The following is a 69,558-nucleotide window of genomic DNA, read 5'->3' as shown; positions in this document are numbered from 1 at the left end:
GAACCACTTAAACGTAATGGAAACCGTTTTTATTTATGTCGACGCTTTTGAAAATCGATGTATAACTAATTACCATATGTGATACATTACAACATAATTTACAAAATTTGTCTTATTCATTAGTTGTTTTTCTTGAGACAGGATAATTATTTTTGGTGAGACCTGAGCAAAAAGATAGACGGGGGAACAATGTTAAGGCGAACTTTTTAACCCTTGAGCATATAAGACCTTAAATTTGGTGTAAATATGTATTTATATTTCTAATTTTATCTTTTTTAAAACTTTCCTGGTTTGACATATTTTACCAAAAACCCGTTTTTTTCACCCAAAAATTATAAAAATCACTAATTTGTATATTTTGCCTTTACTAAAATATTTTTTTTCTCAGAATAAAAACGTATTACTTAAATCCTTGGCTATAAAATAAAATTTACCTGAAGTTTATAGCCCAAACACGCAATAACGATTTGTTCAATATATATCATCTTGGCTTAAGGTTGTGGGCAAAGCGGTTAAAATTTTTCGTCTAATTTAAGCTGTAAAAAAATATCATTTTCAAGATACTTTTGAGCAAAAAGGAACATTAGTTTGAGGGTTAATTGAAATAAAATTTTATGAATAGATAGAAAGGGAAAGGATAATTAAAATGTACTATGTGCATAAAATGGGCACTCTGAAAATGTGCTATTTTTGAATTTTTATAAACCTTTATTATTGAATAGTTTGTACCGAAAGTGATGACTATATGTTAAAATTGCAATATTTTATTCAATTAAACAATACAGTTAGTTCTATTTTATTTTAACCACTTTACCGTAATGCTTAGTTATTTTACTCTTTATTTGGGGTAAAATCGCGCACACTTCACATTAATCATAGCTCAGAAAATATTATAGGTAGAGAGATACACCTTTTTATATTTTGTCATTGAGGGATTTTACTACGCGTATCTAAATTTGTTCTGTTTTATTAATGTTTCAAAATTTTATGGTAAAAATGCCTTCCAATCTTGTTACACCGGTCTCCCATACATATTATTTTCTATACTATTTAATCAAAGATAAGTTAGTTTTCAATTATGTTATACAAGATTAATTTATGATATATAAAAATATGATTTATATAATCCCAACTGATTAGATGGAACATTTTCCCCTCCAGGTCAGCAAAACATCCTATCCCCTGAACAGCAACAGTTTTTAAACCAACAACAATCACAGGGGGGAAGAATAACTTCTCCGACGGGACAACTAGGCGCTTCGCCATTAGGACGTGATCCCCTTCGAAATTTTATGCAGCCGGGTTTCCTACAGCGTGGTACAACCACTCAAGATGATAAGGATGAGGAAGGCGATAAGGATGATAAAGACGATAAAGAGTTTGACCAAACAACTGGAAGGGGAGATTTGAGATTCCCTGGGGTTGCCGGAACACGTGCCGATGGCAGGGGGATAGATAGTCAGACTCAACCAGGAATAGGCTCTGGAGACATTGCCGATCCAAGATTTGTTGGTCAACGTGATGGAGTAATAGGAAGACAACTACCTGGCATTCAAGGAGTAGGGTCTGGAGCAAATGTTGACCCGAATTTTAATCGTCAACGTGATGGAAGAATAGGCGGTCAACAATCCGGCACCCTACCCGGGTTTCAAGGTGCCGGAGCTCCTGGACAAACTCAGCAAACATTCGGAACCGGAGGAATTGTAGGTAGGCGACCATCTCGAATTGGCGGAGCGATAACTGGTAGAAGATTTGGCGATGAATTAGATTCTTCCGATCCTGCGAATGCACCTATGCTTCAAAGTTTAAATCTTACATATTTTTAATATTTTTTTTTGACGTAATTATAATTTTTAACAGAGCATCAGTAATATATATTAAAAGCAGGATGATTTAAATATTCTCAATATCCTCATACATCATTTTTAGTTAACTTCAATTTATTAAAATAAGGTATTTCTGTATCTTGTGATATGTCCGCAAACACCATGGATGTAGCCATGACATTTGATAGACCCTTTGATGGGTTAGTTTACGCCAAAAATTATTTTAAAGTAGAAATATGTCGACAAGTAGCGAATCGCCAAATTCAGATCGATTTTCGCATTAATCTTGATACATGCGGTATGTTCACATCAACTACAGTAATTATAACAAACTTAATTTTTTATTTTGGTTTTTTCGAAAAAATATTTCGATTTCTTTTATATATATATATATATAGATGATATTGTTAAATCAACTCTTTGCTAAATATAATCTTTAGGGAATAACTCCTCAAGATAGACGCAGATGGTTTGAAAATGTTGTAGTTATCATGAATAACAAAAACGCCGGCATTTTGGAAGCCTGGGATAAGGCCTATAAAGTTAGTTGCGGCGCATCGGATTTCGGTAACCATCAAATGAAACTAGGAATTACTGTACCGTAAGTCGATTAATTTATAAATACTTATTTACAATATATTTAATCACCTTTAATATATCCGGTTGAAATATGGAAGGATGTATTTGTATAAAATGTGTAAAAATAAAATTATAAAAAGGAAAAATAATTAAGACTCGTTTAGAATTTGCTCTGAAAATTTGGGCATTTTTAAAATGAAATACTATCCCGAAAAAATAATTAAATATTTAAAGAGTAACGAGTAATCTTTTTTATATCCTGTTAAAAAAAATGTAACGCCGTTAATTATATTACACGAATAGTCATTAACGAGTATCTTAAAGCAAATTATGAAAATAAATAGAATGCTTCCTACGATAGAAGCTCCAGGATTCGAGGTCAAGTTACCAGATACCTGGATGAAAATTGTAAGAGGAATGGATCCCAATGCAGATCCTGTTACTCAATTAGTTTTGGGGGAGATGGCTTCTTTAATCGTGATCAGGACAGATCCTACCAGTAAGTATTAGATGACACAATTAATTTTCTTTATATAAAAACGATGATGATTTAAAATAATATTTTTTTTAAGCAATGTACGACATACATTTGTATAGTTGCCTAGCTCATGATGGTAGTAACTTGTTAACAGTGGAACTCCTAGATGTCAATGGGTATTTAACAATTTATAAAAATAATGTTTATTTAAAATATCAATCTTCAGGCACTTCCACATTCCCCTAAGTTAATGACAACCCACCCTAACCCCCTCCCACTTCCAGTAACAAAAAAATGAAATTAGTAAATCTCCTACCCCCGCCCGGCAACCACTCCCATAAAAACCTATATAAAATCAAATATTGTTATTAGCTTAGCTTACTCAGGGACAAACTTGCAATCTAAAATTATTGATATAATGGTTAAAGAGAATTACCAATACAGATATTATTAATGCAAATATCTTGTATTAAAGATATATTTCGCGGATATAACGCTCAATATAATTTCTTATATTAAAAAATTTGCCAACTTATACATTTTTTAACGCAATTATGGATGTAATAATTATTACTTTAGAATAAAGAAATATCTCGCTCTCTTCTAAATTACATTTATTATATAAATAGCATCTGTGATAACAATATTTGAGTATCTTAGTAATTAAAATTAACCATAGAATATGGTAATGGAAGTAAAAGATAACAGAGAATCAAAAAAAAATTTAAATAATGCTGATTTTGAAAACGATTCTAATTAACAGGGAAGATCGTCTAACTTACAATCTTTTCTAAAAATGAAGAAGTTTAGTTTTATTTATAACCCATAAAAGTTACGCGAATAACTAACCCTTTCAATATCAATTACCATTTTTCGTAATCCCCCCCTCCCCCACTTCCTCCACTCCTTGCCCTAACCGCCGTAATTCCTGTCACATTTATCAAAAAGATTTTAAAAAAATATATATACATTATTCATGAATTCTCATCTAATACATTTTTTAAGATGCCCGGTTCATACCAAAATTGTCATGCCTCAAAAGAAGTCCTTAATCAGCTCGGGTGAATTAGCCGGTATTTTGCCATTCAATACTTTCAAATTTCCCGACGAACAAAACGTTTTCTTTAAGTGCGAAGTTCAGCTTTGTTTCGACAAATGCGTGGAAGTTTAATATATCCACTTTTATAAATATTAAAAATTTATACATACTTTTTTTCCCCGCCATCTTAGTTTTTTCTCAACTTAATACATCATAATAACTAAACAGTGAACGTCCGAAAACCCACTTGTATCTAAAATTTAATTTTGGCCAAACACTTCTTTTCCTTCCCTAGCATTTCCTAAGGGCCATCAAAAAAATCCTCATATCATGTAGAAACGGAGATCTAGCCTCTTTGTACTTATAGTTAATTGAAGCATACCCAAAGATCATGGCTGGACTTCTTTCTTTGTTCACAGAACATCCCTTATTTTTTTATAAAAAAAAACCTTAATTAGATGAGAATTAGAGAATCAAGCGTAGCTCTTGTGTTTACACAACGCATGAGGCTATCCTACATGATTTAACAGCTGAGAGATTTTAAAATCTTTCAATGAGATCAATATTTCTTTATTAAAATCAATAATTCTTAGAATACTGTAATGAATAGAATTAAAAATAAAATTAATGTTAATAAAGAAAAATTAATCTCATGAACAGATTTTAAAAATCGATCAGCTATTAAATTGTATCAGATCCAACTATGAATCAAGCCTAAATATGTTTACAAACTGGAGAACCATCTATATATTCCTTATTAAATTTTTTTTTAGAGAACTTGTGCTACAAGACCATTTAGAGGTAAGAGAGAGCTTAGAAATTGGGAGAAGGATCTTACATTACTAATCAGAGATGTCAATGATTCTCTAGCGGCCATAAAGCAGAATTCCAAAATAACGAACAGGGTACTAGAAGCAACTACGCTTAACCCCAAAACCCATTGGTCTAAACCTCTGTTTCAATCTGTAGAGGTCATTTTACCTGAACAAATAGATAAATCTGGTTAATTATTTTTTAATATATTGCTAATTTTTATAATCATCGGAGGGCGAGATTAAATATCATTATTTATTTTTGCAAGAAATTCGTCTTAGAGGAATTATTAAGTTACTTATAAGGTGAAAGAGAACCAGATTAATACATTTTTATCAATTTTATTTACCTTAATATTTTTGTTATCATTTTATTTAGATTATATCTTACTACTTTTTGGACATTATATTATAATTCATATTAAACTTTCCTACACAATCTCACTTGGCTATTCTAATCAATAACTTATCCTTTGGATCAAAACTTTATCCTATTATTGTTATCATAATACCCTGATTTTTTATAAGTACATTCTTGCTGTAACCTAAAAAAATTTCTCAAGATCTATCTCCATCTTTTCAATTTATCTTCCCTTCCTTCTACCTAAACATAAAAATATTTGAATCACTTAAATATATGTGTATATTTTTTTAATTAATGTTATACTCTTATCATATTAGCTTTTAATGATTGAGTTTTCCTATTTTCTTATCCATAATTTCTACTGGTATAGATCATACCCTTCTAGATATACCCCTCCCTTCTCCCCAAAATTAAATTATTCCATTATAATTGATCTTAGATGCAATCATTTATACATATTATTTAATCTCGATTCGTCAATTAAATGCGTTAGTGTTTATATCCATATCTTGATGTTAACTTTATCAGACCCAACGTCTATATGAAAGGGGAGGGAGGAGGTACAATTTGCTTCTAATTTTTTAAAGAGGGGTAGGAATTTAAGGGTATATAATAGTTATTGCGGAATTATCTATTAAATTTTTAGATGAATTAATGGAAAAAAATATTAACCCAAAAATTTACTAAATACTTTTATTATAGGCATATTATAATACAATTATATTGTTAAAAATGGACCAACAATTAAAACTTATTTCTGGATAATTTTTTGCTATCTATTTAAATAACTCTTTTATTTTGAATTCACAACTTTTGAATTGGTACTAGAGCAATGAAGGGAGTATTATTATAATTATAAGCCTATGGGAATATCGCAGCCGAAATTTTTTTTTTTGGGGGGGGGGGGGTGGGCGGTGCTTTCAGTAAATATCATCGCATGTAGATGTTGTTAAGACCTATGAACTACTTTTTTAATGTTTTGACACAAGACCTTTATCCCATAAACTTCGATTATAGTAATTTTATCACTTTCCAAACAGTTTACATGCTTGATATACTATTTTATTTTACTAATAAAATGCTATAATTACTATTCCCCTTCTTCTTCATTGTGAGCATTCATTACCGCGAAATTATTTTTTTGAATGGAATTCTTAAGGTAGTATAATATACCATTATGAGGTTCTGAGCCGATCTGCTTTATCATATAAATTTTTAAGGCTTAATATGGAGCTGATTTTGGTAAGTAACGAATAAAGATACAAGGTACCCAAACATTTTGTCTGTTTCAGATACATTATTGCTTATGAAAAATAAATAAAATATTTATTATTATATCCAGACACCAAACGCAAAATTATTAGACAAAACAACGTCGATCATAAAAATATGGAAATGGTTCTAAAAATGCCCCAAAAAGCAGTCTGTGTGTCTCTTCTCATGTTTATAAGCGTATCGGGGCTGCTAGGAATAGCTTTGGTTACCATGCTAGGGGTGTGCATAGTATTGGCGATACAAAGGAAGAAGAAATGTCCAGAGAAGTGCTCATTCCATAAAAGCTTATGTGGAAAAGGGAATGGAGTTATGCCCACCGACTCTTATTATGAAAGCGAGAATAGAAACAAAAATATTTCCGTCGTAATGGTTAGGGATGAAATGTGAAAATAATATAAAACGCAAAATACTAAAGATTTGTTTTAAAAAAATACCGAAAATATTATTTATTTTTTTTCTTTCGAATCTATAGAAGGCCATTAATTGATACTCGGAGAAAATTTGAAAAATGTTTTTTTTACAGAATATAGAAAAATATTTAATTTTTCATTTAAATAATCTCAATTCAATTTTTTTTTATATGAATTTTTTTAAAAAAATATATAATTATTAATAAATTTGCATAATTTATTTTTTATATTGTTTACCCCATTAGAATCTTTTCAAGTATAAAATCAGAGACAATAATTTTTAATTTTAGCCCTAAGGTGCAAATCTCCATTTACTTTTCCAATGCAATAATTTAATAAGATTCTAGTGTTGTAAAATCACCTACTATCCTTAAATCCAAAAAGGCATAAGTCAAATTTTTATTCATATAATATAAATCTTTTAATTGTTATGGCTCAACTGGCCAAGACCAATGACATTATAAGTTACTTAGAAAGATTCTCAGTAAAATGTATTTTGAAGTAACGTTGAATACAAATTAGGTGACACGTCATTTCAATTTCCAGTATAACAAATTAAATATATATATATAGTATATTAAATGAAACTTGAATATTGTTTTATTTCATTTAAATGTAAATTAATTATATAGGCCAAAATGGAGCGCCACTAGCTGATTTGTTATTGGTAAACATTTAAATGAATGAATCATCAGTATAGGTAGGTAGCATTATATATCATTGGGCTAAACCACATGAGTTGCCAAAGGTGGTGATTTAACAAACATTATTCATTAAAATGTATCATATACAGGAATCAGTTAGACGACCTAATGTACATCTTTAATAAATGAATGGTGAACCTAGTTAATTTGGAAAAATCTGAACTGATTGGAAATGTGTTACAATAAAGAGCATCTACACAAATGATCTATACATACTTCTAGATCATTGATTCCTTTATTAAATGAATTAAAAAGTGTACATACATAGGAGTCAGCTCTAGCGTCATTTTGTGATTGGCACGTCGATAATGACAATAAAGTATATTCATATAATGATAAAGACTATTAGTCGAAGTGCAAAACAAAATGGCGCTAGAGATGACACCAATGCATGGACACTTTTAACTGATGAATCTTAAATTTAGTATATATATTTCAGACAAATTTGCCTATAAAATTTGAAGTATTCTTTATTTATATATAGATTTTTATATACTAATTACAAAATGCAGGCGAACATTGTCTGAAATTAACAGGATTGGCCTTCTAACACTTGCGAAATTGCATTTCCTATCAAATGAGATTTTTTTTTCTTCAAATTTAAATTTTTTTTTTATAAAAATGAATTTAAATTTAGAAACTTCTCCCATTATGATATACATAAAAAAAGTAAAATAAAATAAAACTACAATTATATTTTCTTAACAAAATATAAATTATGATACAAATTTTAATCTTTTTTGTTGTTGTCGGAATAATACTATTTGAAAAAAAGGAGCCAATATAATAATCTTTACTTTTGAAAGACGTAATAATTTTTTATATATATATAAAGCATATACACAAAGTAGTAATAAATAAATGAGTATAAATGAATATATTAAACTAAACATCTTTGGTCAGTTAGCAATTCCAAAAAATTTGTATTATCAAAAGAATAAGTGATTAAAAATAAACATTAAAATAATATCGGATTGATTTTAAAGGTTAATTTAAGGGGGAGCGGTGCATGGGAATAAATAATTTATAAATTGTTTGATTGTGGACTGAGTATCTTTATTTATTTTTGTTTGGTGGAATAAGAAAGTTAACTTCAAGAACAAATAGCCGAAAATTTTTATTTTAAAAGCACGCTTTCTTTCCAAGTTCAGGGTACAAAAGGGAATGAGATGATTTTAAACCGGGGAGAGAAATATAAGAGATTTTTTATTGGTGTAAAACGTGGAAAGTTTAGAAAAATCGTTAAACTAAAACTGCAAAACAAGTTTTCAGCATTTCTAATTTGAATAGAAAGAAAAGCTTTAATTTTTTCCCTAATCGATAAAGATCTAAAAAGCTGAAAAAATAAAATTATAATAGGTAATATATGGGATGATATTATATAGACATCAGCCCCAACTTAATAAGATAGAAGTAAAGATCGATGCCAAAAAATATAACCTTTTTAGCAAAAATTTCGGTTTCTTAATATATTATCTTAAAGAGTTTTAATAAATTTCGGGAAAATTTATTTCACGAAATCGCTCATGAACAATAATCCACTCGGGTGGGGGGCGATATTTAAGTAACGTTAAAAGAGAGAAGGGCAAGTAATCATAACATTAGATCGAGGGTTATTCAATCTGTTCGGAGACTAGAAAAGGGTGGATGGATGTAGACAAAGGGTCAATGATTTGATTACCAAACTTTGGTGCAACTTCGCTAAAGTGATTTTCATCATCAACTAGCTTAGGTTTAATTTCTCCTTTTTCTAGAGGAGAGTACTGCTTATCACAGATTATTTCAATATTATCGGGATTATTTATATTTTTATCATCAAAAAATGTCCCATCATTTGTAATATCACAATGGTTGAGTTTAGGGATAGGCTCGAATTTAAGGTCACGAGGGGCTTCATTGAACGATACTACAACGTGTTCATCAATTTTAATTTTCTCCATAATGGCACAATTTTGATCTTCAATGATTTGAATAATTCCGGAAGGACTTGCGGCATCTACGTCACTATTTAATTGGCTAACCGTCTGATAAACAGGGATCTTTCCGAGTTCGGAATTCGTCTCGATCTCTTGGGAACTATGCACTTTTTGGTTACCCTTAAAAAAACCAACTTCGTTATAAATATCGGGAGAAGTCGCAATGTGTACAGCATCTCCGATGATAATCCCATTTTTTTGGCATTTTTTCCCCTTATCACGAATGTCGCCTATAATCTTTTCATAATTTTGCCCCTGCTGACCTTTATCAAAAATTATTTCCTCCATGTCGTCGCCGGACTCCGACTTTTTATCAACTATTACTTTAAATTTATTCTCCCGCTGATCGATGTCAATCATGTCCCTTTCGGCTTTGATTCTTTCGCAACACTCGGCCATGTAAAGACTATATGAGGAAAATATTCGGACAGTTTTGAGACACTTGTGATTGGTCCTGTCCTTTGCCGCGTTAACGTTCGCCTCATCTCGAAGGTACCGAAAAACGAAGATGAGTTCGTTGAAGTCGATGTTAAAGTTTGGATGATCGGGGCCTTTTATTTTTTTAAAAGAAGGATTTGAATTTTTTAAAAAATACAAATATTGGTAGTCTGGAACACTGGACTAGAGTTGTTTTAAACGGGTCGATTTTTAAAAACGGCGAACAAAATTTTTTTTTTCATATATTACCCAAGGGCTCTTGTACATCTATTAGGAAATCTAAATCAGCTAAAATCGAGCCGTTTAATAACAGCTGCTCTGAACATCGCCTATGGCAGTCCTGAAAAAAATTTCTTTTTCATGATTTAAAAAAATTAAGTATAACCCTAATGATTTTTATATACTACCCCACATTATTTACATTTGACCACCATTGATTTTCCATCAAAAATAATTTTAATCTCTTTAAAAAAAATAATAAGGTTTTAATTATATAAAATAACATGTATGAAATGAATTTTTTTTATAAATTATGAGAAAAATAATAGGTGTTTTAAAAAGTTGTAACCTTATGCATATATATATATCCGCCCCTTATGATAAGATGACCAAGGTGTTCGCCCATGTAAATTTTTCTCTCCTATTCTTTAAAATTAATTAACATCTGCCCCTTTTAGGCTGTGTCCTAAACTTGGTTCGAAAACTCGCAGAAATAAAAAAAACTTTCAGAAGTTTTTAAATTTTAATCAAATCATATTAATTAAGACTTCGAGATTTATCCAGAATCATGTTTAAGAACGTGTATTTCATTTTTTTTTTCGTTAAAGTTTCGAATTTAACTATATTTTTGATATAGCATACACAGCCTTAAATAAAAAAATTATATTATAATTTAATCGATAGTTTTTTTTAAAAGTTTTATTTTATTCCAAATGGGTAGATTCTCAAATATCCATAATTCCTGAGGTTATTAATTCATCTGAAATAGAAAATTCCTGCAGAGATGGCAACCCAATTAGCCATAAGTCAGTAGATATATATTAAATAAAAATGAAATGAAATGACCGAAATTTTTGAGCTTACTTAAAATAAATGGACATCTAAAGATAATTAATTAATTCAGAAGAGAAGATTCTAGAAAAATTGTTCTTGGGCATGTCTCTTCAAAAATATAATTTGATAAGATTTCTGCAATTGAGAGAAATTTTTATAACAACCAATCAATGAGGATTAGATTCAATGTTCTTCTATGAGATAAAAAAATAAATAAAAATTTATATTATTTTGTTTACATCATATTATTTCATAAAGCATTAGGAAGGTATATCATTTTTAACAAAATTATAAAAGAAGCAAAACTTAAATTGAGGTCTAAAATAGGTATGGACAAAAGAGCAAGGGAAAACACAATATTCAGCAAGCAACGCAAAATTCGATACAAGTTTTGTGTTTGTAAAAAATAAGGCTAGACTACCTCAAGCAGAAATTTCGTAAGCACTCTCAAGTTGTAATATAGTATAATGGTATTGGGTTATAGGAATGCAAAAGACCTAGACTGTTAAACATCAAGATATCCTCAACCAAGTACTGAACCCATTAATCTAGTTATTAGGATATAAAACGAATAATATCCTCCGCCAAAATGTCCTCGTCATACCTTGAAATCTACAAAAACGTTTCAAAATCATGATATATAATTATATTTGTTACAAGTCTCCAGAATTCAATTCAATCCCATCGAAAACATACGGTGTTTTCTCAAATGAGAGCATAAAAGTAGCGATGTAGAACAAAACAATTGTTTAAAGGATAAATTTAGAGCTTATATAGGAATCGATACCCCAGAATCTTATTAATTCAATGCCAGGAAGAATAGCCGCAGGTAAAATGGTAAAGATGGGTATAACACAAATTAAATATTAAAGTATGCAAAATAATAGCATTTTTAGTATTTAGAGGGCGAAAATTTAGAATAAAGTCATATTTTAATAATAATTTATAAAAAAAAAATCGTTCATTATATATTGATATTAATAATAATAATAATGGTTTAAAAAAAAATTTTCTGAGTGTTTATGATTATTTTTTTGAAATTATAATATTAGAGTGAGTTTAAAAAAATATGAGTAAGTCGCGTATCAATGAAGTGGGGTAGTTTACTACTGGTGTTGTTAAACGGCTCGTTTTGAGTCCATTTTTAAAAAGGGCTAACTCAATATTTCATCCAGAAAAATATTACGCAAGCCTGAAGATTTTGCTCTTAGAAGGAACAAAGGTCTAGTCATCTGTGTTATCGAAATCTCGAGGCTTAGGCAATATTTTTCTGGCTAAAATAGTCGTTGACTAATTTGACTATTCATTCATTAAGGTGCACATACATAGGAGTCATGTGTAGACGCCATTTAATGGCCCGCTTAGCTAAATGAGATGACATATAGTTATTATTCTAATTTTGAGAATCTAAAAAAAATATATATATAAACGATAACTGTCATTTAGTCTACGTGCACACTAACTCCGTCCCGAGACTTTTGGCAGCTCAGGGCAAAAAAATATAATTTGGCGGCCCCTTAAAAAAACACAATTTATTTAAAGCTCATGAATTTTTCCCTGAGAACTTAAAACTTATAAAATATAATTTCATTTATCCACCTCGCTTTAGTATTTGCAAGAGAGGATATTCTGACAGTATAATGTATAATCTAACGATTGAGGCGATATCAGTTTTCTGTTGAAATTAAAGAGAGAATAACTCGGTCCTGCGCCATACAGGATCGTAGGTAAGTCTCAATTAATTTGAGCTTTGATAAGGTGCGGTCTGCGGATGCCACGGTAATTGGAATGGTTAAAATAATCCTTAATACAATCGACATATTTGGCAAGGCTTCATTTAACCTATTAGACTTTAATATAGCGTAAAATTTCCAATGGAGTTTTTATGTGGATCTTGTAGATTAATATTGGTTTCTAACGTATCCTGATCTGTTACTAAAATATTTAATTTACAACAAGTTTCCTTTAGCACACTTTCAGGGAATATTGAATAAGAATCTAATATGATTTTTAAAGAGTTTTAAAATTTCTCGCTAGATCTAGTAATATTTCGGAAAATTTAAATTCATATTTTTTTTTAAGGATCGTGTAATAGGTGAGTCATCTCCTTCGTGAGAAAATTGTTTTTGAATTTTCCGTCGTCGAATTTATGTTACTGAGCTTCTAAACTCATTTTCCAATTCCTGCACAAGAACTTTAGCCGTTTTCCTTTAAAGCGATCTAAAAGATCTTGCCTACTTTCTATAAGTGTAATGGCTCTTTCTAATTCAATATTGTTACTCTGCAGGAGTTCACTTACTAAATTCAACCAGGTTAATATATCAAATTAGATGACAAGAATTACCAAAAAAAAATGGAAATTGTTTATTCTTTGGCGAATGAAATAGCGTCCACCATGCAGCGTTTGGGGTCAAAGGGTCTGAAACTAGCATATTATAAAATATATATCAAATCACAAATTTAATAGTCGAATCTAAATCTTAATTAAAGTAATATAACTCAGTGTACCCAAACTGAAAGGGGATATGTATAAAACGAAGACTATACTGCATATCAGAATATCCAAAAGGTGCCTCATAGCTATTACAGCTACAAAAATAAGAAAACATTTACTCGAAAATAAACCAAATATATATCAAAATAGTCAGTTAATAGAAATCGTTTTTTTTTAAAAAAATTTGTTATATTTTGTTATTTTGCCAATAGATAATTTTATTGAATTGTTTTTAAAAATTATTTATAAATAGACGGAAAAAAAAGAAAATTTCAATAAAGATATCAAATTTTAACTAAAAAATAAATGAAGTTTTTTTTGTTAAAATATAAATCAATCTTTTTTAAATAAATATGCCAAACCTTTTTACGAAATTCATATTTGGATTTTTTTACCAAAAAAAAGAATAATGTCTTGTATGTTGTATATAACAAGAAAAAATATCATTTTTCAAGAGACTAAAAAATAATTGAGTTAAAATTATAAAGTTTGGTGTTCCCCTAAAATTGGCTAATTTCAGAGGCGGATGCCCTGCTCGCCCCCACCCCCAGGTGCAGACCATGTCTATAGTTGACTCTCATGTATGTACACTTTTAATAAATCATTTATCAACTATCATTATCCTTAAAACCAAAGTAGACTATAAATAACCATAGCTTAATAATTATGACCATTATTATTAATAGCATCTCTTTTCCTTATTAATAGATAAGTTTATGAATGAACTATAAAAAATAATAAATTTAATAAAGGTATAAGGTTATTAACAAACTTAAATGAGACGAGTTAGAAGCATAAATATCTTCGACCGAAAAAATTTCGACCCCCAATTTAGCGTCGTCTTCTGATTTAACCTTATAATCGTAGCTTCTGTCTAAATCAATCACAGAATTCTGTTTCGTATTGAATATCAACCCGGTTTTAGTTATCCGATCCCAAGGGAATTCTATAGTTTTACCCTGTATAGTTTTGTAAGTTTTTCAAAAAAAGAGTCATTGTTATTATGTTTCTTGTTTATTGTTAAAAGATAACATTTTTTTAAGTACAACTTAACTGATCCGAAAATTTCCCTACTCACATTCCCCGTGCTATACTGGAACTTTTAGGCCTCATTTATAGTAAACGCGTCATCTTCAAGCGTTGCGTTATTTAACGCAGCATTATGACAGCTGACGCACAACGTATAAGCCATAAGTATTTTTTGATCAGATGGCGGCCATTTTACTGATCGAAAAATATCATCGTATTAAAAATATAAGTCATATATGTAAAAAAACCTGGTAACCACCTTCGGTATCTACAGCTACCAATGAAATCCCACTAGGTCCGGTTATAACGGTTACATGACCACCTTGTTTGCGCCTAGAGTCGCTCGCGCAATGAGGGAATGTTACACAGTTGTAGCAATTGGGTAACGTGGATATCAATTCACGTAGAAAGTTTGCGCGATCATTTCCGTTTTCACCATGGGTGTCGCCATTTTGGACGGTGTTAATCGTGCTATTTAGAAAGGATGGATGGGAAGGAGAGTTTTTGAAGCGGGAGAGTTGATCTAATGCCTTTGTATAAATGAGAAAAAAAAAGGATATTAAGCGCAGTGAAGGTAGGCTGTCATTCCTATCAGTCTTAGCATAAATTAGACTGATTGACAAAATTGTCCAAATAATTCTAGTCCGGTTTTTATATCTCGATTCAAAAAAAAATCGAACTGCGACTTTCGTAAGAAAGTAACGCTAAATTTTCATAGCTTTATTGAAGTTGACCAATAAAAAAAACCACCCCTTTGGTTAAAACCTGCCAATACAAGAAATCGACGGTTTGTTGAGAAGAATTGCTGTTACAGGAATCAAGGATCTGTTTCTCCAATTCGAGATTGAACAACCATTTTTTAAGCAAAATACACGTGGGACTGGATGTCGTATAATTTTGTACATATAACGAATAAGGCATTTCTTCTTGCCTCAATTTGCGTTCTGTTGGTATAAAAAATATATGATTTTTGGTAAAGTTTGTCCCCCTTTTATTTATATTCTTTTCTACTTTCTTTCCTTTTTAACTCTATTATTCTAATTTTACCGAAATCTGGTTCCATGATCTCGAATAAAGCAAAATATTTATGATTTTTGAGGCCAATTTTTTCCGCCAACAATTGATAAACCTCGGGCGTTTTAAAATTTTTGTAAATGGGTAAGCAGACGATACTTTGATCGGGGAGCAAAATTTTTAGATCTATTTTCAATAACGAACTCGGACGGTTAGAATTCTTTTTATATTTTCAAATTTAAAAATGTTAAAGATTAGTTAAATGGTAATTCTTATTTTAGAAAATATCGTGTTAGGGATTCTGGTCATTTTTTATAAATAAAAAAAGAAATATTTCGCCGATATTTAGGAATGAAACAAAATTTGAACAAGATTATTTACCTGATAGGCTAATATCATCATGATTCATATTTTTAGCTAAAAAAAATGGTGATAGCCAAGTAATCGACATCAGATTTTTTAAAAAAAACTCAAATGGTTCCAAGAGGAGTGGCAAATACTTTTCAAATGTTATTCAAAAACCTAAAAAGGTATTTTGCTATATATAAAAACCTGATTTTCTTCGTCAGATAAAAAGTCTTGCATTATAACGCTCTCCGCAATGACCCGTATGGAACAAACTTGATTTTATAATAATAATTAAACATTATTAAATAGTATACGCATCATAAAATTTTTGTACACGTGTTATAAATGCTAATTATTTAGGTAAATGGTAGCCAATGATTATTATTTATATAGTAAGCGTCAATGCGTTTTGTCCCGTAATGTAATTATTTTTTCAACCTTAAATCATTTTTTTGAGCGAGCCTTTTTCTTTTAAGTTTAAAAAATCTGATTTTACCGGAAATATATTCCATCATATTTGGAATGTCTACCCTAAGAATTTCAAGGCAATTATGCTTTCTTTCTTTCTTTCTTTCTCATTTTGGTTTAGGTTTTTACCACAATAAATTTATCCGAAAGAAAGAATGAATGAATGAATGAAAGAAAGAAAGAAAGAAAGAAAGAAAGAAAGAAAGAAAGAAAGAAAGAAAGAAAGAAAGAAAGAAAGAAAGAAAGAAAGAAAGAAAGAAAGAAAGAAAGAAAGAAAGAAAGAAAGAAAGAAAGAAAGAAAGAAAGAAAGAAAGAAAGAAAGAAAGAAAGAAAGAAAGAAAGAAAGAAAGAACTTTCTTTTGAACTTAATATAATTTATATTAGATTTTTTTCCACATATTTTATATATATTATAAATAAGGTTTAATGGTAAAATTGTCTACAATTCATAAGATAGGTTGCTAAAATATATTTCTGGTGAAATCCGTTTAAAAAAAATTCGTGTTTAAAAAATGATTTAAAGTGGACGTGTTATTTTTTAAATCTTTAAAATCATGTATTGAGCGTATTTTTTAAATTAAAAAAAAATATATAATTTCACTAAAAAATATATTCTAACATGTGTAGAAAACCTAATCTGAGGTCTAAAACAAAATTTGATATGAACTTTTAAACGTAATATAATTTGTATTAGTTTTTTTTCGTATATTTTTTTTATACAAATTTTAAAATGGCTAAATAGTTGGCGGCAAAATTGCCTGAAATTCGTAGGTTAGGTATTCTAAACCCGCGTTCAAACTTAGCGCGAATTCGCGCAGGATTTTTTTCGAATTTCGCCGCGAATTCCCGCTAACTGTGAATGCAGGGTAAACATGCTGAAATACATTTCCGGTAAAATAAGATTCAGTTATAAAAAAATAAATAATACATCGACTCGAAAAATCATATTGCTACCATAAATTACTTATTAGCATATAAGAGATTCATGTTTTATATATTTACATTGTTATCTATTTATATACAACTCATTTTCGGATTCAATCACTTCTGTTCGTTTTTATCACTTATTTGATCTCCCCAACCTTCTTACTGTCCCTTAACAATTAGAATCACTTATCTCCTAATTTTTAAGGGGCATAGCAATGAACTACTGTGTACCATGTTCAAATATTTACAATGTTATCTATTTATATATATATGACTCATATTAGGTTCAAAAATCGTGTAAATTTCTCTTTTATTTGTTTACAACTTATTTGATTTTCAATTAGTTACTCATCTTCTCTTTTTTAAGGGGCAGCAATGAACTATTGTTTTGTACCTTGTTCCAAGTAATACTCTAATTGGCGTCTCCGGGAGTCTAATTGGTGATCGCTGAGGGTGAAGGGCCATTTACTAGGAAATTTGGGGAAGCGATAATCGAAAAATTCCCTTTTAAGGGCTGAATGTAGGTTTGAAAATTCGCTATAACGTCTGCTGCAAAGGTGGCGTCTGGCCATATGGATATTGAAAACCTTTTTATTTTTTGTTTTGGTGTTATTTAACTGATTATTATAAATATGTTGTAAAACATAATGCATTTGTTTTAATAAAAAAATTATTCTCACCCAAGGTAAAAAAAAAATTTTTTTTAATTTATTCGCAAATATTCAAACAATAAATTTTTAAAAAAAGAAAGAATAGCAATCAACAAGAAGTCTTAGAAGTGAATGCTCAAAAATTGGGCCATAAATTTCGTGGTTTAAAATAATTATGGGCAAAACGTTTCATCAGGATCATTAGTATCAGATGCAGGGTGAGACTCTCTAACTCCCGCAAATGGAAATCTCACGCAAAGATCTACCGTAATTTTTTAAATTCTCCCGCACAATTTTGTTTTAGCATTTTAACGTTTTAATTTATAAATAATAATTTTGAGAGACAGTAATTGATAATTTTTAAAATAAATTTTAAATATAAATTTGAAAAACATGGCTAGTCTGTAAATTTCTTTCCATTCTGTTTTAATTTTATCCAATAATAAATCATCATCATTCATATTTTATCATTTTCAGTGTGTTTGTGTATAACATTATAGGGCTTGGCGATTAATTATCACGTTCAGGTTAAATATTATACTTATTTCAATGATACTGATAATTATTTTATTTTTTATAGTTCAATCACATTATTAATAATACAGATGCAACTACAGTTGCGGAAATCGTATAAACCTAACATGTAGTTCAACATTCACAGAGTTATCTATCATCACAATATAGGTCTAATTTTTTCCCCATAATATTTAACGACTCCGATATAAGGGCAAACTTTACTTGTGGTAGAACAAAAATGAGCAAGGCTATCACAAATGTTTTAGGACCTAAAACCAAGAGGTCAATTCTGATTTAAAAGGTCGACATCCCTATGCAATTTTAACAGATGCATCTAATAAGGTAAATATTAAAATTTCCCTTGATCCCTAGCTATTCTTATTAGAATAAGGGCATTTCAATAAAACTGTTTAAAAAATTTTCCTCGGATAGTGAAAAATCCAACGATATGGCTAACCACATATTGGTAAATATAGCTGATTCATGGTTATCAACGAGTACTCAATACTAAAACAGTTGGCCGAAAAGTTACCCGGATGACAAGGTGGGGCCCAACCTCCAAAAAACCGCTATAACGCATGAACTACCCAACAAAATCAAAATTAATTTTGCACTTATATGTATATACACTTTACTTAAATATATATTAAAAGGTTCTAACAAAAAATATCGAAAGAATTTTAAATAGTAACGTTATAAATGGCCGAAATCTGCTTAGCCTCATCTGTGCCATGAAGAGTTAATAAACAAGTTATTACCCGGGGAATCGGGACAAGATCATTTTTTCGTTCCGCCCCGGCTCTTTTAAGACAATGATCCCAATTCTCGAAGCGTTACGAGAATCATCGGATAATTTCTTTTAAATAGAAAATCGGACATTTTTCGGGTTCCCTAGTTTTCCAAGGATCCATTTTATCAAACATATGATTTCGACGATTAAATATTTTTCGCTTTTATTATTTTTTTTGTTTTTCTTTTAAAAATTTATATATTCTTCCTTGCATGATGCATCATTTGTTTTACATTAATTTTAAAAAAAATTTAATCTACCGGAAATCGTCATCAAACAAATGTAATAATATTTTTATTATCCACCAAACAAAACAAATTTTTCTTTTTTTTTATATTTCGAGAGAAGATCTTTTAAAATCTATTTTCAAAATTGTTACTCAAATTCAAATTCGATTTTTTTTAATGAGCATTTCATTTTGGCAACAGATGACAAAAAAAGAAGCAAAAGAAAATATTTTTTCTTTTTAAACCTTATATCTTTTTTAAAACGAATACTTAAAAGAGGAAGTAACACCAGACTGATCATACATTAACACTTAGCGCGAATTCGCGGCGATGTATATAAAACGCAAGCGTATTTTGTATACTTCGCCGCGAAATCGCGTCAACTGCGAATGCAGGGTTAAAACGTAGCCTTATTTTGTCCGATTACTTTACAAAAAATTTAATTTTAACAACAAAACAATATTTGCGTCTGTGCATAAATAAAAGATTGGATTAGATTTACCGAGTCTAACCTTCCCCTACAAAATGATGGGGCATTGATTAGGTCAAAATCACGTGATTCTCATTATATCGAAATAGGGTGCAGTGGGGTAAATGATTCTCTCATAAACAACAATCACCCGTACAGGTTGTGTGAGTGTTTATCATTTTACATGAGGGTCGGGCCAAATGGCCCCATTCATTGCAAGCCAAAAATTGAGCGTCGAAAAATTGGTTTCCCAATAATTTGCATATTTAGAAGCGTTTTGAATATTTTAAAAAAAATTCATAGATTAAATTCCGAATAATTACGGGTGTATAATAAAATAATTATTTAAAACTACCCCTGCATCATTTACAATTGCGAGCCTTCAACCCGCCATTTACCTGGTCATCAAAATATTTAGGCAAGTTAGATATATAATGTTTTGCTAATCCATTAATTCGGCCTCCAGTTTTAAGATAAGGTGCTTTTTACGCTGCTTCCGCTGAGCAGTCCTCATTAAGCCAAAAAATTATGCTCATATTAAGCATCATAGCGAAGTAAAGGGAAAAGATTCTCGAGCCCTTTTAATTTCTAAAATCTTCGGAATCGTAAAAATACGTAAATTTAGCGATTTCTTCAAATATATTATCTTGATTAATATTTGGAATATTAAAAGTCCCTAATAAAATAGTGTGGCAATATTCAGTTCATTTCCAAATGGGATCTTTGATATCATGTTTTTATTCAAAAATCCATAATAACATCTATATTACATTAAGATGTCGTTTCTCCCCGATTAAATATTTTTTAATCTTATGATTTTACGATCTTCATATATATCATACGTTCTTTTCTGTTTTTTTTAAATTTATTTAATAGATATAGAAATATAAATAGCTAGAATCTCATTTATATTTTTGAATCGAGTTATATATATATATAATATATATATATTTCAATGATATGATATTAGATCTCATATTAAGACGCAGTCTTAAAGGTGTGAAGTTTGCCAAGCCTTATGAAAGTGCCAATCATAAAGTTTAAGCCAATATGTAATGCTTCAATAATATCAGAGTAAGGAAATCGAACCGAACCCGGGACAAATCTAGGAACAGGGACCGACTTTTAAAAATGTATAGCAACCATGACAGGAATTCCCCTTTTCAATAAAAAAAATATTCCATACCGGAAATCATAAATCTTTTTTAGCGCCGTTTTCGGGAATGCACTTTTAAAAAGAGGTTTCAACCCCAAACTTAGTCTTTTAATGGCAATATCTGTGTCCTCCCTTCCCCCCCCCCTCCCCATTTTTTTTACGTCATTGAATATAACGCTCCAGCGTGGCCTTCGCTTTAGTTGCGAAAAGTGTTTATGTTGTCCTCCCAACCCCCTCCCTTTCTTCATAAAAATAAAATGAAAGTAAGTATAATTTTATTTGGGTGACTCATCAAGATAATGTTAGGTATTTTTTTTATATATAAAACTAAAATATAGTCTCGCCATGGGATTCCCTTTAAAATAAAATAAAAGTAAATTTTATTTTAACCGTGGGTTCAACTCCGTAATATAGTTTAGACGGTAATTTAAATAAAAAAAAATTCGAGTGCGATTTAAACAGCTGATCGAGTAAAGAATTCGACAAAAGAGGGGAAAATAGTGTTTTCATTTATAAAAGATTTATTTATAAATAAAACTCGATCAGATGTTAAATCACGACGTGCTCCTTCCCCTCCCTGAATAGGGCGTTTTATAAACGTTTCTCAAGGACCTAAAAAAAATTTAAAATAGTCGATTAAATAAATAGAAATGTCGGATAATTGTAAAAAAAACATACGATAAATCTTTCGTGTTCTGTATCTATGTAACTGTAATCAGCGATCGAGATAGGCAAAGACCTCTTTTCGGTGTAGTCGTAACACAAGGGCGGTGGGGGAATGGTTAGGGTAGAAGGGTGTTGCCCATTACGAGCATACCTCACGTCCTCAGTGGGGTCTTCATAATTGTAGGCTGAGCGGGAGGGTCTTATGGGGCCTTAAAAATAATTAGTGATAGAAAAATATTTTGTAAATTTAATAAAGAAAGTAAATAATTACCAGTTCCTGATGGATATTGATGATGGTTATAAGGTTCACCCTGTGGGATGGAAGAAGGATAGTCGATGGAAGAAGTATCTGATAATCTTCTTATCCTCCTGGGATCGAGGGATATGACTGTCAAGGTGAGTCTATCACCACAAGCCTTTATTAATTCTACCACTTGTTTATGGGAGGCTCCCTCCACATTTGTCTCATTACTTTTCCCCCATCGATGAGGTTGGTATGATATTTATAAGATTTTTTTAAAAAAAATATTAGAAAAAAATAATTGGGGTGTATAATTTATTTATTTATCTTGTAATTCTTTCTTTTTTTTCTTTTTTTTTCTTTGATATCTTTATACCATAACTACAAGTATAAAGTAAGTTAACATACTTTTCCTATAGGGCTATTCATTCATTTAAACATTTTTGTTATTGGGCTACAAAAATCCTTAAAGAAAGATAGCTATTAGTATATAAAAATGTAATTAAAATGAAATATTTAGTTTTGTTGATTTGATAAAAAATATTTGGGAGCTAAGCTAAAGCTAACCTTACCAAAACCCAGGTGATATTGAATTTATTTTACTTCTTGTCAGTCAATACCAATTCCCGAAAGGACTATTATTAGTCAAATTTGATGTTGGCTATCACTGCTGGGTCTGGTTGGCAAAATCACCTTAGTGGTTTTTGGACTCAATCTCTGAAATAAAATCCTGGGATTATAACTATTTTAAGAAATCTACAATTTAGGAGTGTTTATTAAGGGCAACAGTAATCTAAAAGTGTGGATGCCAAAGGAATGATAATGTTTAGGCAAGAATGAATAACAAAAGAGATATAATTTCAGAATGTTTTAAAATGTTGGAGTATGAAGAAATATGATATAAAGAGATTTGCAAATATACGGAAAGATTAAATTTGTAAAATATAAAAATCAAAATTTGAAAGATATAAAACTGAAATTTTATATTAACCCTTCATTGATATCACAAAATCTGTCCCAAAAAAATAGCTCTCATTGTTTACAAAAACCTATATAATGTTATAATTTAGCCAAATATAAATATTTTGAGCTATAATTTGGTTCATATATTATTAAAATTTATAATTTAAAACTATAGTCACCTTATAGATGAATAAATTTGACTTTATGGCAAATTTTCTCAAAGTACCCAAAAATCCTGAAGAAATTTAGAATTGAACATTAATCATGATTTAAAAAAAAGATTTTGTGTCAAAAAATTTTCCTTTGATAAACTTATGGCACATTTAAACAAATTGTTATAAAAACATCTATAGATCAGAAGCCATTGTAAACATTTAAAAATTAAATATTTTTTTTATAAATTACATCAATGTAATTTTCAAAAAATATGTTATATATAAAATAAATTATTTTTGTTTAGGTAGCTTGGTAACTCAGATATTTCAGTTCTGCAATAGGTAATTTTTTAACTCAGAAGTCCTCCCATTTTTAAATTAATTTTGTAAAGTATGGTTTGTCTTAGTATATAATTTTTTTTAAAAAGAAGTACACATTCATTCATTCCAAGTAAATTACAATTATTGTATTAAAACCAATGACTACATCACACCAAACAGGGTTAGATAAAGCCATAATCATTTTTAAAAAAATATTATTATAAGTTATTTGCTCTATTGATATTTATCCCCCTTTAACTGATTATATTTTGCAGTTATTAATAATAATAAAAAAATGTATAATAATTTTTCTCGAAGAAAAATATAAATTAAAATTTGGCTTTCATATACATTTTTTTAAAGATTATAAACTTACACTTCTAATATTCTGTCTCCAACCAATATTCCTGCTTTTTCAGCTGACCCTCCAGGAAGAATGGCACTGATATGTTGCATTGGTGCATATAACTCACCATTTATACTTTTTAGTTGTCCACCTTCACAAATTTGGCCTCTTACATTGAAGCCATAACCTGTCTCTGATTTGATGATCACAACTTTTCTTGGTTCTAAATTAATAAGATTCCCTTTGGTTTTACTATTCGAATTAGATAATGCCATTAGAAAAAATCATATCGTTTTTAAAACATATGGTCGATAAATTTAATTATGGAATGGATTAATGGGATTTTTTCGAAATTTAAAATATCTACAATTATTCGCATTGAATTTATTAATTGTATTATTTCTTAGGGTTATAATATAATTAAAAGGATCGATGACAAAATAAATTGATTAATTAGAAACCTTTGTAGTTTTAGAATATTTGTAAAATTTTAACATTTTTTTTATTATATTTTGTAATAATTAAATAGTGGAGGACATAACATGCATCCCTGTTTCAGTCCAATTTTTACTGAAATTTTTAGGGATTTTCGACTGGTATAAATTAGCTAAACCAAAGTTATGATAAATACTTTTTTAATTTAGAAAATGGGTAGGTGTAGCTACCTCCTTCAAAGCTCTCTATAAGTATGAATATATGAATCGAAGGCTTTTTTAAAATTCAGTGCGATGATGAGCTTTTTACGTATTCTGGCTCTCTCAATTAGAATTTTTAACGCAATAATGGCTTCGAAAGAGTTTTGCTCCTTTCTAGTCGTACCAGCGAGTCAACAAGATCAGGTCGGTCTATATCCGTTTGAATAATATATATGAATATCTTATAAACTACCAAATATAATGAGATCCCTTCCAGTCTCTAAAATATTTAGGGTTTTTGTTTTAGGGAAGTTAATTAGAATAATCGTGAACCAATCAAATTGACATGTCCCTTCTTGCCAAACTCTGGTAAAAAATGGGAAGAGGATCTTCACACACAACATTGAATTAATCTTCAAGTGCTTACTATGTATATTATGCTTGCTACAATCCTTGTGAATTTTATTATTTACAATCATTTTTCTTTTAATAGGAAGGAGCAGTCTATCTGTATTTATATTTATCGTAGTGGATGATAATTATGAGTGAATGGCGATGGGGCCTCGATACTAGATAAATGTGTTGATTTAAAAGGCCAAAATTTAGAGGTAGAAGGTTGACATAGTTGGGGGGGGTTGTAAGATAGCAGAGTAGGACAATAAGAAGAAGGTGGTAGTGTGAAGTCAGTTGATATGTCATTTGAAATAGGGAAGTTTCTTGTAAAATTTGGTAATATGAGATGTCTAAATTTTTATCTACTTATCCGAATCTCTAATCACTTTGTTATCTTGGATAAGTCTAGAATATTGCTCTTTTTTGAAGAAGGCAGAATATTATTTAAACGCTCTGTAAATGTCATTTACATTGAAGGATTTCCACATTTCCATAACCCGTTTCTCAATATATTTACTATTGTCTCTAAGGAGCTTATGACTAATATCGTCGAGAATATACTTGGCTCTTTCCATCTTATAACACCCCGTCCCATAAGGCTAGCGACAAGATTTCGTGCTTAAGCTGAGATCCAATCGGGTAATCTACCTTAGGCGGGCAAAGAGTTAGTGGCAGATTCAATGAAAACATCACGCGTATTTTCCCAAAGTCTGTTAGAGGTTAAGGTTTCTACTTAATCAATAAAACTTTGGAACTTTTCTCTAATTTGTTTTACTGATTCATCCTTTTTATTTTGATCCCCCGGACCTCAATATCAATCTTAACGCGCTTTTCATTTTTTTCCTTTCTATTTCTTTTCTTTCTCTTATACCAGAATTTTGTATCAATCTTCATACAACAAATACGGAGTTTGTGGTCTGAATTAAACATAACTTGGTGGATTACTTTAATATTGTTTATCCAACCAATTGTCGTTCTAAAACAAAAGAAATAGTCAGTTTGAGGCCATGTATTATAAAATTGGCTATCAAGTAAATATTTCTCTTGGATCGGCGTGTTCGAAGAAAGTATTTGCGTATTTCGACATATTTCTAAATGTTGTTTACCCCCTGCATCGAAGATAGTTTGCTGGCATATATACATTTACAATATTTTACACCTTGCTAGTTTAATGCTAAATAACCTGTTATTTAGAGCCTCGAACTTTGAAATATAACCTGCTAGATTATTCATAACAAATATACATTTTTCTATCTCTCCCGAATTAAATAAATGGTAACCCTTACAGTATAGTTTATTAGAATCGGTCCAATGAGTTTCTTGAACACAAGGTAATCCACCTCAAGGATGTCTAAAAAAATTCTTAGTTGCGCGAATTTGTTATCTCAAGGATCTACCAGTAAAGTCAGTGGCCCCTACCCTTTCTGAGCGAATGAAGCAGAATACCCCCATGAAGAGTACCCCCTTGAAAAGAGTAATAATTACATGCCCCATTTTGGCCATCTTATAAATATTTACAAACTTCAACATTTCTTCGAAAAATTGACTTGAATTTAAATTGTAAAATTCACAGATATCCTCGATATCTTTTTAATAATTGATTTTTCTGCCATTCCCTTTGGCGTTAAAAATGATGTTTGATGCAAAAATTTCATCGAATCATCCTTAAATCTTTCGTTAATCTGCAAACACACCTATTTTAAAGCTAAAAAAATATCTATATTTAATGATGAAAGTATATATACCTCTCCTTTTTGGAATATAATGTTTGAAGTCTAGAACTTTCAAAATCAGAAGGTAGATTTCTCTCATTCATAAAATCTTGTGCCTTTGAAAAAACATCCAAAAATTCGGTGTTAATATCTATTAGATTAAAAATAATAAAGACAATAATTTATATTATACTTCTCAAATTAATCAAGCAATCTTTTGCCAATTGAATTTGATTTATTGCAAACCCTATATCCTTCAAAATGGTTATCAATTTTGTACAAGCCAAACTTGTTATCAACAATATTTTATCCAAAACACAAAGTGATAAGATAAAATCAAATTTTTCTACTAAATAGCACTAGCCATAGTGGAAGTGGCAGGATCTTCAGAATCCTTTAAATTTGTTAAAGTTGCCCTCAAGGCATCATAAAGTAATAAAATATTTACAATAGCTTTATATGACGATAGCCAGCTTCTAAATAAAAAACATTTATAATCTAAATAAATAAGGTACTCTTACAGTACCGAGTGGTATTCTTGATGCGTAGAAATCGTTGCAATTTTTTCAGATCATTACACTGACATTTTTGTACCTCATATCTTTTTACACCATTAAAATAGATATAAATCTCATCTAGTATTCCTAGAACCTTTCGAAGTTCTTTAATTGATTGGCATAATTGAACAATGATTAAATTTAATCGATGAAAATAACACCAAATAAAAGCTGCCTTTGGCGCCTCTGCTCTAATCAAGGCCTGCACACGATTAATTCTTCCACTCATGTTTGAGACGCCATCATAACTTTGCCCAACTAGAAATTCAAGGGGTAAATTTATCGAGACACCCGTACAAAATATGTCAATCTCTTTCAACAGGCTTCGGCGTCTCACTATTTTCAACATAATTTACTATCAAAGCTATTAAAGCACCTGTTAAATGTAATCTCATCTTGAATTTTTTTTTAATAACCATATTTTTCATGGTTTCAATGAGAATATTTATGTTATTATATGATAATAGATTTGAATATAATTTCGTTTTTAATCCCTTTTTCTTTCTTCATTTTGTTGTATATACATTTTTAGTACAGGTTCAGAATCTGCAATAAGCTTAATAAGGGCCATCATATTGACTTCTTGTTGCCTGTTTCCCCAAAAGGCTTGGTTACGAGATATTAAATAATCTAAGCATCTAAATATAATTCTTATGATAGAACGGTTATTATCTACACATTCTTTCTGGGGTGTTATAAATTTTAATATCGAATTTTTATTGTGAAAAAGTCTTCCATAATGCCATCATATGTGCCTGTGAAGATTCTTGCAGAATAATATCACTAATATTCTGCCATTTATCTAGACCTTCACATGTCCATTTTGAATTTGTGTGTAGACCTCCAAATAAGAGACATGTTAAGCAAAAAACTTTATTCATTTTAATACTATAAGTAATCCAATTTCTAATCATCTTTTATATTATGCGATTTGCAATTTTTAATTAGGCATTTGTATTTTTTTTGGTTAATATTTTTAGGCATATTTTCAAATTGGAAAAATAATTTGTGACAAGAAATCTCGGATAACAACCTAATTTTTTAAACATCGACCAAAGTTTCCGTCAATATATATTAAATTAAATATTAATTTGTGGGGGGGGGGGGGTCTTATTATTACATTTATAAACCAGAAATCACTTGATCATGATGGATGTAACAAAACAGTAAAAGAATTAAATAAGAAAATTTAAAAAAAAGTACCCCCACTTAAAAAAAAGTACCCCCACTCAAATTTACTGAAGCAGTTGCTTCGGACCCCCCCCCCTGGTGTAGGGGCCACTGAGTAAAGTTATCCATTTTATTTATAGTTACTTATTTATTTACCAATTATAATAGCAAAATTTCTGAGATATTTGATAAACATTCTACAAAAGAAATGAATTATTTACGACTGTAATAAACATTTCTACAAAAGGAAAAGAAAAACATAATCTTTTTCTAGAAAAAAAAATTCCTGTCTTTTTTTTTAAAATCATGTCTAATCTTTATGTTATTTCTAAGAATTAATAATTCTTTTATTGTTTATAAATTATATTTATAGAATGTTTAATGTTAATTCTACAAGTTATAATATAAGATATGACAAGCACTACGTGTAACTAAGTCTATTTAATTTTTATATATATTAGATAATATATTATACAAATTACGATAGATTATAACACAAGTGCTACATAGATAATAATTTCTAACTATAATATCTTTTCAACTCTATATTATACGAATCGAAGGAAAATTAGTCAAAATAATAAATAAAATAATTAACTAAAACATCAAAATTGTTAATAATAAATAACTATTATAATAAGTCGGGATAATAAATAAACTTATAAATAATAATAAATTAGATAATAAATAATATTAAATAAAATTGAAGATAAATAGAGGATCAAAAATATGATAATATATTTAATTTGAATAAAGGATCAAAAATAGATTATAATCAAATAGTAATAAATAAATCGAAAATGAATATTTAAATGATCAAAAATATAGAATATTTAATTTAATAATTCCCAATATAGATTATAATATTTAATTTAATAAGGAACTAAAATAGATTTTGGCAATATATATAAATCAAATAGTGATATTGTTTAAAGGTGGTATATCAGTAAAAGGAGTCACATGTAAGGCATTGTGGTAATTAAAATGGTAAATGTAGAATACCAATAAACACCTAATTTGTATATTAATAAGTTAATCATGGTATATGAAAACATCTGACTCTAAGAAATGTAAAACTGATTTATGTGAAGACTCAATTCTAATACTTATCAAAAAATATTAATTGTATATAAGATTATTTTTATTTTAATGCTGAAATATTATTTTCTAATTTATGTAATCCATTTTTTGTTATAATTACATATTTTAATAAAAAATTTTGAGTTATTTCGTTACCATTTGCCTATATTTTTAGCATTACCTTAATTAAAACATGTTTTCAAGCCTTTTGAATACATTTTTCGGACAGGGTTTTTTAAATTTTATCTTTGGTTTTTACACCTTTCTCCTCTCTACAAAATAAGCTTTCCAGTCTTCTATAAATATAATATAAATTTAGTTCATTTTAAAACCATTTTCAACCCCCTTTTTAGTTCTTACATCAGGGCTTTTATCGTTTATTTTCATCATTATTTTTTTTACCAGTTACCTCTCTTTTGTTATGGATATAGCTAGCCCATTTCCGTTGATGTATCCATAAAAGGAAGAAGTCGGTACTATTATATTTTCCCTAAATTCAACCATAGATTTTTGATCTATCAGTTTGTCATCAAATCATTCTGTTTTCAGTGGTGTTTTATTTTTGTGGTATAGACCATTGTTGTATGTTATGCAAAAATATGAATTAAAAAAATTTACTGTAAAAGAGACACATATATGATTTGACAGGAGCTAACTAATACAACTCTTTTCAAACATGTGACAGCTAATAGCATTTGTATTTTAAGCATATCACTTAAGTAACGAAACTGATTCACTAGCTCAATTATGTTATAATTAAAAAACATTGTTTATTGGAGTAGCGTCATTATTATTTTTTTGTCGAATAAAGTTGATACCTTGCCCTTAATCCCTGAATATCTGTTTATAAATCCAAATTTAGTCTGTGTAAAACTATTGTATTGCCCACTACTTTTTTTGAACAAGGTATATCTCCAATGAGATTGTCTTTTAAATAATTTGCTATAGGTTTCAAAAGAAAATTTAAAAATGTTATTTTTAATCTAAATTGATGTATTTCAAATTTATTTAAAAATTTCATAATTAGTTTTATATAGTTTTTAGGACTCCATATTTTGGATATACAGGTCTGATATATATTTTAAAAAGAGTAGCTATTAAAGTTAGAAATTTGCAAAACGGTCTTGCCCATATCTGGCTCTTAATATATTTTATATAAAATATGGGTCAGGTTTAAATTTTTAAATATAATATTCAATTTTGTGAAATAAATTGATATATTTTAAAAATTTTGTAAGAAACAACAAGGCTCCTATACTTCTTATTTAGAATCTTATTTTTACAATTAAAATTTTCGTAATATAAATTTGGGCAAGGCAGACAAATATTTTTTATTTTAATTTCTGGCTGGACTTTTCGGAAAAAATTCGTTCAGAATTGCGCCTCAAAAAAATTCAGGCCAGGCCAGGTTTGAAAAATTTGGCCTGATGTGGATCACTAATTAAAGGATATAAATAATGCCAGTATTATACAGAAAAAAAAATATATTTCTACACAAACTAGATATAATAAATCTTTTTATCAGATATATATATATATATATACACATTTACATATCAAAGCAACAATTGTTTTTTAAACTGAGTATATACTTTAATGTAAATTAACAAATTGATTTATTAATAGCCTATATGATCAAGATGATAGAGAAGGTGGCCAATTCAAATGAATCTGGGTAACATCTAATTCCAAAATATGTATTTGCTGACCAAATATTGAGGTTAGGCTTGGTTTGGTTCTACCAAAATCCCCATGAATAAACTCTTTGACATAACTATATTATTATTATTTTTTAAACCAGAGAATATATTGAGCTGGAAATTAAGATAATATTAAGGATTAATATGAGACTAACCGAATTTTACATTAATTTTTTTTATAAAAAGATTTTAAGAGAACCTTAAAAAGTATTTTAAAGTATGGGCAACTTTGGGAGATTGGGGACCAAAGTTATTGTATGACTTACTGGGTTGTTATTTCAGTGTGAATAGGAATCACAGAAAAGGTGAAGTGGGGGAGGGGGGTGGTAAATATTGTAATTAATAATTAGATGTATCATACCACTTTTGGCCGATACCAGTAATACCCGATAGATTTTTTAAAATGGAGTATACATTTTTTTTTAAATTTATAAATGTTAGTTAATATTTATAATATTGATCACTGGTATTGGTTAAAATTGAAAGCATAGATATTAGTCAATCTCTGCTACAAATGTTAAAACTCACGATAAGTTTTATTAGATTAGATCTCAAAGAGTTAAGAATTAAAAAAAAATTAAATTAAAACAATTTACAATCCTGCTTGGCATATTAGGTCCAATATAAAATATTGAGGATGGATGAACTGAGCATCGAGTTGATACAAAGATTTTGGCCTGTTAAGCAATGATCTCCTAAGTTATTGTAGAAGAAGAAGAAAAAAATATATATACATTATTCTTTATTTGTTAAAATTCAATAAATTTTGGTTATGAAAGAAAAAAAATATATATATTTAAAAAAAACCTATGTAAAACGCGCAATGGGGTTTTCTGATAAACAATTAGTAGCGGATTTTTATCAGAGACTTTTATATTCAAATCAAAACTCGCTCCATTTTTATTCGCTTGGTCATCTACTTTCGTATCTTCATTTGTGCAAACACCGTTAATATGATCATCTTGTAAACCTTGGCTATTCGGATCTCGTTTCGGGGTACACTGAAATGCGAATTTCGAAAAATATTCCGTAAATAATTTATTGTATTCATTGCAATTTTCTTGCAAATTATCAGAATCGCGGAATGGACTAAAGAGGGGAGTGGAAGTGAAGCATAGCGCCTTGTAGGATTTAGATTTCGTGGTTTCGCCTTGCTTTAAAAATAGCTTCACGTCTTCTTTACTAACCATTTGCATGTCCTTGATGGATATCAATCGGGAGGTGTCGATCATAAGGTCAGCTGTCGTAAGATTAGGTCCTTCGCTTAGCTTGAATCTATGATTCAAAGAGGAATACGATGAAGGAGTAGAGGGTTGAATTTTGATTACTCTAAAGGCATTTACGTCGGTCTCCACCTGTCTCAAAATATTGTCAGTAATGTCACTCGGGCCAGTAAAGATTTTATGCGGGGAAGATCTACAATCGTTTATTTCAAGGCAAAAAGGCCTGCCTTCTCCCAGGCAACGAACGTCAACGTCTTCTCTACCTGAAGCCGAAAAGGTTATTGCCTGAGAGGCACAAGGGCAATGTGGAAGAATCAGTGTTGTAACAGCATTCTTTATGATCTCCTCGAGTGAAATTGGTTCTAAACCGTTGGTTTGCACCGGATTGTTGTTTATAAGCCATGGGGTCTGACTCAACCGTCGACTGTATTTGTTATACCTTCCGGCTAAAAAAATAGGGTTTCGTTTGAAAAAGACTGACGTTTTAAGTTTAGCCAAATCTAACCCTCGATTAGCGTTGTAAGGTGGTACATCTTTGATGGCGTGGGTGACCTCTTTAAGCAAGGGGGTCATATTACACGATTCCGTTACGTAGGAAACATTGATGGAAAAATCGCTATTCGTCTTGAAGGGCACATTTAGATGGGCGGATAATTTGTCGATCACTAGTATTTTCCATATGTCTTTAACCGTGAATAAAAAAGTTTCGTAAATATTTTTCACTGGACGGTGAGAATCTTTCTTTGGGGTGGACAATACTTGAGAATCGATATTGTACTCATGTCTGATGATCTCCTACATTATTTTCAATAAATGGTATTAATTAATATAAAACCTAGATAAAAGTATTTACGGTAAAGTGTCTTATATAGGGCGTCTTTAAAAAAAATCTTTCATACCATAACCCTCCTTATTACTATTGATATTCGCTATCAAAAATCTTTTAGCCGTTTTTGGAATTGGCGCCCAACTACATAGGCCTGTGCCGATATTAAATATCAGATCAAGATCGATATTGATTTATTAAATTCTGGATTGGGCCGATATTATCAAATAAAACTGAGCCGTTTTTTTATGGTTGTAAAAATATGATATTTTTTTTCTAAATACATATACTTTTCTAATAACAATAAAAGAAAAAATGTCAAAATTCGATTTTTTTGAATCATATTATTTGCAATGCTGTTAAAGTAGACATTAAAAGTAGCATGCTATAATATTTTAAGTCGTGATCGTGCTGCTAGTTTTATAAAAAAAACATTTTTGAGTAGATAGAACTAAAAAAAATAGCTACTTATAGTTACTACTTAAAAAAAATTTAATCGATATTTTATAAAAGATGGAATATATAACTAATTTTTATTATTTTATTTATATTTTGAATAAAAATGGATATATTTTTTATATATCAAATTTATTTAAATCCTTTCATTCATTTTAAATTTTGGAATATGACAACTATATTAATAATCATATATATATTTAATTTAGAAATTTTGTTCAGGATAAAAGAAGCCGAAAATATTTAAATTTGATTTTAACTAATATTAGGAGCATTTTACGTTTACTTTTTTAAAGTAATTTGGACATGGTTTAAAGCTAGAGATGAACATAACAATTAAGCATAAACTAATCCACATATTAGTTCAGGAATGTTTCAACTCAGCCATTTTTAAAAAAAAATTACCTGACAAAATGAGAACACAAATTTTAAAAAATTTTCAATGATATTCCCTATATGGATGATAAAAATAATATGATTTATTTGAGATCAACCATATCATATCTTACAATATTTAAAGTTCCCTCTTTTAAAATCATTCTTCATAATATAGGTGTAGATGGGGGGGGGGCAAGGTCTCCATTCAGAAATTTGCCTGTTTTTGCAACTATCATTTTAAGTTAAAAATGTTCCCCTAAATATATATAATATATCTTTATAAACAATAATTTGAAAGAAAAATTATGTAAAAGTTTATGATTTTTTAAAAATTATGACTATAATTCAAATTTTTAAGAGGTGAAATATGAACCTACCTTGCTTTAGTTTATAATTATTTATCTATTATCCAACCAAATTAATAATAAGATAGATTCTTTCATTTTTATATTTCAAAATTAAATTCTAATATTTTAATAAAAATTTTAATTAAATCGATGCCTTGATGATATAAATATATTTTCAAATAAATTGCAACTTTAGATTGATAAACATGCTTTAGATAAATATCAGTTAATTAAACCAATATATTTATTTATTTGAGCAGTCAAATACTCCTTTGATAAATTGACCCAACAATTGAGCAACTTGTTAACACTGATATTTTCTATACAAGAAAAATTAATTACTAAGAATAAAAAAAATAAAATTTGTTCATTGCTAAGGCAATATTTGGTGCATTATTTATCATGAATTTGTGTATTTTTTTAATTTGCCAAAAGTTAATGGTTTCATTTAAAATGGGCAATGTTTATGGTTGAGTGTAACTTACTATACAAATTATTTTTAAATGTCACATTTTTATCCAATATTTTTTAATAATTTGAATTTTTTCAAATTAATAGAATGAATTCCTTTTATGAAGTGTTAAAAAATATAAAATAAACATAAAATAACCAAAGACAATGGTCCAGATCCCTCTTTTTAAATATTAATCTAATAGAATTTAATATCTGCATAGCATAATTATTTTATAAAATTTATATCATTAAAGGTACCAATTATGAATTATTATGCTTAAAAAACAATTACTATTTTAAACCAAGTATAAAAGCAATTTTGAAAATTTGTTTGATTAATTTTAAATCAATTTATTTCAATATTATTTATCTATATAAAATATACATTTGATATAGATATGATTCAAAAAATTAAGTAATAAAAATGAATAACCTCAAGTTTCAAAAGTATCAAAGGTAATGAAAGATTCAATGCATAATCGTCTATTTCATAATTTTCATTTTTAAGATTTGTTATGATCTATCAATAATTGTTAATATATTTCCATAAATCTTATAAACACTTTTTCAACAATTATCTCGATTGAAGCACTTGATAACACATTTAAACAAGATATACAAAATGTAATTATATTATCATCGCTTTTCTATATAATAATATAAATTTTTATAAAGATGTTCTATCAAACTCGATTTAAATATTTTATTTCATCATATTCTTTCTCCCACTTCAATTTACAACTACCACAAAAAAATCTTTCCATAACGAACCGAACTACATAATGGTCACGTTTTGCGGTGCCGCCAGCAACATGGGAGGTTTATATAAGGGAGCGATCGTAAAATTTGAAGATCTTTTATTTATAAAAAAATTTGAGCAACGATCTTAAAAGATCTAGATCTTTGAAGATCGTAAAATTTGAAGATCTTTTATTTTTTAAAAATTTTGTGAAACGATCTTCAAAGATCTTCATGATATTTATTTTTTTACCCCTGTATTAAAAGCCCAGATGTTTTTCAATTTTATTAATATAATATTTCTTTTATGTTTTATACCTCTCCTCCTGCCTTGATGAAAATTGAAAAACATCTGGGCTTTAATAAAGGGGTAAAAAAATAAATATCATGAAGATCTTCGAAGATCGTTACACAAAATTTTTAAAAAATAAAAGATCTTCAAATTTTACGATCTTCAAAGATCTTGCTCAAATTTTTGAGCTAGATCTCGCTCAAAAATCTTCAAAGAAGATCTTTTGTACAACTCTGTAAGGGAGCACAAGATTTAATTTTAAAAGAGGAGATCCCTAAGACAATTTAAATTTGGTGCCAGTTGGCATAAAAGTTTGATCCTCTCCCCGTCTCCCGATTCTATACATCATACATTAATTATTAAAGGTAATACAAATTTATTAGACAAATCAAGAGAGTCAACACAAAATATAAAACTGAAAATTTTGAATCTAGGTGCAAAAGATTTATCATAGAATTTATGCAAAAAGTCATTTAATTCAAATAAACGAAATCAATTTGTAAATTAAAGTCTCCAGTCCAATTTGATCATTAATTATAATAAAAAAACTATTATAGAAAAGGATCAAAGATTTATGTCCATCCTACAGATTGGAGAAAAAATGAAACAAAATAATAATATTTGTATATATTTTTCAAAAGTCACTTTTCACATATTTTTAACTCTATTTGTATATTTCATAATTAATCCCATTTGTTGTCTTTAAACTGTTAACCATACTTTATCACCGATCTATCGTTTATAGCAGGCTTTATGACTTTCTCCAATGTATTGACGCGTATTTTTGTTGGTTTAAGTAAATCCCAAGTGGTTCTTGTCGTTCATTGGAACACGCCCAATGTTGCAACGGGCATTCCGTCTAGCAAAATGTTATTCCCATACACGACAAAAACACTTGGGATTTATTTATACCAACAAAAATAAGTGTCAATCTATTAAAGAAAGTCATATCGCCTGCTAGAACGCTATGCTGGAACGATAGAAGTGATAATGTATGATTTAAAACGTTCTAAGACAACAAATGTGGTAAAAGCGTGATCCCAGACAGAGAAGGCAACTTGACTTATAGAATAAACGCATAAGAAGACATTTGGATCAGATAAAAAAAATAGATCCTTGAATAAAGTCCCGAAAGCAAGTATTAATGTTTATAATACACCGACGCCATCAGCAACAGATAGGCAAGATAGACGTCCTATCACGTTTATCTACAGAAAAGAAAGAGGCAAAATTGAAGAACTAATGGGACCAGCTCTAGGTAACGCTGATCAATCAGAATCAAACAAATACCTAAGCATTTAGAAAATTTTATCAAGAACGTCAATGGCGTGTCCAAAAGAAAACCTAGGCGGGAAATATGTTCCATTTGCAGTAAAGTTACCTATTACTTTACAGATTGATTTTTTTATTATTTTTTTTAAATTTTACATTATAATATTAACCAATATCTTTTGTTAACACTTTTAACCATTAACTTAAAATTGTTAACTTTGATAAATGATTGTTTTATTATTTTATATTAACAAATATAAATATCATATATAAAGGAAAATTAATTTGAGAAATGCATGGTATTTTAAAACGTACAATGTAATTCATCATTAAACAAATGCTTATTTTTTTGAAGAAAAGATATTGAAACTAAATAAAATGATTAGAGCAAAAACATGAAAATTATTAGATATTTAATCCATTTACATTCTCACTTTTACTTTGAATATCTATATTCTTATAGACTTAATAATATTTAAATTTTTGCAACTCTTTTACCTTTACTTTTATATTTTTACAATATATATAACAATGGCACATAATGTTTTTTTTATACATCTTCTCTAGTGTATCTTTAAAAAATATTGTTTTATTTGTAAATTAATTTTAACCTCTATAACTAAAAAATTTCATGAAAAAAAGGTACTTCATTTATTGCAAATTAATTTGTGTACATAATTATTTTTATTCAAATGCAAGATATTAAATTTGAGCTTAGTTAGAGAATTACAGGTAAATGAATTGAAGATAATTGTATTTTTTTTAGTTATGAATTCAATTTGATAACTTAATCTAAATATCTATTTTGGGGTTAAGTAAGTATATTAAATTTCCCAAGTTAATCTTCTTAAAATAAATAATCGGATGATTATTATAAATCAAATTTACGTATATTATCAAGAAAAAGTTTCAGCAAAAATATAATTTCGGAAAAATTACAATTAGGATAGACATGTCAATTAAAGCTTACCCTTTTCCAATGTACCGAATAATATATAAATAACAAATCATATTAATTTTAATTTGTATTTAAACAGTAACGAGTTATTTCGGTCGTTATATTTTGAAAAAAATTAAACTAATTAAAGTGTTTGCGCATTTTATCAAATTCGAAAATAACTAGTAATATAGTTTTTTTTCAAAATTATCTCCAAATAAATCTAACTAGTATTAACAACATTAATTAATTTAAAAAATTTACATAGTTCTAATATTATCTTAATTAAGGTTGCGCCCTAGCACGACCTAGGCCGGGGTTGGTGTAGCATGGGAATGACAAATGGCGCGAAATCAGAAATTGCCATGAATGACAAATAGTGGTGAGTAACAAAAGGCGATAGATCATCAATTATGAGATAGATTTTTAATAAAATATAATGGTATGAGCCGATCAGCTGGAATGAAGGGAAGAATAATTTGGGAGCGAAGAAATGGTCAGCTTAAATAAAATAGGATTCAGAATATATATTTAATTTTATTTAAATTATAAATATATAATACTATGTATTGTTATCTCGATCTGATTGTAATTAAATATACAAAATAATCAAAATGGATAAAAAGGAATATTGCTCGAGGTGTTGGAAAACTTTTAAAAAAGCTTGGTTCCTCTTTAATTCATTCATTACCACAAAATTTACGATTTAAAATTGTTTAAGTCCTCTGATTGTGGGTATTCATCGGAACATTTGACCAGAAGAAAAATCCAATTCTTTGAAGGGTTTGGGTGGGTTGATATTGAGGATTTATTAATCCAGATAATATATCTAATGGTGAATAAAGCTAAGGGACTAGTTCACTGATCAACACATTTGTTAAAAGCCTTGAAGATATGAAGGCGACAATAGAATGATAAATAAGGGACCGAATTCCAAGACCATCTGATTTGGATAGGAGTCAACTGGATTCAAGATAAAGAAGGGAATATTTTATGCTGATAATTTCCTCCAAATTTGTTTGATCTGAGCCTTGTGATTGACTAAAAATCTGTCCATATAAAAACAGGGACAAATCAAAAATCATGGATTAATTTAGGTATATGGATGGAATTTTTATTTAGAAGAATACATGGTTAGGAGATAATTTTGATAGCAGATCTTTGAGACAAAGGAGGATATTTAGTATATTGTTTTTTAAAAAAGTCTGTTAGGACCGTTAATTAGGGAGCCTAAATGAATTAGATTTTTTGTTAAAATAGAAATCGTGTAACTCTAAAGAAATATTTGAATTTCCCACTTTAACAAGATTCAAGTATTAAGAAATCTTTCCTCAAATATTTTAGAAACTTTTTGTAATTCGTCGAAATCGCTTGCTAATGTACCATCATCTCAAATATTCTGGCCAGGGTAAACTTTTTCTTTTATTCTGTTGATGATTTTGTTGATACCTATGCAAAAGAAAGCAGGGCCTTATAGATCATCATGTTAAATTCTTTGTTGAGATTCAATATAATCTTTTAGCCCATTTCAAATATTCTTAATAACTATTTGATATAATCAAATGTAATTGTAAATTTAAAAGAATAGTTATTTAAAATCTAGAAAAGTATTTTTTTTGGATAAGGTTGGGTTAATTTATACAGGGGGGAGTAATAATTTTTTATATATTGAATTTTTTTTTTAAACATTAAACTAATCACCATTTAAAATTTAGTATATTACAATATTTAAAAAAAATTAAAATTTAAAACACAAATAAAGAATATTTGAAAATACAAAAATATTTAAAGAGCGAATGCGAATATGATATTGTTAAAAAAATATCATAGTTATATAAACCTGTATGTAAATGGCGGTAAAATATAGAATTAAACATTATATCATGATTTAAAAAATTAATCAAAAATCGTTTCGGAATAAAAATTTAAATCTTCTTTGCGATTATGCTAAATATGGTTTAGGCCACTCTGGTATTTCTCCAAGAGCACTCATAATATTTTCTTCTAGATCCAAAAATTCTGTAATCGCTAAATCTGTCGGGTATTATTTTGAGTTTCTTTCTTCTTGTAGAAGAAAGAGTCTTAGAAATAATTTTATTGAGCAAATTCCATTTCTTTGGATATCTGAAATCTTCATACACTCTAAAAATTTTGCTTAATCAGACTTATTAGGCAATATAAATTAGATAGAATAGTTTTGTGATAAAATTTTCTTATATCCAAACATTAGAAGGCTTACATGTTAGTGATAAATTATACTTTAAATTTTCATGGGTTAAAATTACATTAGGGAAGATATTTAAATTAATTATAACTATTTTGTTAATATTAAAATAGATATCCTATTTAAAATAGAATATTCTGCTATTTACAATTTGTATTATATTTTTCCCAAAATTTTTGCAAAGTGGGGAATCCCCTCTCCCCTGGATACGCGCCTGATTTGATGTATTGAATTTCTCTCCTCATAAAAATAACCAAAAAGATTCTTATTTTATTTATTATTTTATTGAAGGCAAAATTTAATTATATAAAAAATTTTAATAAATTGAATAATTTTCACAATATGAATGATATTTAACTATCCCTACGATGCATAAAAATTCCTGGAAAGTGTCTGGCTTTTTGAACAATATATTTTTCCCATATTAATCATTTTACATATACGTAATTAATTCTACTGTCACTTCACATAAATTAAATAAATTTAATGGGTTTGATATTTTATTAAATGGACACTCAAGGTAGATAGCTCTTTCTGAAAATCATTTGGTAATGTTTGCCATGGAGTGTTACAAAAAAATGTCATGATTAGATTCCAAAATCAAGTTCACGATAGCTTAGATTATGAATCATTAGTAAGTAGATACTATACCATCAGAAATAATATTTTTGAAAATTCTGAAATTTTGATAGAGAAAACTAATCATTTTAGTTTGAAATAAATATTAAAAAATTGGTATTAAATTTTCAAATTTACTAAAGCTCAATTTTATATCAATATAACTGTCTTTAATTAGATAATAATTCTTTTAAGATTGCATAAAATGAGTATTTTCTTCAATTGGTTTTTGATATACAACGATTATACTAGGCATTATATACTTTGATTGGAATTATGAATTTCCATTAATATAAGTTCGATGAACATTCCTAGCCTTTATAATATTTGGATTGGAAACTTACCTTTTTTTTGATCAATTTTTTTTCCATCTCTGCCATGAATTCTGTAGTAGAAATTTCTTTTTGTTTTAGGATCCAAGAATTGGGTAAAACCTTAAATATCCGATCACTTTGATATTGTACCGTATTATTTCTATTGCTTAGTGATTACACATTCATCGTTAAAATTAAAATTATCATCTGGAGTATTTATTAAAATATCTCTTTTAATTTTTTCTTGGATTTTCAATTTTTTATAGTAAGATATTTTTTTTTCTCCTCAATTAATAAATTTTTTATTTAAATACATAAAATATTAAAAGATTTCAACATATATATTACAATTAATGATTTATTAAATATTTATTAGGTATATTTAAAATTGACTAATGATTAACATTCATAAATCTGAGCAAGGCCCAACTTGAAATTTTGAATATTTTTTACTTAATCCAATAGTTATGCATAAAAAATATTTGAAAGGAAAAAAAATGCCGATTTAATTTATGATTATTTTCGGTTTTCTATTTAGGATTTTTGATATTTGATTTTATTTATGGCAATATTTAATATTATATAATTTTAAGGTCTACTATTAAGCTATATAAAGAAATTTAAATAACGCTTTTAGCTCAATTATATCGAATGATATATAAAATTATAAGGAGTGCATTTTGCTCAAAATTCCTCATTATTTCGACCTTTAGTTGTATCTCAGCCGCTGTTTGGAGTTGAATGCTATAATTTAATTTTTTTTTCTTAAATAATGGTAAATTTTTTAGAATAATCTGAGGGTTTCGGATTGAAGCTCATGCTGATATGTCATGGAGATCACTAAATATATTTACAAAAAAAAAAAAACTTATATTACATATTCTATATTTAAAAAAAAGATAATTTTGTTATAAATCAATATAAATTAAATTTTGGCGAACGTAGCCTAAATAAAAATCACCAAAAATTAAAATCTTAATCATTGAATAAATAAAGGAATAATATTAAAAAAGTTCGAGCCAAACGAGAGAAATATAAACTAATTTTTAAAATGATTAAATGAATTGATATCTATTTTAATAAGATGGCCAAATTTATGATTAATAGGCGAATATTTGATAAATTAAATCTTTTTTTAAAAAAAACTAATCATTTAAATAAATAAAGAAATCTAACATATAAAAGAAACTATCATTAATTGTGCACATATATACCACAATTTTGCAGTTTCTTTTTTCCTGTAGCACAAGAAGTCTCAGAAATAATTAAATTTAGCGATTTCTACCTATTTGCATACCTGAACATTTCATATACTCTATAAATTTTATCATTAATTATAAAATATAATTAAAAAAATTTCGTTGATAAAATTTCTTTATAACCATCATTGTTTAATGTTTAAAAATGTAAAAAAAAAAATTATGAGACAAAATTCTAATATACAAGGCATAAATATTTAATTTTATTTAATTTTAACTTTTTGCTAATATTTAGAATAGAAAATAATATATTCGAAATAAAATATTTTGAAATTAACAATTCACTAAATCCTTTTATTTTTCAAAAAATTCTTTCTATGGGGGGGGGGGGATTAGAGGAGGAAGATTTTTCCCATCTCCCATCCACGCTGGCTACGCGTCTGATTATAACAGGTATTGATAATAAATAAATTTTATATTCTTAAAAGATGATAGATATTGTTAAAATCATATTAAAATTTTATGATGCAATATTTTTATACATAGTAAATTATATATTAGAATAATAAATTACGTAATAAACAAATATTAGGATATTATTTTATTACTATTACGAAGTTGTTATGATTGCTAGCTTAAATTACATAATATTTTTATATTTTCTAAAAAAAAATCCAACTATAAGCAAATTTATTACTACATATTAAAATACGTTAAAATTTATTATCTTGGATGCTAATATTATAATTATAAATTACGTAATAAACAAATATTAAGATATTATTTTCTTACTAATACGAAGTTGTTATGACTACTGGCTTAAATTAAATAATATTATTTATATTTTCTTCTTACTATTACTAAGTTGTTATGACTGCTGGCTTAAATTAAATAATATTATTTATATTTTCTAAAAAAAAATGCAACTATAAGCAAATCTATGAGTGAAATTTATATTAAATATTAAAATGAGGAAAAAAAAATGGTATACGCTAAAATTATTATCTTGGATACGATATGGTAATTGGCAGAGTTGTTAAAAGATACTTTTTAAATGGATCTAGATACTGATACAACGTCTAAAATAATACCTAGATACAGATTATTTAATCAAAAATCTATCTAGATACAGATAGAGATACCACATTTTTATATCTAGATACAGGATCTAGATAGTATCTAGATCCTTTAACAACTCTGGTAATTGGAATGAACAGATATTAGTTATCAAAGGTTCGAGTTAATTTTATTAATACTTTCTTTAAAGTTTAACTATATTTTTTAAAAAAAATCGAAGCCGAGATACTTATTTTTAGCTAAAAAATAGGTTTCTAGCTAAAGATAAACGAAAACGATTTGAAATAGAGCATACAATAAACAAATACAAAATTCTGACAATAAATTGTATTTAGTATTTTGTCATTTATCATATTTATATATTTTTTAATTTATTTTTATCATTATAGGATATGCCAATATTTTTTTTAAAAAAATTCGAAAAGTTTCAAATCTAACGCAAATTTTGAAATTTTAATGAATGAAATCATATATAAAATATAGTATTATAATAAATATAAAAAAAGAGAAAAATATATTGTATAAGCTTCTGTCTCTTATGAAATCACTTCAGAGCTTAAAGAATTTTATTTTCTAAAACAAAAATTTCAATTATTATTTAAAATATTATTCTTGTTTTAACAACTTGTAGTCCTGCATCCTTTTTTATATAATTATCTCAAACTAGGTATTGATCAAGAAAATATTATACAATTTAAAATTACTTATTATATTTGTGAATTTTTATTAATCATATTAAATGAAATTATATTAACTCATTAATGGTTAAGATTTTTCTGGTGGATAATAATGCTAAGATTTTTCAAATGATATTAATTAATGCCTAAATATGATATTATAAGAAAATCAGCCAAGATGTATAATCCTAGATAGAAAATCTAGCTTGTGCATATCTGAACCGAACTATTAGGAAGTTAAAAAAGATAAAAATTATGTGTATACCATAAGATAAAAAATAAACAACAAATAATATTATTTTTTTTGTAATTCACAATAAAAACATTATATATTGTGAAAATCATTTAAACATTTAATTTGAAGTGCGATTTGACATATTTGGCATATCTTGAGTATGTAAATATCTGCTCAATCTATAATTTTGGATAAATAATGTCTAGATGAATTAATAGGGTTATCACTCTTAATACAAACCGGCTTGCGTGCTGCTATAGAAATTGTATGGGTAATGTATTCCGGATATTGGAATATAAACATCACTACCATTAATGATTTTTTAAAGCATGTTTGAGAAAAATACTAATTGTTAATTTATATAACCTTATACATTATGTACAATTATCTAAACAAGATGGGCATCGTCAAATATAAGGAGAGAAGCAAATAAAAATTTGCAAGTCTATCCGAAAGAAATTTCCAATAATATATTAAATGAAGATTTTGGAGGAAAAATTAAAAATTTTAAACTATTCTTTAACATTTAGCTATCTTATTGTTCTAAGTTAAAAAGGATAAATGTACAATATTTGTCATATTGAAGGACCTAAATAACTAGGTAATGAATTTTCTGATTTTATTTATATTTACTGGTGAATGTAGCTTAAATAAAAATTTTTAAAAATTAAAAATAAATTCTAGGAATTTAAAAAAAAAATAACTAATCATTGAATAAATAAAGCTAATAAAAAACAACTAATCATTAAATAAACAATAAAGCAATAATATTATAAATAAAGTAACTATCAAAAATATGCTTATAATATAATTTAATTATAAATTTGGAAAAAATTTAATAAATTGATATCCATTTTAATTTCAATATAAACAATTTGATAAAATAATTAACTTAAGATTAGATAAGACATGAATCTTCTGATTTTATTCGTATTCATATTCACATCGAGCTTAACTATTAATCAAATTGATGGTAAGAAAATATTTGATTTTTGCTATTAATTTATAACACATTATATATCATAGGAGTATCCAAGATTTCGATAAGGGTGGAGGGCTGTAGGTAGCAATACTAGATAAATTTTTTCCAGATAAATTTTATCAGAGTCTTTTAGGTCCGCTTGCCTTTTGCTATATTAGATTTTTATAAAAATATTTTGAAGTTTCACTTTTTTTAAAAAAATATTATGGATTATCTTTATTTTAAAAAGTTATTAACTTTTACTAATTTTTCTTTTAAATTCTTTCTTATAATGATTTGTATTTGGAAATTGGAGAAAGGTGGGGTGGGGGGGGGGATTTTTATTAGCTGAAAATGATATATACTAGCATTTTTTTTCTTGTTATTAAATGCAATAAAATTTAAAAATGGGCCACCCTCCTTCCTATCGCTAGTTCAAAGAGATAAGAATTATAAAACTCTTACACAAAATAATTACATTTTTAATCGAAGAATAAAATTGTTTAACACTTTTCTCTAGAAGAAATTAACAAAATTTCTCATCTTATGTAAATATTTATAAAAAAAATTCTTTGAAATTTAATCTATAATTTTGATAAGGATTTATTTTTAATAAATCGGATATAAAAATAATAATATTTTAAATGTAGTTTTTTTAAAAGATAAATAAAATTTATGCAATAAAATAAAATTCATATGACGGGTGATTTGCCTCTTTTGTGTTAAATTACATTTATGATTTATCGAATCTTTAAGGACATTCATCGTGCCTTCGCACATTACAAATAGAGTTTTTTTTTTCATTGAAATTAATAAATTTATTTAATTATATTTTGATATTTGGGCATAGCCATAAAACATAAATTTTTATCTACTAATAAATGTTTAATCAAAAAAGTAATAAATAAATGTCAGAATTGCAACTATGTTTATTAAAATTATAAATTTATGTTCAAATTTATTTTAACGTATTTACCCTGATGCTTACCCATTTTACCCAAGGCAAGGATTAAATTGGGGAATGCACACTTCACATAGTTATTCATAGCTGCGGGGGATTGTGTTACATAAAAATTTAAAATTTATTTTATTCATTTTACCGGTCTTCTCTCATATATCTAAAATTGGTATATTTACATCGTTATTTATTAAAATTTGAAATTGGTAAATATGTGAGACACCCGGATATAATGTGTTTTTAAAAATTTATTTTGAAAATATTTAATTGAATTTAAAATCAATACAGAAGAAAATATCACTTGAAAATAATTTTTCATTATAATTATTATATTTATTTTTTTGATAGCAAATATACAAGACATATTAGGTAAGAAAAAAATATTTATTGATCTCTTAAAAAAACAAAAACTATTATAATTTCTTTTACTTTTGTATAAATTATATTTAAGGAACTTAATAAGCTATAAAAAAATTATATATACTTTTATAAAAATAAATTATAGAACAATATGATGGAATAAAAAGTAACTAAATATTTAGGTTAATTCATGAAGCTAGACATTTTAAGCAGATAATCATTATGATTTTTCTAATATTTATTATTAACAATTAGTATTTTTTTAAATTAGAATTAGTATTTAGTCCTAGATAGACTTATTTTAAAATAGCCAAAAAATTCAAATAAATTTTTTTAAAAAATCAAAAAATATTTAAAACAAGCAAAAATAGGGTGTTTTAGTTCAAAAATATTTTATCAATAAGTATCAAAATTAAGTCAGGATACGGCTTTTTTCAATAAGATATAGTTTTCAATATATAATTATAATAAGTTACATATTTTTTTAAATTTTACTAGATTTTAAAGAATTAAAAGATCTAGGTATGTATTACAAAAATCCTAAGATTTTTTCCAGAAAAAATGTTTTTTCAAAGTTGTTTTTCAGGCATGTTTCCAGATATTTTTTATTATTTTCAAACAAAAAATAATAATTTGTTTAGCAAAGTATAATATGATCAGAGCTGGGATCGGATCTTAAATTCGATCCTAATTTTGACAATTTACCTGGGTTTGTAAAATTGAAAATCGTGATCGAAATCACTTTATTAAATATTTGATCCTACGATCATTTTATAAATTTATTTTTTACTTAAAAAAAATATAATTATAATATAAATTCAAACATCCTCCGCAATATTTTATATTTTTCTCATAAATTTAATCATTGACAACATTTACAAATTGGATTTACAACAAATTTTATTTAATGAATTATAAATAAAATAAATTATTTTTAGGTATTTACTAATTTCTATTATAGATCTAGAAGAAAATTCAGATACAACATATACAGTTATTAAAATAAAAATGATAAATATAAATAAGAACCTTTTCCTATAATAATGATAATTATCATTTCTTAAATATAAATTACCTTCACAGTATGAAGGAGACTATCATATAAGCACTAATAATTTACCCAAAATTTAGCCGCAAAATCTGTTAATAAAAAGGTTTCATTATTTTTATTTAGAAAGCCTGCAGGATTATTCACATACATGCTGATCAAATGATTGTATTGATAGAACTGATATTTTCTTTGGAAAAATATTTCGTAAAATATGCTTCCTCTTAATAATTACTTTTATATAAATAATGATTAAATTAATATTTGAGATATAAATAAAAAAAATCATTATTACATTGGTTATTTTAATTATATAAAAAAGCGTTAAAATATTAAATAAAACAAGCAATTAATCTTCTATAATCAATAATAAGATTAGAATATTATCAATTATAACATGTAAAAAAAATATATAATATTGGTAAATCATAATTATATAAAGTCATTAATTCTTGCTATCTTTTATTGATTGAGAGTCATCCCTTTTAGCGTTAACATTATAATTGGGAGCAAAATAGCCAAAGTCTATCCTATGCATAAGATGTTCAATTAGGGGGTTTCGTAAATTGAAAGAATAAAGCTGAGATAGTTGTATTATGGCTAATCCTTGGCGTAGGTAGAATCCCTCGTTGGGATTCTCGGTCCTACCAGAGATCCGTTTTCCCAGCTCTTTAAAGAAGGTCAGGGCATGAGAGCCGAACGACATTGAGTCGTGGCGATTAATGGAAGGAATGTATAATTGGAGGGAAGCGATAGCGAATATAGCGTTTATTTGCCTCGGCATCTAGTAATTTATATTGGAAGGGGCAAGAGGATCGATGCATGTGAAATCCTAGGTTAGAAAATCCCCCCTCTTCCAAGGGATCATAGTCGAATCATCGGGCCGCTTATAATAGTAAAGGCCAGTAGGTTATAGGAGGATGCCGGCAAATATTAAGGCCCTGGCAATGGTATCATTGCATTTTGAATGCCGAATGAATCTGCCTCTACAGCGCTAGCAGTGTTGTAGAGCGTGACGGCCGTTGGAGTTGACCCACGTTTGACAGAAGATACAGTGATAAGACATTACCATATCGCAATTAAGTCTAAGACCTATGGCGTGACGTGGTTCATCATTGGAGCTAAGTTTTCCGATGGGAAAGCCTCGAGAGATTCGTATCCACTATCTGCGGAAATGGAGAAGAGTAGAGAATGGTCCTCGGGTTGGCTCCTCGATTTAAGGTATGCAACGGAGTTGCCAACTAGAGGTTTATCCCAATCCTTCTGTAGTGCCGACGATGGAGGATCGACTAATGAGAGGGACTTCCATAGATCAAAAAGGTTCTTAATGAAAGGCACGTATATTTTTGAATGATAATAATTTAGATATTTTTTTTATTATTTAAAGGTGTTATTTTGTTATAAACATATTAAAATGTTATATATTATTCAATTATATCGATTAACAAGCCTGAATATAATATTCTTATTAAAAAAATCACATGTTGTTCAGAAATCTTCCTGGCGCCATTTATTCGTTAAATTTTTTAAATATTATATTATACAAAAGAAACTAGCTCGGAAAATTATTATCCTCTGTCTAAAAATAAAAATTGCTGGAAACACTCCACAAAAATCGCATTGGAAAAAAAAGTTCTATCTGGAAATGCCTTTTTAGATATATTTCCAATTTTGCCAGAATATCAGAGCATATTATATAATTTTTAGTTTTAAAGTTTTTATATAAAAATTGAATAAATAATGTATATTTAAATTATATATATATAACTTCTAATCTTGTTTAAAAAATTATTCCTGTATGTTTTAACTAAACCTCTTTTTAAATTTTTAAAACGATTTTTAAAATCTCATTTAGTCCTAATATTCTTCACAATATTTATTTTTCAAGAGTTCTTTTCATTTTCGAACTACATATTTTTTATAATAATCTCTAATATATGTTGTATTTTTTGATTCAAATTATTCCTATTTTAAGTTAATTTTAAAACTAATATAAATAAATATTTTATTATATTATTTGTAACACATTTTCACATCTTCTTTTTCTAAAAATTTACTCTTTATTTTTTTTATTGCATTGTTATATTCCTTTTTATTCTTTAAAATCTGATCATTTTAAAATATGCGCTAACAAACATTAACCCCTCCACAGATATGAATATGTTTTCTTCCCGTTAATTTCTATCCTTTACATAATTTGGGCCTAATTGATTAAAATCAAACATATAATAAAGTGTTATTATAAACAATTAAAATTCATACCAAACTAAAGAAAAAATAGTATTGTGAAATAACTCTATATCAATTTTTTTTTTTGAGTTCAAACATAATGTGAAACAAATTATGCTTTTGGGCTGTCCCATTTTTGGGGATTTCGACGATATTATTAATTTGATATTTATAACTCCCAATCTATTGGCTCACAAAGAATTTTTTCAACATATCTAGAATTCTTTATTCCTTATGATCTAACCCAATCATTTTTGTGAAATCTCATAAAAGTGACACGACACTAGAATAAACTATTATTAGTAATTATATAAATATCTAGTTCACAGATGTTACTTGGCATCAAGCCATTGTTCTAAACACTGTAATCATAGGTTAAAGTTTCCATAATTTTATCAATCAGCGTTCATCAGTTTCCCTTTATTGTTGTGGGTATAGTTAATATGGAATGTACAAATCGTCGCATATATAGTCAAATTTCCAAATTCTATAAAAGAAAGATTGGAATTTATCACGTGTGTAAAACTTTTATTACTATGTTTCTAGTTTTCTACCTTTGCTAAATACCCATTCAATAAACACAAAGAGGGATACAAATTCTTATAGGTTATATTATCTATGAACCTCATATTGGAATTACATATTAAGAACGGCTATGATATATTTAACAGGCCTCATATCCTTACTATATACATGCTGCAAATAAATGCCGAACGGACTCAGCAGTTTAGCATTGCATCCTTATATTTATTGTCGGCAACTCGACCTATTAATTAAATAAAATAATATCCCTCGCTGGAGATTTTCCCACTATATTAGAACCTTCTAATATATTTCCTGACAGTAGATGCAATATACTATTCTATAAATTCAAGAAATAAATATAATTTGTGACTTTTCTTGCATAGAATGAAAATCCTCTTCCAATATTAATAAAGACATAATTGACAGGTCCCAGAATTGAAAATGGTAAATATTCTCCCGATTCATCAAAGTACTTACAAACAAAAATCAGCTCTACCCTAACAACATTGATTATGATTGCCCGAAGAATTCTTTCAAATACTTTGGTCGTCAAATCTGTAATCAGAGAACTCTCTCGAAAGGCTTTAATTTAAGATAAAGAATAGAAATATCTATTGCATATTATGCTTGTTTTATTGACTCAATAGTCCAAGATTATTTGAGTTATCCCACCCATTTTTATTTTTTGGTTTTATGAAATTTATTGAATATTAATATTATTGTTGTCATATCAACTGTTTTTCTTAGCTAATAACTTTATAATAATATATTTTATATAATTAAATTAATTAAAAATATTAAAATATATGTATAAACTTAAAATAATTAATTTCTTCATCAAATGATAGATTGCTATATATATTTTCATAATTTTATAACTACCAACAAGTAAGATGTTTTAAAATAAAACTGTGTTTATGTTGGCAGGGAGTGAAGCAAGATTAAGCAAAAGATTTAAAACTTTTATTAAATAAATATATTTTATAAATATTACAACTACAATTTCACTGAAAAACTATAATAAATTTATCCTTTATATATAAAATAAAACTATTAAATAATTAAATGAAACTATTAAGTAAAGTTAATATAACTTATGTAAATTAATGAATGCAACATACAAAAATTTGCGCTATATTATAACCATTATAATAAAATAATAAACCATGTTTAACAGTTTATAATTATTCTAAATCCTCGTAGCTTTTAAAGGATATGCAAAAAACTTGCCTAAAATACCGAATCCTAAGAGATTCTGTAAACCGTTACGCTTATATAAAATAAATGATCACTACCAATAATTTATATTATTTTATTCTTTCGTATTCATATATTTAATAGACATATTTGTCATCTTCCAATAACCACAAAAGGAACTCATTTTTATAACTTACCCTAAGACCTCAAGGTAATGCTACGATTACCTTATTAAGTTGAGCCCTATATGTCAAACGTGTATTTACTATATTTTTATACATTTATGTAAATGCTTTTTATCAAGAACAGTTTTATAATGTTTTCTTAATATTTTATTATTTTTATATAAATAGTGGAAAATGTTAATTCTTTAAGTAATTTTTTATTTTATATGTGCATTTTAGCTTTTTAAAATTCAGATATTAAAATAAGTGGTATAATTTATAACATTTCAAAATTGGCACATCTAATATCCTTTATTCAAAATTTTTATTATATTTATAAACTCAAATATAATATAATTATAGAAATTATAAAATAAAATATTTAATAGTATTTTTATCATACAAAATACTCATATTAAAAATGGGCAATCGTTGACAATAATGTATAATATAAATTAATCCTTGCACTATATTATCTTAACATATATTATACACACTAATACATAAAATAAATATATTCAATTTTTGAGGAATTTATTAATAACCAAAAACCACCCATTTATTCCTAACACTTAAATGTAGACCGCCTTCCTATCATCATTATTTTCCAAAGTATCATTTAATTCCAATGCCCTCAACTGTTGGGATCCTTTAATTTTAAAGTCTTATTTAAATCATCAACAAATAAAGATGACAACTTTCCCAATCCTACCCTCGTAATAGGATTAAAGAATTATTGGAAGTGTTCGAAGATAATTTTTCGATAAAAAAAAAATTCAATCACATAATGATTTTAACATCTTTGGATGATTTATGTGACATTAATATTTGATTACAAAATTGGTATTCTTAATAAAATTTAGTGCTAACTAATATTTATAAACCATCAAAATCCGTTTAATTTAAAGCATTGAAATTCATCAGGATTATTTAAAAACAAAAAAAAAGGTCTTTACCAACATCTCTGCCTATATATCTGTCTTAATTAAATAATTTTTATATGCTATATGTTTTTTTGGCTAATAAATTTTTAATCCATTTTAAAAGTCAAAACATTAAAAAAATGTATAGAAAATTATTAACATAATAAATATTAAGAAATTTAAAAAAATATATAATTTATATATTTTTATAATTAATTATCTAACGGGTATGCATCTATCATAGAACCATTACATAATTAAGAAGGGACACTCTATATAAATTCTCTCAGCACTATAATACCTAAAACTTTATTAAAGACCCTCATTTACCAAGTAATTTCCTATTAAAATATTTTTTTAATATTCCTAAATAAGATTATCTATGACATTTAAGGATTTTATAGTTCCGTATGAATTTGAGATTAAAGATGTATTATATCTCTTTAAAATTGAAGTTCTCGAATTAAAATGTAAATCCGAGGGACAGACTTCCTTTCTCCCTCTAGATCTCTCAAATTCCCCATCCAAGATGACGATTTAATCTTAGTATTCAAAATCTGAATCATTTATGTTATGGTAGCAAGTCAAGAAGGTTACCAAGCTTTAGTGAGAATGGAGAAAGGCACTGATTTCAGTGAATCGGCCTACAAGCGAATTTGGATATGTTCCTTCTTGGAGATGATTATAAAATAAGATTTTGATCGGAGAAGTTAATTTGCACAAGTTGAGAATGAGATCAAGGGCGCATCTCATTTTCTTGAGAATGCATAAGGCCATATTGATTTCCAATAGAGGTTCACTAATTATTCTGTCGTCTATATACTAGATGTGGATTGAATTAATGGTCTGGATTATCTTTTTGATTGTGAGAGAAAATAAAAAGAATCCTAATGAATCTTCTTGTTAGATACTGTCGGTTGAGAGTTTTTCTGGGAGTTCTTGTAAAATTGATAGAAATTGATAAAATGAATATAGAAATTTGTTGTAGCTTGGAAATGATGTGCTCACTGATTGCAATAATAATTTAAGTGATAGGATGATGTAAGCATTAGCAAAATCAATTTTGATAAGTGTTTCATTTCTCAGATTACTTCCCAAATAAAGATGAGTAAAACAGTACCCTAACTAAAACCTTTATTAAAAACCCTCATTTATCAAGTTATTACTATTCCTAATAAAAATTTTCTATGACAAGATAACTACCTATGTTTATGGTTATTATAGTTCTGTATGAATTCAAAATTTGCCTCTTTATAATTAATTTGAATTCTTCGAACTCTAATTTGTTCTCCAATAGATCTTTCAATATTTAATTGCCCATCTAAGTCTATGATTTAATATAAATCTTCAAGACCTGTGAAAAGAATAATTTATGCTAGGGGTAGCAAGTCAAGAAGGTCACCAAGCTTTAGGGAGAATGGCTAAATGCACTGATTTCAGTGAATCCGACATCAAGGGAATCTGGTGTTAGTCCCTCCTTGTAAGTGATTTTAAAATTGTTGAGATTTTGATCGGAGAAATTAACTTGCACAAGTTGAGATTAAGATCAATGGTCTATCCTAATTCCTTGATAATGCCTAAGGCTTTATTGATCAATTGAGGTTCACACATTTTTCTGTCGTCTATATACTAGATGTGGAGTGAAAGTGAGCATTCTGAATTAATGGTTTGGATTATATTATTGATTGCGACAAAATAAAAAGAATCCTAATGGATAACCTTGTTTGATACCCTCGGTTGAGAGTTTTTTAAGAGTTGTTACAAAATCTAAAGAAATTGATAAGAAGAATATAAAAATTCAGTGTAGCATGGGGATAATGCGTTCAGGGATATCAAAAATAGTTTACGAGAGAGGATGAAGCATTAGCAAAATCGATTTTGATAAGTGTTTTATTTCTGAGATTTCTTTCCAAATAAAGACGAGTACGATGTACAGCGGTACATCCGCCAATGACATTTATCCTTAATTGAAATGGGGTAAAGTAGGGGTCTTATATTTACTCCTGTATATTTTAGCTAAAAATTGGCGGAATGTTGAATGGATAAATAGGGTCTGATCCTAGAACTGTGTTGGATAGATAAGATTGCCTACCTTTATTCGTATGATAAAAATATCAATAAAGATGGAGGCTTGATAATGAATAACTCAAAAGATGATATAATATAATAATGCAAAAATTCAATACAAATCTGGTGAATATAATTGAAATTGAGTGGCGCGAATTATTAATACACAAAAAAAATTAAAGGCTATAATTAATTAAGCTATAAATAAATTGGGTAAAAATCAACGGCTTTTATTTTAAATATAGTATATAAAATAGGAAAATTAGACAAATAAAAAAATAACGATAATATAATATTAAACAAAAGAATACTTTACTTTTTTATGTTTATTTAATATTCTCGATCGAGAGCGTTATAAATGAAGGAACATAAAAATATTATTGTGTAGTCTTTAATAAAATATTTTAAAAATAAATTTTATTCTAATTCGAACTTTCTATTTTAAGGGAAATCTATAAATACAAACTGGCCTGAGATGCATCATGGTATTTTATTATATATTTTAGTTTTATATATTTATCTTAATTTTATGCTGTAAGAGTTGTAAATCAAGAAAACACATATAAATCCAATAAATATAATTAATTACATGTTATGATTTATATATAACATATCTCATTATGACCAAAATAAAATAAATTACTTTAAAACTTTTTTACAAAAAATATATATATTATGTGATAAAGAGTTAAGAATACAATTGATTATTATTTAGTATATAAAAAATAAAAATATTTTTTAATATTTATGATTTATAAATTTAATTTAAGCGAAGACCTGAATTAAACAAATAAAAAATTCGAGTTCAGATAAAAATATTGTTGTAATCCTTCTTTATTATTTTATTATAATGATAAATTATATAAAATTTTAAATAAACAAAGTATTAAAAATTAAAATAATTAATTAGAGAATTCCAAATATTTTTTAATCGGTAACTATCTTCTTTATTATAAATAATTTACTCATTTTGATAGTTATTATTTGTCTTGAAAATAAGTTGAAATAAAAGAAAATAATTGTCAACTTATTGTGATTGGTATCTAAGTTATATGCATTAACACATAATATTTTTTCATTGTGTAAGGATTTTTTTTAAATATCTTTATTTGTATTTCTGTAGTTCTAAGAAATATAATTTAGTATGAGTTGCAAGGTATAAGATATATTCGTTTAAGATTGTCCTTTTAGTCCAAGGTATATCCTCAATTTATAATTTAGTTGATTAAATATTTCTCAGCAAATTAAAATGAAAGAATTTACTACAATTCTATATCAAAAATACTAAACGTTTTATAACCCTTACTAAAATAAATTCAAATAATTGATTGACTTTTGGACAGGTTTGTATGTTTTTTCCCAATTCATTAAAATTCCTGTGTAAGATACATTAAATTCAATCTGAATATATGATAAATTAGTTAGAACATATTTATGTTTTACCTAAATTTATTTAAAAGGTGCTGCTATGCGGTTAATTTTAATTGTGAGAGTAGATATTTATATAACCTATTTAAAGAATTAATCATCAATATCTTATGTTTTCCAGTTATATTATATATTCAAAAATATAATTTACTATTGAACTACTTTTTAATGTACTAATATGAAAACATGGAAAAAAAATTATTAATTCAATTCAGAAAACCACATTTTAAAGATTTTAATAAAATATCCACTCTCATCATCAAACCAATTATACTCTGCACTGCTCCTTAATATATAATATAACTTACGTAGCACATAGATTATTTTCATTAATTAATCAAAAACTAAATATCCTATCATAGTCTCTGTATAAGAAGTAAAACTGACATAATAGAAAACAAATTACTTAAAAACAATATATAAAAAGTATTCATATCAACTAAAAAAAACTAATACTTTTCCCCCCAACACATCATATCTTAGGCGAAAGATTTTTGCAACTCATGCGATAAAGATTTAAGCAAAATAACTAAATCAGAATATGTGTAAACAAACATAAAAATGCAACAAAGAAGTAAAATATAAAAGGTCCTTCTTCCAAATAATCTTATAAAATTTAAGAAAATATGTTTATAATGTAATTAGATTTGGGATTGATTTGTATATAAAATTCAATATATTTATTCCTTATATAACTATTCTAATTTATAATTAATAATAAGTATTAAATTAATAAATAACAAAATCGAAGATGGATATCATTTATCAAATTTTTGGAACGTGCAAATTAATTATTATAATTCTTAATATTTTATCAATTTAAAAAAATTAAAACTTGTTATTTAATTTATAAGTTAATTATAGATGGTTACAATTTTAAGTACCAAAAATATCCTAATTTACTTTAATAAATTTATACATTTCTATATTTCAGAATAATAATATACCTTTTTATATAAACTATTATGGTTGATACCAATATATATCTTATTTTCTAATTCTAAAATATTATAGCCTTATCTTAATACATATTTTGAAGAGTGTATATTTATTAATATATTTACAAAAAAACTTTTTAGTGTTATGAACCAAAATCTAAGTCCTGATCTGCGTTTGTGGGCCATTTTTCCTAAACTGAGCATAAACTCGAACTGACTTAACTCCGTGTGGTCCAAACCGAATTCTAATTTAAATTTGATAAGGATATGTTTGTGGGAATATATTCTGATTGAATAAGATTTTTAATATTGATGATTAAAATATAATTAGAATTTAGGACACGTTTTTAATTTTTTTTATTATGTTGCATGTGCAATTGTTATTATTATCAATAATAAAATATATCGTTTTTTGTTATCCCGCAAATCGTTATATATATATTGATTTTAGGAAATTTGCTGACTGATTTTATGTTATAAAATTTGTATCTATACGTGGTCTATGATACTGATGCTTACCATAATTATGATTTATGTTAGGTCATATTCATAATTTATGAAATTAATATTCATTACTGACTGATTTTTCATTTCGATCATTTCCTGACGTGAATTGCTTAAGGTAATTATGTTTCACTATTTTAATCATTTAGAATAATGGTAATTATTGTTAGGCGCTAGAACTTCACTTGGAGAATATGACACTAGGGGCCAAACATTTAAATAAATATGTACTTCAATCCTATTCATCTGGGTTTTCTTCTCGAATATTAATAATAACTAGTCCCAACTTTAAAATGCGATTTGTTTGCAATCAAAATTTATTTTAAAAATGTAAGAGATATAATATGCAAAAAAATTAACAATGTAAAATTTAGTTATAGACGGAACGACGGAAAATTTTTTGTTGTAATTTAGGTCCTGTTCGGTCTATATTAGTTATTTCAATTATAATGATGAACTTTTAAATTTTTCTTAGTTAGTAAGAGTTTCATTTTATATTTAGCTAATTTTTTTTCAATATGTTCATCATTTCGCAAGTATAGCGCCCCTTGCGATTTTTCACATTCTTATTTATCGCTATATATTATCAAACTACATTTTCTAGCTTTTATCCCTTATTTCGTTGATTAACTGTTTTCTCAAGTTCAGAGTATCGTCGTACTTGATTCACATTTCTGCATAATTTTTTCCCAACTCCATTTTTTCTTTGGTCCGTTTGCATTTTGCTTTGAAATTTTACATTTACACTATTTTCTTCTCAATTTTTTTCATTTCGATCATCATTTTATTTTCAGCAAAATTTTGGAGGGTCTAACCAATTTTCTATATGAAAGATTGTATAATTATGTTTGAGTAATTATTCATCCTCTGTTTCATTGCCAAATTTTAAAAAATAGACTTTTAATATTGTTATATATATATATATATATTTTTTAGTCATAAAAATTATAATTTTCATAGTCATCGTGAATATTATTTTTAAAAGATTAGACTAATAAATTTTTTTTTTACCAATTCATTGTTGTAAGGAGTAATATTATATTTTTTGATTATTAATAAATTTATATTTATTTTAATAATTTTAGAAAATATATAAACCCAAAAAGGGAAAAAATTCATTATTCTTTTTTTTTCTTACAATTATTTTTTTTTAAAATTATAATCATTTTGTTTTATTATTTTTAATTTAAATTAATTATAAAACTTCATGTATTGATTTCGCGGAAAACTTCAAATAAGGAGAAAATTAAATTTGTGGAAAAATTCTTGTGGTATTTAAATATATATATATATATAACTATGAAAATTATGACTATTAATCTTACACAACATTTGATTAGTTATTATAAATCAAAATAGATCTGAAATTGTAAAAAATTTATAAGCTGAATTAAATCATGTGATTATTTTGGATTCTCCCATATAATATGATGGGCCATTTTTTTTAATAATACATATATAATATGGTATATACTTAAAAATTAAAAAAATTGCTAAATAATTGATTTATTTTATGATTAATTATTTTAGTAAAAACATTAAAGGAAATAAGTAAATTTATTTACAAAATAAATTAATCTCTAATTTAATTATATATTTTTTTATTTTGATAGGCAATAGAACGAAGATCGGTATAATATTATAACATTTAATCAAATTAATAAAAAAATTATGTAAAGAATTTTCGTGGCAATTATAAATGCCTCAATTTATCTTGTATATCTCTTATGATATTTAAGATATAGTTAAAATTAATCAGATTGTTTAGGTGGCATAAATGTAAATGTAAGTTTTAACAAGTAATAATAGTTTTAACGCAGATATATTATAAATTTTTTTAAAAAAATTTTGTCTTAACAATAGGTATGATGGCACTATTAGTGGTCCTCCACCGTTATGGAAACTCTAAATTTTGTGAAAACCAATTAAAAACATATGCCTAAACAAAACTAAGAGAAATGTTTTTTTAGATATCATGACCAAAATCTAAATACAAACCCGTTGAATAACAAATCCTTTGGCTGATCATAATCTAACATTCCACCTTCTTTAGAATGTCTAGCCAAAACAGACATATTAAGTTTATTCTTCCATCACATCAGGGTGTCTTTATAATTTGCAATGCTTACATGTTCCTACATCTTTTTATGCATTCTCTTTTTTGTGCAAAGAAATTGAGCTACTGGTTTAGTATCCAATTTGACTATTCCATTCAGAAATTAGCCAAATCTTTTGAGTAAATCTGGAATCTATTATCTCTTTATATCTTGCCACTCTCATCCTTCCTCTTCCTGACTATTAAATTATTCGGTAGGATCCAACCTGATCTCCCCTATTAATTACTTGCTAAATCATGCTTTTAATATGTAATCAAACCTCTTAATTGCAATAAGAGTTACATTAGGTCATTAGTCCCGCGATATAGTTCAAATTCATAGTTGCCTGAATTGCAAGATACTAATAATTGCTATGGGTAGGGATCAAATATATCAAAAGTTAAGACCATTAGAGTGCTACTTGTCAATAAGTAAACTATTCCTAAAATGGCTGGCATTCTTAATATCTTATTCTCGTAATCTTTTATCAGATAATAACCCAAAGACCTGATGGCCATTTAATTATCCAAAGCATTCTTTCTTCTTATAATCTTTCATTTTTACTTATAGTATTATATATTTTATATAGCGCCCTTAGATAATTATACCTTTAATAGACGAGAAAAATAAAATTAAAAGACAAGGTTTTTTACGACATTTTTTTTTACCAATATCTCCAAATTATCTTAAATTTTATCGGCTAGCGTGTCTAAAGGGTAATTATTGTCAATCCATAGCTAATTTGATTAACCGAAAATTGTTTACATTTTAAACAATATATGCCAACGAAGCTTCATAATTGGGGTTTCAAATTTAGCATTTTTGGGTCTATTCTGATTTCAACGATATCTGAGCAGGAAAATGATTTTAATAATTCATTAACAAGTTATTCAGATTTAAGGTAGCTACGCCAATTAAAATAGCTATGTTTTATTTCATATTAATGAATAATATTTAAAAAAAATTCTGAATATAATTTGTCTCTAAATATTTTCATACTTTGTTTTATAAAATCCTCTAAATCTAAGGCTAGAGAATTTTTTAAGGCTTATTATTTCCTTATACCTCTTCAAAACATTTCATAACAACATTTTGCATTTTCTTAAATTTTATTTTATATTACAGTTAACAAAGTTATTTTTAATATAAAATTGTTTAAATAGAAAGATGTAAAAAAATCTTCCTTCTCTTCTTATTAAAACATTTTAAACTTGTAAACTTAGATTTTTATATAATGAATTAGTTTTGCTAGTAATATTTTTTCCCTGACCTTTCATTTCTATTTTAAGACACTATTTTTTATATTAGATACAATTGTATAGCTGTTTGTATATTAATTAATTTTTTTAAAAAAAACTTTAAAAAAATGAAAATAATGTTGTTTTTATAAAATATTCGAGTCATTTCTGGATAAAATAATTATTAATTTAAATTTAAATCATGGCATAAAATAAATAAAATCAAATGTTTAACTAAAAGAAATATAGGGAATAATAGATTAGATAATATAAAAATTTGATTACATAATTTTTCAAAAATCGAAATTATGACCTATTATTTATTATGATATATAGAAATACCATGCTCTTTAAGTACATAACGATTATAAATTTTTATAAAGAGTCATTATATATTATATTTATGCTGAAATGAACTACAAAATATGTTTCTAAAATTTTAGTAATTTTTTAAATTTACTCAATTAATTAAAAATTTGTGAAAGTTTTTAAATTTTTATATGAAATTTTGATATAACTTGAATGTTTAAAAGCTACCCAAAAACAACACTTTTAAAAAATATTACAACTATTATAATTTATTTTTAGATGTAACAAGTGTAGGTAATTATCTATATTTTATTGCGTATGGAGAAATAATTAAAAATATTGGTTTAAAAAATAAGAGCAATTTTATAGTGAAGATATTTATAGACTCGTTATATTATATAAGTTTTTGATGAAAAAATTATAAGTTCCAAGATATTCATAGTCCCTATTCATTTTCCCAAAATAATAGAAGAAAAGTTTAAAATGAAAATCATTAGTTATTATACAATTTCTTTTAAAATAGGAATCAAAATAATATTCAATATTTATTGAAAATTAATTTTATACTCATAAATATATACACTACCGGCCATAAATGATTGCCCACCCTGCATTTTCTTAACATTTTTCTTAAAATAAGACAAATAACACACAATATGAGGTATATCAAATTTATTTATAAGTTTACATATTATTGCATAAAATTACAAAAAATAAAAGACATAGCAATTAATTAAGATCAAATTTACCACCCTTATTCTTAATAATTGCTGCGCAAATTTTTGGTAATCTTTAGATGAGAATTTTATATTCGGAAGTGATATTGTTCCATTCTCTCTGTAATACTTCCCAAAGGTGCGGATGAGAGGTTTAAAGGGATTTTTCGGGCTTGACGATTAAGGTGATCCCATAAAAGTTCGATTGGATTGAAATCGGGAGACTGGGATGACCAGGTCATCAACTCGAGAATACCGCGTTGTTGCAGATTTTATAAATAATCTTTGCATAGCGTGGATGTATGCTTTAGGTCATTATCTCGTTGAAATAAAAAGTTATTCCCGATCAAACGCTTTCCTGATGAAATCACATGGTCCCCAGTGATTTTCCGGTATCCCTCCTTGTTAAGGATTCCTTTTTTCTGACAATGTCGCTGGTTGATCCGGCACTAAAGCACCTCCACACCATCTTCCCCAAATTTGACTCTAGGAATTATGCAGTGATCGCTCATTGGCTCTTGAGCGGCAGATATATTGCCTTCTTTTAGAGCAGAAGATTTCTAATTTTGACTCATCATACTATAAGACGTGGTACCAGTTGACAGATGTGCAAAATTGATGTTTTCGTGCTCAGTCTAATCGATTGAGGTTATCTTTCTTGCTCAAGAGGGGCTTTTTGACCGCTACCCTACCAAAAAGTTCAAAGCTCCTAAGGCACCTATTCACAGTTGTGACACTTATCGGGACTACCCTAGTCAGATTAATCTCTGCAGCTAGCTCTGAGTGATTAATGATTTTCTCTTAAAAAACATGAGCAACTTAAAATTGTTGCTGAAAACAACTAATGAACCCTATTTTACCAAATTGGTCATTTTTGATCTGTTGTTTTCAAAGGCTAAAATTTCATAGAAAAATTAATAGAAGTTTCGAGTTTTTTATTTCTAAATATGTCTAGACATCTTAAATTAATTAATCAATTTGCTTTTACCGAATTTAGTTAAAAAGTTTTAAGTTATTAATTTTTTATGAGAAAATGCAGGGTGGGGAGTCATTTATAGACGGCAGTTTATATATACAATCAGGCACTTACATAGGGGAGGGAGAGGAATGCATAAAAATAATTCCCCCTACCAAAAAAAAATGCTGGCTGAAACATTTTTAAAAAATATTATTGTTTTACGATTACTATTATGTAATATACATTTTAAGTTTTTTTGGGCTTTATATTAATTTATCTACGATTTTATAATTTTACGTAATTATTAGATACTTTTTAATTGCAAAGCTATAGTAATAGATTTCATAAAACAAATATTTAAGGTTTCATTTAAACACAAAAATGAAGAATTTTATATTTTAACTCTTAGTAATTAAGATCCCTCACCTAATAAATAAGTTAATGAGTCGTTTATGATCAAAATCAGTAAATAAATCTTTCAAGGAGTTAGACGCGTCTATTTTAAAAAAGCCTATTAGAAATTATCTTATTGAAATAAAACAATGGCCTTCAACCTAATAAAATTAGAGCAAATGTAGATGATGAATCATAAATAATTTGTTTAATCAAAAGTTGAACTCTATTTTAATATTAATCTAACTTGAGCTCCATTCACTTCCAACAACATGTCCATCGCCCAATATAAATATAGGGTTACTATAAGAATACTTTGAAATAAATCTCACCCTCTAAGATATTTATTTAATATATTAGGCAGCGGAAATCTGAAAATATTTATACCGCTGAAACCTACCGAATCTATTCCAAATTTTGATAAAGAAAAAAATGACATTTAAAAAATTTTTACTCTGAGAATGTTAAAGTATTCTAGCTAAATGCAAGCTATTTGCATAATTTTAAACACATGGACTAAGCACTGATGAAATCATAGAAAAATTAGCTCAATTCAAAAGAAGATTGAATTTTAGATTATAATTTTTTAATATGCTTCTTCTTATTTATATTTTTATACGTAAATATATTAATAATTAATATGTATAACAAATTTTATGCTTAAAAGCTTTTCTACGACATTTATTTTATAATGATTCCTACGCCGGGTTATGCATTTAATATTTCGTCATTAATCTTTATGCATTAGAAATTGTTAATACTATAGTCGCTAGTCCTAGTAAATTTTTAAAACGTAAGATATTCTTAAATCAATACTAGAATAATTCTGATTTTGTAATTATTCTCTTCCATAGATAATTTTTGGTATAAGGAAGATAGCACTATTGGTTAGGAATTGCTAACCAATCTATAATCGAACAATAAAACAGTCACAAGGGCTATTGGCTAGTATGCCTCATGGAAAAAGGGGCCTTGAGATTTTAAAAATTTGGAATAGGAAAGAAAAGAAATTTTCTTCTTAAAGATTAATATAATATCAAAATTTTTATTTATAAAAAAAAATTTTTTTAAAAAAATTTAAATATAAATTTGATTTAAAGGTAATATCCTAATAGTCAAAAAATAAAGCTTAATTTTCATTCGATCTAAAAATGCCAATAGAAATAAAGAATAAATATTTTCATATTTTTATTGTTTTAAATTATAGACCGAGGTAAATATTTAATTTATTTATATAATGCAATATTTATAGTTTATAGTGAATAAGACATTATTATTATAGTTATTTATAAATATTTAATGGGAATGGACAAAGATGAGAATAATAAGCAGCAAACAAAACAAATACTCCTAAAATAATTATTTTAATTTTAAATATATATAAGCTAAAATAGAATTTTATTTTTAAAAATGAAGTTTATTTCATATTCATTTTAATTTAATTCTTTTTTTATATGCACTAAATATTAAGAAAATTTATAACCCACTCCCCTAAATGAACCATATTTTTTAATTAAAAATCTGTCTTATTAAGCCCCAAATTTTAAACCACTTATATAAACCTGAAATATAACATCTACAACTACATATAAATGCTAATTTATTCAAGAGACATTCTCAGACTCTCCTTTATCTTTTTATGATGATATAATTTCACCCTAGAATCCAAAATCGTTTCCTTCAAATGATAATAGAATTCCAATTTTATATGTATATGTGAGGAAAGCCAGTAAGATTAAATGTTGTGAAATTAAAATTCCGCAGATAAGGCATTTACAAAATTATCTTTGTCTTTTGTAAAATATTTCCATAATTCAGTTACCATTTAAAAAAATTAATTTATTTAAAGTATAAATAATAAAATTGGCGTTATTATTTAAAAAGATTTAAAATAAATAAAACTTTGGTTGTTCTATTTTTATAAATATACTTTGAAAATACTATAAATCTATTTAAAAAAATCAATAAAATTTAAGGGGTGTTGTGTATTTGCATTGTTTAAAAAAAAATTATTTAGAAAATATGTAAAACAAATATACATAATAACAAAAAAAAGATAAGTTAAAGGATCTGATCGGCTCGATTTTTACAGGTTGGAGCTAAATATCGGTGCAGAGCCGATATTTAATATCGACACCGTCCTAGTTATCTTTAATTTCTGTATTGTTTTATTAAATTAATATTACTAATTAACTGGAAAGTATCATGATAGTAACTTGATTTCAGGCTAATATATTGGCTGAGGATCTACCACATCATATTTTAAGCCTATTTTATTTATTAATAAATAAATATATTCAACGCTTTTAATATAAATATAATATCTAATCTTGTAAAAAATTATTAAATTTACACAAATAATTCATTTTTGCTTCTAAAAAATATAAAACAATAATGCATGAAATTTTTAAAAAAATTTAAAAACTCCAAATCAGTATTAACAGATATTTTTTTAAAAATAATTTAAATATCTATCTCCGTAATGTTTCCATACCATTTTACTCTAGTTAGGGCAATGATTAGATAATGTTATATTAGAAGTTACCTAGAATAAATTAGCAATTTAAGAAAAATAATTCTCCCAAATTGATTTAAAAGTTTTTTGAATTTGAATAAATTTAAGACTATACAAAAGGTTATTAGCATTTAATAACCAATTCATTTATATGGGCACTAATAATTAAAATTGTTTTCCTAAATATTCCCTCAATTATGGTCTTTTTAAAATATATTTTTTAAATTAGTTTTGTTCAAATTAGATCCTGAATTAGCCTTTATATTAAATAAGAGAAACGGTCCAGATTAATGCTATTTACTAATATATCTTAAAAATCTCTTAACATTAATATATGTATATATTCATTAATCCTAAAAATTCAGTTTAGAAAATCAATATAAGATTATAAGTTTTTAAAGTAAATACAATTCTAATTTCGGGAGTAAATAATTGTTATCGATGATCTAAATTAAAACAGGCAAGATAATATTCTAAAAATAAAAATAGGTGTTAAATGGTGAAATTGGAAAGATTTTTGTATGAAAAAATTTTATTGTCAGTTTATTATTGAAAATAGTTATCGAATGTTGCGCATGGTATTAATATAAAATAATATTGGATAAGCGATATCGTTCTTTTTCTATTTTCTGAATAAATTGGTATGAAATTATTATATAGAGAATTTTTATATCACATCATGGACAGATAATGCAAAAAAAATTGACTTTTTTTATTAAATATCTCTGAAAAATTGTCCTTAAATATAAATTATTATTTATTTTATTAAAATATAGAATATGATTGTAATAATGGTTTAAAAAAATACATATTTTATCATTTTATATATTTAATTTATATGAATTTATTTTTATTTAAAGGAAAAAAATGTTTAGGTAATCATTTATACTTTATTGAATATAGAGGGAAATAAACATAATAATCACAAAATATGTCCAATTTTTATACTGAATTAAATTATAATACTAAAAATGTAATTCCCCTCTTCAGTTCTCCAAAATAAAAATATAGTAGAAAATATTTAATATTAATATATTTCTTTAAAATGGAATAAATATATTGTCACACTAGCAAATGGCTAGTCAAATAATAATGAATAAGACCGAAATTTTCTCTCAGCTTGATGAAAAATAAATTAGAATATTTGTAGTTTATTTGATACTTGATTACTCATATCAATTCCTTAAATTTTATTGAGTATAATCAGAATTTATTATTTTGGCGAAATAGATAGTAAACATTCAATGCACAAATTATTCTGGTGTAATCTGATTTAAAAAATGCCAGCTTACATGCACAATATTTTTTATCTACAATTTTGCAAAAATGAGAGTTTTGCATGTATTATTCAAATTTATTGGTAATAAAATTAGATAAAAGAATTTAAATTAAAATATAAAAAGTATTTATATTGTGCATGTAATAGATGATTTTTTGGGATGATACCTAGTATTTTTAACATTGAGAATGTAAGTTAATTCATTTGAATAGGATTTTGATATAATTATTAAAATCTAAAAATAAAGAGGCTCTATATATTCCCTACAAAAAGGTTAAAATGATCTGTACCCCAAAGTTTTAAATGATTTTTAAATTTTCATATTTTTAAATTTTATATTAATAAAAAATTAATAGATTTTTTTTATGTGATAGTAATATTTGTTATTTTATATAATTTGAAGATAAGTATCCTGTTAATAATTTGTTTTAAATTTATTATATTACTATGATGATTATAATAGATACATAAATTAATAATCAGTGTCGTACAATTTTTTTATGGATCATTTAAACCGGGTTTCCCTTACTTTCAATAAAACTATCATTTAGTTTACAAAAGCAAAAGCCAACCATCTTTATATTATCAAGTGACCCTAATCAAACTTGTGACTCTGGTTTTCTTTTAAAAATAATTTGATTTTATTTCGTAACAATATATCTCTGCTGGCTAATACCCTTCCAAAATCTGTCCCAGATCTTTACATTTTATTAAAAGTTAATTTCTGGGTATAAAATTAGCATAAATAAACATTTTTTTATCTGAAAAAATTTATATCATTTAGATGACACACTATTCAGAGCAATATTTATAAATAATTTTATTTAAAAATAAGGTATAAAAGTTACTTTTGTGGTGTTATAATTTACATTTATATTTAAAAATTTTCATGCGTATATTTCAATAAAGTATTTTTGAAATTATTATATTTTATTAAAATACCTTATGGTTTAACTTCAAATATTAAGGTATGTTTTTAAAAATATTTTATAAAAGAACTAGCTCCAGAATAATACTATATACAGCCTTCCATAGTCTCCCTTTCACATAAATATTTTACTGAACTAAAAACAAATTTCTGGTTTATATTATTTAAATGGTTTAACATTTTACTATACGATAATATCCTATTTATAAAATTTTTTATGATTAGTATAAAACAATGCCCTCAAAAATGTTTTAAATAAAAAATTTATTATATTGTGATATAAATCTATTACAAACAAAATTATTGCCCAAATACACTAAAAATTGTTTATTTCGTTGAATACAATAATTTAAACTTTTGGTAATGAGCTTGGGCAAATTTTTAAATTATAGGATTAGGATGGCTTGAGATTTTTTTTAAAATTAAATTCGCGCATGGCCTAAGCCTATAAAAAAATTTTACTGCAAGCCATGGCCGAATCTTATACCCAAGGCCATTAAGATTTACTTATATGTAATATGTATGATGTAAGTAATATTAAAATAATATCAAATCAAAGGGTATGTTTAATATATTTACACCTTTATTTTCTAAATATTATTAAATTTAAAAAATGAACATTCAAAAATAAATATAATTGGATAATATACATAATATCTCCGGTTATATGATTTTAAATATTTATATATTATTAATTTTTTTATAATAATAAATAATTATAATATAAAGAGTGCCATATTATAATAAGAGATTAGTGGGACCACAAATTCCTAACAAAAATAATTAAATTTTTAATGGTAATTTAATTAATCAATGCAAAAGTCACTATGGGGGAAGGGAGGGGCGCGAGCCCCCTAAAAAATTTGAATAGCCCCCAGAAGTAAAAAAATTTTTTTTAATGGTTCCTTAATATTTCCTTGAACTAAAAATAATTTTAATTGACCCCTGAACGCTTTCTTTTATAATTCTATTGAGTAATATATAGATTTAATTTTATTATTTAAAAAATAATAAGACTATATAAATTTTTATTAAATGAATACTATTTTAATTATTAGATTAGATTATTACATATAAATTATTAATTGGTTATAAAATAAGGTAAAATGCTACTTTTACAGAATTATTTAACAGTTGTATAATTTATTATCGTTAATATTTTAATAAATTTTACTAAAAAAATGCTGATAATAAATATAAATAATAATTTGCAATCAAATATTTACACCATATATTTATTAATTAAAATTTAACATCTTATTATTCATCCCACAATGGATGTAATAAATTAGATAACTTTTCTTCTCTTTTTTATGTATTTATAAGAAAGCTATTTTTTTTTCTTATTTGAACAGTTTTGAGTTAAATTTTTAATACGAGTATATTTTTGGTATTACAAACTACTATTATTTTAAGATATAATATACAAACTAGAGGTGGTGCTACAATGTTTCAATATATTTGCATAATTTCTTCTAAAGATTTTAAATGTTTTGTTTTATCAATTTAATCTAACATAATAAATTCTTATGAGTCATGGCTATGACTGCAAATTAACCAGCATCTATTGTTTGTAT

At 26.7% G+C, this 69,558-nt stretch overlaps 2 protein-coding genes across 2 annotated transcripts; both read right to left on the bottom strand.

The window, feature by feature from the left end:
- Nucleotides 1-8,814: 8,814 nt before the first annotated feature.
- On the bottom strand, nucleotides 8,815-24,045 carry LOC135931511 (uncharacterized). Its single transcript, XM_065468682.1, has 10 exons — nucleotides 23,765-24,045; nucleotides 21,980-22,179; nucleotides 21,721-21,917; nucleotides 17,629-17,821; nucleotides 16,044-16,111; nucleotides 15,525-15,711; nucleotides 15,243-15,421; nucleotides 14,726-15,007; nucleotides 14,221-14,407; nucleotides 8,815-10,014 (listed from the first exon to the last, which is right to left on the bottom strand). The coding sequence occupies exons 1-10, from the start codon at nucleotides 24,007-24,009 to the stop codon at nucleotides 9,101-9,103; spliced, it is 2,652 nt and encodes an 883-aa protein (XP_065324754.1). The 5' UTR covers nucleotides 24,010-24,045; the 3' UTR covers nucleotides 8,815-9,100.
- Nucleotides 24,046-30,874: 6,829 nt separating this feature from the next.
- On the bottom strand, nucleotides 30,875-35,433 carry LOC135931447 (tRNA pseudouridine synthase Pus10-like). Its single transcript, XM_065468565.1, has 6 exons — nucleotides 35,354-35,433; nucleotides 35,228-35,311; nucleotides 35,098-35,184; nucleotides 31,789-32,999; nucleotides 31,578-31,676; nucleotides 30,875-31,055 (listed from the first exon to the last, which is right to left on the bottom strand). The coding sequence occupies exons 1-6, from the start codon at nucleotides 35,426-35,428 to the stop codon at nucleotides 30,917-30,919; spliced, it is 1,695 nt and encodes a 564-aa protein (XP_065324637.1). The 5' UTR covers nucleotides 35,429-35,433; the 3' UTR covers nucleotides 30,875-30,916.
- Between the last annotated feature and the right edge of the window lie 34,125 nt (nucleotides 35,434-69,558).

The sequence above is a fragment of the Gordionus sp. m RMFG-2023 genome, chromosome 1 (genome assembly GCF_954871325.1).
Source record: "Gordionus sp. m RMFG-2023 chromosome 1, tfGorSpeb1-WG-v2, whole genome shotgun sequence".
Lineage (NCBI taxonomy): Eukaryota > Metazoa > Nematomorpha > Gordioida > Chordodea > Parachordodidae > Gordionus > Gordionus sp. m RMFG-2023.
This window is presented reverse-complemented; position numbering and strand designations above follow the sequence as displayed.

Excerpts from the sequence above, each read along its gene's own strand:
- LOC135931511 (XM_065468682.1), bottom strand. The coding sequence starts at position 24,009 with ATGGCATTATCTAATTCGAATAGTAAAACCAAAGGGAATCTTATTAAT. Across the intron at positions 21,918-21,979 it reads TCAATATCCATCAGGAACTG|GCCCCATAAGACCCTCCCGC; the intron begins GTAATTATTTAC and ends ATTATTTTTAAG. Across the intron at positions 15,712-16,043 it reads TATCTGACGAAGAAAATCAG|AATTCTAACCGTCCGAGTTC; the intron begins GTTTTTATATAT and ends AAATATAAAAAG.
- LOC135931447 (XM_065468565.1), bottom strand. The coding sequence starts at position 35,428 with ATGGAAAGATTTTTTTGTGGTAGTTGTAAATTGAAGTGGGAGAAAGAA. Across the intron at positions 35,312-35,353 it reads AAATAAAATATTTAAATCGA|AAAAGCGATGATAATATAAT; the intron begins GTTTGATAGAAC and ends ATTATTATATAG. Across the intron at positions 33,000-35,097 it reads TGATACTTTTGAAACTTGAG|GAGATCATCAGACATGAGTA; the intron begins GTTATTCATTTT and ends AAAATAATGTAG.